The 72,089-nt window shown below is 35.1% G+C and overlaps 3 protein-coding genes and 1 pseudogene across 3 annotated transcripts; 2 read left to right on the top strand and 2 right to left on the bottom strand.

Annotated features, from left to right (window-relative positions):
* The first annotated feature begins 16,285 nt into the window (after window positions 1-16,285).
* LOC143535427 (subtilisin-like protease pseudogene) lies at window positions 16,286-18,885 on the top strand (annotated as a pseudogene).
* Window positions 18,886-29,331: 10,446 nt separating this feature from the next.
* Window positions 29,332-33,689, top strand: LOC143535426 (subtilisin-like protease). Its single transcript, XM_077029686.1, has 2 exons — window positions 29,332-30,934; window positions 33,063-33,689. Exons 1-2 carry the CDS (start codon window positions 29,332-29,334, stop codon window positions 33,665-33,667), a joined length of 2,208 nt encoding a protein of 735 aa, XP_076885801.1. The 3' UTR covers window positions 33,668-33,689.
* Window positions 33,690-37,827: 4,138 nt separating this feature from the next.
* LOC143535425 (uncharacterized) lies at window positions 37,828-40,869 on the bottom strand. Its single transcript, XM_077029685.1, has 7 exons — window positions 40,711-40,869; window positions 40,575-40,643; window positions 40,371-40,430; window positions 39,599-39,709; window positions 38,905-39,513; window positions 38,752-38,823; window positions 37,828-38,146 (listed from the first exon to the last, which is right to left on the bottom strand). Exons 1-7 carry the CDS (start codon window positions 40,816-40,818, stop codon window positions 37,913-37,915), a joined length of 1,263 nt encoding a protein of 420 aa, XP_076885800.1. The 5' UTR covers window positions 40,819-40,869; the 3' UTR covers window positions 37,828-37,912.
* A 6,991-nt stretch (window positions 40,870-47,860) lies between these two features.
* LOC143535424 (FCS-Like Zinc finger 2-like) lies at window positions 47,861-49,241 on the bottom strand. Its single transcript, XM_077029683.1, has 2 exons — window positions 48,934-49,241; window positions 47,861-48,156 (listed from the first exon to the last, which is right to left on the bottom strand). Exons 1-2 carry the CDS (start codon window positions 49,206-49,208, stop codon window positions 47,964-47,966), a joined length of 468 nt encoding a protein of 155 aa, XP_076885798.1. The 5' UTR covers window positions 49,209-49,241; the 3' UTR covers window positions 47,861-47,963.
* Between the last annotated feature and the right edge of the window lie 22,848 nt (window positions 49,242-72,089).

Below are 72,089 nucleotides of genomic sequence, written 5' to 3'. Positions count from 1 at the left end.
CAAGGGAAGTATGTTGAGGATATGCTCGCAAAATTTGAGTTTCAAGACTCCAAGAGTGCTAACACTCCCATGGCGGAAAGGCCTTTATTGTCATCTGATCCGGAAGGGAGTCCCGTAGATCAAACATACTATCGATCAATGATCGGGTCTCTAATGTACCTCACCGCTAGCCGACCCGATATCATGTTTGCAGTTTTTCAATATGCTCGTTTCCAGGCTAATCCTAAACTCTCTCATTTAATTGCTGTCAAACGTATTTTTAGATATCTGAAGGGACAACCGAAGTTAGGTCTTTGGTATCCCAAACAATCAGAATTTGATCTTTATGCCTTTGCTGATAGTAATTATGGTGGAGATGACATTGACAGGAAATCTACATCTGTCGAATGCCAGTTCTTAGGAGATCGCCTCATTTCATGGCAGTGTAAGAAACAACAGACGGTGTCCACCTCGATCGCCGAAGCGGAGTATGTTGCTGCATCAGCCTGCTGCTCTCAGGTTATCTGGATGCAAAATCAACTGCTGGATTACGGTTTGGAATTTCTTGATACTCCCATTTTTTATGATAATGATGCTGCCATTGCAATTGTTAAGAATCCCGTTCAGCATTCTAAAACCAAGCACATTGACATTAAAATTCATTTTATCCGTGACTGTTACGACCGGAAACTAATTGATCTTGAACAGGTCCACACTGATAATAATGTGGCGGACCTATTTACGAAGCCGGTCGGAACAGCCAGATTCAATGTGCTTGTAGGGTTTCTCAAGATGCTGCATTTTGAAGACTGAGTATTTTTGAGGTTTAAATTGTGTACATAATTTTTTTTTCATAATTTCTGTACAAATTTAGGGGGAGAAAAAGAAAAATACAAAAAGAGTGTGCGTGTGTGTGCGCGCGCGTTTACTTAAAAATAAAAAATAATAAAAAAAGAATAAAAAAATTCAAAATTTTTGTTCTCTTGCATAAAATCATGCCGGTTACTCAAGTTCAACGGACATATTTCATATGTTTGGTCTTGTCATCAATTCTTGACTCACGGGATAGTCATTAACCTTAGGACTGAAAGTGACCGGGGCAACTGAACATACATAAAAATTAATTTTTGGTTTAACTATCGGTTTAAGTTCTTTCACTGAAATCATGTCGGCCACTTAAAGTTTGATGGACACATTTTATTATGTGTTTGGTCCTATTGTCTACCTGTAGACACATAGGATAGCCATTCACCTGAAAACTGAAGGCAGCTGGGGTGATTGGATTTAAATCGTCTTAGGAATATCATCTGGGAAGTGATATTATTATTCAGCTAAAAGCTTTTCAGATAGCTTAAAGTTTTTCAAATGAAAATTGATCCAACCTTTGAGAAATGATAGATAAATTGATTTTGAGTGCCTAACGTGTGAAGTTATTAGGCTAAAAAGGCTTTTGATTAGTTATTGATGTGTGTGGAAGCTTTTCATGATCTGCTAAACTTATTGTGGAGAGTCATTTTGAAAATTTCTGCATGTCCCTAGACACATCTCTCCGAATGATAGGCAAAAAAGCAATTACACAGTCATACACGAGCCCGTTAGTATGTTAATCGCCAAAAAGGTTATATTTCATATTAAAAAGAAAAAAAATATTATTTAATTTATCATTAAATTGTTTTCTAAAAGCTTAAAGGGGTCTCAGGGAACTACAGGGGTGGGGCACTCAAATAAGTCCTAAACACCCTGAATGTAAGGCTTGTAAGTCCGGATGGCATGTAAATCTAACGTTCAACCTCAAAGCTTAATAATCATTTTGTATAGAGCAAAATATTTTGATCAAGTACTAAGGGGTTGGAGTCAAATTAGGGTGATCTGGGAAAGCCAAATACGCCTTTAGAATAAATAAGGGGCATCAGAGGTCCATAAGTGATGTCCATGTCAGTTTTATGCCTAATCGAATCTAATCATATCACTATCGCAATGAAATTCATGAAAATTACCTACTATCAATCTTTTCATTATGTCACAATAATGCTGAAAATGAATCATTGTGAAAGTATCTTAATCAATATGATCTCATGTTCGGATCTTTTCAAGGTGGTTTTTTTTAAATAGCAGAAATTTGATCCCAATATACTTTGATTTTCTAAAGACTGGATAAGAAAATTTTGTTTTAGTTTAGTTTTATTTTATGTTTATTTTTATGTTTCTATTCTCATCTACTTTCATTTATTTTATTTTTGCCTCGTGTTTACTCATGTCTAGACAAAGCTTTTAAGAGATCGTTTTTCACATAAGTCGAGATACTTTTCAAATTGCGCTGAGATATTTTTAAAGAGTAACCATTCTCGGTTAGAGTTCTCGGTTAAACATGATTTCTGAGTTCTCGGCTCTACCATTTTTAGTCCTAGTTGCTTGTGATGATGATGTTCTCAGCTGCTTATTGTTCTCGGCCAAATTTGAGAGTTCTCTGCCTTCAGTGAACAGTTCTCGGCCACATGTTTTTGGCAAATCATTGTTTTCGGTCTGGTCTGATGTGACCAGGTAGTAAAAGGCACTCATTAATTTTGAAAAATACAACTTCTCTTATCTTCTACAATCTTCTCTCACTCTAACCATCAAATCTTTCACCTATCTTGCTGCCTTACCTCTTTTCTTGTCTCCTTGAGATTCTCAAGAAAAACTTCTTTAAATAGGTAAGGAACTCTATTATGGGTGAGAGATTGTTAGAGATTATTTGATTTTGATTCATCATTCAAACGGTTTGTTTGATCTATGTTGAAGTTACTGATGGTTGGTTTTAGTCATTGATTGTAGTTACAGGTTTGGTCATTAATGATGATTGATGGCATGTTAAAGATGATGAACAGTGCTCTGAGGTTTTCGGCATGGACTGACCAGATTCTTCGGTGAATCAGAGAGATCTTCGTTTTGAAGAGTTGTTAAAGCATTCTCGGTCAAACCTTGACAGAGGATTTGTTGGTCCTTCCAAAGATACATCGTGCTTGACTTTTCTGAGTCAATCAAGTCTAATATTCGTTGCTATCCATGACGACGAACATCATGTTTATCTATTTCATATGGAAAGTAGCATAACCTGTGCCGGACTCCCAGCCAGGTTTTTAAAATAAGACGCTAAATATGACACTAAACCTCCAAGTGTCTATTTCGAAGCCACAGTATATACACCGAATGACCTAAATAAAAGTATTGATGGACGATGATTATCTACAGCCAAAGCAGTTTTGATCAAGCAATAAACCAAGGGGGAGAATGTTGGGCTATATTTGTGGTTTATGCTTGTAGGTTGGGCTTAGATAGGGTATATTATGTAAGCCGAGAACTTTAGTGGTTCTCAGTGGGCTTTGGGATTTTGTTGGGCTAGTATGCTGGTACCCTATATATATAGATGTCTTTGTATAGGGTTAAGGGTTGTTCGTTCACTGGAGATTTTGGCCGTCTAAGGGTTATCATAGACGAGTATTGTATTAATAGTGCTTACGCACCCGGCGTTAATATTAACATGTGTTTTGAAGCAAGTTCTTGGTACTGTGTTTGTATTCTTGAATCATCTAGTGTTGGAATTCCACACCAACACCTAGATTGTTGATATCATAATTGTAGTGATCCAGATTCGGAACTTACAGGCTCCTTTTCTTTTGTTTTCTTTTTCTTGCTTTCTTGACTTTTTACTAGACTCTTTTCTTGACTCAATGAAAACTAAAATTGACACTGACTTTCATAAGACTACTGTGATTAGGTAAAGAGAGGCTTGGGTATGACATGTATAGTTACATTTTTGCCTTCATGAATATGACTTCACGGAATCATGCAACTGCTTCTTAAACGTATAGCCACTAGTACCGGCAGGTATTTAGGTTTATATCATCCGACACTTACTTGTTTGTCAAGCCTACCTACACATCTATGAATGACCTTGTAGCCTTGTGTTCTATTCTTTTAACGCGCTAGAATCATTACAAACCAATGTACTATCACTTTCCAAAGGGTCAGATCAAATTCTTAATTGAAAATTTTAAAATAACCGACTCCCTCTACGAAGGAGCTCCCTCTAAGCGGGACATCACTTTTTGAATTTTCTTAAGTTTTTCTTAAATAGGAGTAAGAAAGAAATTAATATTATATAAAAATTAAAATCTTTTTGGTGAGTTAAACTTAACTCAATTTTCTTCCTCTAAAATTGTGACATATTTGAAAAATATTTACAGTTTTAAAAACTTAAAAGATAAGATTTACTCAAAAGAGATCATGCCCAATGACTCAACGAGAAACAAAAATCGGGCACGACTAAAAACTTTAGTAAAGAGATCTGCAAAGTTATAGTCAGTATGGATCCTTTTTATGTCGACAAGCTTACGATCATAACAATCACAAATAAAATGTATTCGGATGTCAATGTGCTTGGTCTTTGAGTGCTGGACCGGGTTTTTAACAATTGCAACGGCCGCCTCATTATCACATTTGATCGTTGATCCACAGAAATTCAAACCGTAATCCAGCAGCTGATGTTGGATCCATATCACTTGAGAGCAGCAGCTGGATGCAGCAATGTACTCGGCTTCTGCTGTGGAGGTGGACACGGTGACTTGTTTCTTGCACTGCCATGAGATCAACCGATCTCCCAGGAATTGACATCCACCAGATGTAGACTTTCTGTCCAAGTTGCATCCCCCATAATCACTGTCGGTGTAAGCATGAAGTTCCAAGGGAGATTCCTTTGGATACTAAAGACCCAAACGTGGTCTACCCTTCAAGTATCTGAAAATACGCTTGACAGCTGTCATGTGGGATTCTCTCGGGTCAGACTGATATCTGGCACACTGACAAACAGGGAACATGATGTCCGGTCTGCTTGCAGTGAGATACATCAGGGAACCAATCATTGACCTGTAAAGGTGTTGATTGACTGGTTTTCCTGATGGATCAGGATCTAGAACAGGTCGCGTTGCGATTGGTGTCATGAATGATGATGAGTCCTTGAAACCAAATTTCTGAACAATGTCTTGAACGTACTTTTCTTGGTGAATCAAAGTCCCGTCCTTCTTTTGCTCAACTTGTAGACCCAGGAAGAAAGTCATCTCCCCTAAGGAACTTATCTCAAATCGCTGTTTCATAACCTCAGAGAACTCCTTGTACAGATCCTCATTCATGGACCCGAAGATGATGTCATCGACATAAACTTGAACCAGAATCAAATCACTGTTGACCTTCTTGACAAAGAGAGTTTGATCGATGATTCCTCTCTTGTAACCATTTTTCACCAAATGATCAGCCAGTGTGGCATACCATGCACGAGGTGCTTGGTGAAGACCATATAGTGCTTTGTCAAGGCGGTAAACATGATCAGGATGAGTTGGATCCTCAAAGCCTGGAGGTTGACTGACATAGATTTCTTCTTTTTTCTTTCCCGTACAAGAAAGCAGTCTTCACGTCCATTTGATACACTTTAAAGTTCATGTACGAGGCGTATGCCAGAAATATGTGAATTGCTTCCAGTCTGGCCACCGGTGCATAGACTTCATCGTAATCAAGACCTTCACGTTGCCAAAAGCCTTGTACAACAAGCCGGGCTTTATTTCTGATGATCACCCCCTTGTCATCCTTTTTATTCCGGAACACCCATTTCGTTCCAATCGGCCTTTTATTTTCTGGTTTCTTTACTAGCCTCCAAACATTCAGCTTCTTAAACTGTAACAACTCTTCTTGCATGGCCTCTACCCAGGAGTTGTCTTTCAGCGCGACTTTGTAGTCCTTGGGTTCCACCTGTGAAATAAACAAGCAAAAAGACATCTGTTAATGTTACCGGAAGTACTGCGTGTTTGGATGCCAGCGGACTGATCTCCGATGATGTTCTCAGTCGGATGTCGACGATGAATTGGCAGCTGTGGAATTTGGTCCACATGCTCGACTAGTGTGGCCTCAAGTTGGATAGTCAGGCTCTCTATGGGATGGAAGACAGTGGTTATAGGGACAGAAACACTCGGTTGAGGATTAGTTCCATCTTCTTGTGGTTCAACCATATGTTCTGTAGCAATGGGACCTTCCCATAGGTTGTCATAGAATGGAACAGCAACAGCAGGAACATAAGTTGTGTTGGTGTTATAAGATGTTTCATTCGGACTTGGTTCAACCTGCACACTTGATGCATCAACCTCCATTGCAGGACCTTGATCGTCTTCTTCTGAGGGAGGTGTGGGGACCGATTCCACCACACTTGGTTCTGCAGGGGTTGGCTCTGCTTGATCAACTTGAACATTTTGATTGTTGTCGGCTGGCATATATGAATCAGAATCTGAGTCAGTCGTGTCTTCAATAACTGGCATTTCAGTGGTGTCGGCAGAGGGCTGCTCATCACCAACCGGGGCTTGTTGGTTAGCCATTGGTTGTACATTAAGTATAGGTGCAGCAGCAGCTATGTCAACATGTCCAAGATCTTTCAAAACATCATGCATCAGGATAGACTGATCATCATCAGGTTGAACAAGTGGAGAAACAACAGGGGAAACCTTTGGTACAACTGGTGTCATGTACATTCCACGAAATTGCTTGAACAATCCTTCATAATCAAACATCCAGTCTGGACCATTGTGTGCATTAGTAGGGTTTAACTCTTGCCAATTAATGTTGAAGGACTCCAAGATTACTCTTGATTTCTTGTTATACACACGATAAGCGCTTTTATCAACAGAATAACCAACAAAGTAGTACTCATCCGCCTTTTCAGCAAACTCGGAGGTTGTTCCAACATTTGTTTGGAGTATGGTACAGTGACATCCAAACGTTCTGAAGAAATTTACCCTTGGCTTCGTTCCATAGAAGATTTCATATGGAGTCTTGTTCAGTCTTTTGTTCAAAAGCACACGATTCTGGGTAAAGCACGCAGCGTTGATAGCTTCACCCCAGAAAATCAATGGTAGTTTGGAATATGAGAGCATTGTTCTAGCGGCTTCCACCAAAGTACGGTTTCTTCTCTCAGCCACCCCATTTTGTTCGGGAGTGTACGGTGCACTGAGTTGATGAACAATTCCCTTGTTTTGACAGAATTCATTCACCACCTTGTTGCAGAATTCTGTGTCGTTGTCACTTCTGATACATTTCACCTTCTTATCAGTTTGATTCTCAACCAACACGATAAACCTGAGCAGAAAATGTGACGTCTCGTCCTTGTGCCCTAACAGAAATGTCCAACTGAAACGCGAAAAGTCATCAGTAATAACCAAACAATAGGCTTTTCGACCTATTGCCATTGGTTGAATAGGACCGAAAAGATCCATGTGCAACAACTGAAGAGTGGAATTGATGGCATTGACAAGCTTGGGCCTATGAGGGAGTTTGTGTTGTTTGCATTTTGAGCAAGATAAACATTTTTCAGCACAGTGAAAAGATTTTACTGGCAAACCCCTCACATGGTCCCCTTTAACCAACTTGTTCAAGTTCTTAAAGTTGACGTGACCCAACCATCGATGCCATAAGGATGAATCATTCTCCGAGGCCTTGGACATCAAGCAAGAAGCAGGCCGCATGGAATAATTGCTTCTCATATCCAGAATGTAGGCATCATTGTGCCTCGGAGTACGCATCATAATCCATTCTTCAGGGACTTTAAAACCTGGTTTCAGAATGAGACATTCATTCTCAGTAAATAGGGTTGAAAATTTCTTATCACAGATCTGAGAGACGCTGAGCAGGTTGTGGTTGAGCTGTTCCACCAGATTGACTTCATTGAATGTCAAAGTGCCATTCGAGACCTTCCCTTGTTTGGTTATCTCTCCTCCAATATCACCGGCAAAAGAAACGTGACCACCGTTGAATGGTTTGATGTCGAACAACAGCGATTCGTCTCCTGTCATGTGTTGGGTGCAGCCACTGTCCAAGTACCAAATGCTGTTGACAGGCCGTCCAGGCTGACCCTATACACACGAAGAACCAGTTAGTGGAGGGTTTCCCGAGACACTGTTGTCTCGGGAAGGTTAAACACAAAATCACCAAGTTTAATTTTATGATTTCTGAAAATGTAATTCTTTGGTGAATCAGAATCTGAAGAGCAATCCCTCGAGGAACTTGAATTATGGTTTCCTCGGTTTTGGAAAAGTTTTATAGATTGCCTTCATTTTGGTTTAGACTTAACCACAAAATCTTCTTGATTAGCCTTTGAGAAAACCTTTGAAGAGCTCTTGGGCTTTTCAGCTTCAGAACCCTTAGCTAACCGCTTTCTTTCTCTTTGGGCTAGCCAAAATGGTTTCTTGGGTTTTCCGGTTCTTTTGGATCTTGAATTTGTCTCACTGGCTGAAGTGTAAGTTTGGTGAGGCATTTTCTTGGTTTGAGCATTATACCTAGGAAATGTCTGACCAAACTTACTGTTGAAGTCTCTTTGTTGTTTGTGCCAGTTCTTGCAATGTCTTGCAAGATGAGAAGGATTTCCACAAATGAAGCAACATTTTCTTTGGTTGCATTTATAGACATCTAGCTCACTGAGATATGTGGGATGAGGTGATGTTGTTTGGTTAACATGTTGGTGACCTCTATCTGACTGATAATTGTAAGCATTTGAATGATTAGTTGCAAAATAATTTGATTGCCTAGGTTTCTGTCAAGAGTAATAAAAGGCACTATCAAATTGATCATAATATTGAGAACTATTGTTATAATTTGTATTTTGAGAAAATAAAGTTTTCTTGGGTGGCACATATTTACATAAAGTGCTTGGTTTTTCATTTTCAAAACTAACTTTCTCTTTTAATAAGTTCTCAATTTTATTATCAGTTGATGAGCAGCTTTGACTAGTCTGTTCATTAACCTTGACTTTGACAGTTTCATCAAATACAGTCTCATATTCTGAATCAGAAGAAGAAAATTCACTTTCATTGCAAACATTTATACAACTGTCATCACTTGATGATTCATAAAATACATCCTTTGATCTAGACATTAAACTTCCTATCATTGATTCACACACTTTGTTACAAACAGGATTGTTAATTGATTTTGTTAGACCCACACAGGATTCAAAACGTGGTTCTAACTCTCCTTTTGGTTTACAACCCTGGTTAACCTTCCCACCACTTACATCACCTGCTACACAAGACATGTTGATAATAGAATTATTAGATAATGAAATTTGAGCTGTTGATGGAGAGGCGGCTGAAACAAATTTTACTAGTTTTGGTAGTTTACCAATACCATAGGCCATCTCTTCATCAAGAGAAGTATTATAGCTAAAATGGGGTAGGCAAGTGTAATTATCATTCATTGGTGGAGGCATCGCTGAATAATCACAACCTAGTCCCGATTTAACTTTAGTACTTCTCTGAGCTCTGATGAGATCATCTAATTGTTCAGATGATGCTTCAAATCTTTCAACTTGTTTTTCTTTTTCTTATTTATCAGAAAGATCAAGTTTCAACTTTTCAATTTCATCTATTAATTTATTTATAATGTCCTTATAATAGATGACATTGTGCTCTCCTTGAAAGATTTTAAGTTTAAGATTTGCAACATCATCGTGATGTGTTTTAATCTTTTCAACATATATCTTGTCAGCCTTTACATATTCAGCATTTAGTTGACGAAGTTTTGCGTTTTTTTTCAAAACATTCTGAAGATATCTATAATATGTAACTTTATTTACGCAAGCTTGAGTGCATAGATTTCTTTTTACCTCATCAGATGGTGACGCATCAGAACTTGCACCAGCAGATGAAGAAGCTTTATTGTTTGTGAGAGCCATGCCAGCCATGTTGAGAGGATTCTGTAGCTCTTGGAATTGATCATCCCAATCCACACCAACTTGGACCTCCGATTGGGAGACAAGGGCCTTTGAGTTTGAGCTTGAGTTGCCCTTGTGTGGATGACCTCCAATTCTTTGTGATAAGCTTCTTGGTTTCTGCACCTCATGCCTTTTTCCTGCAGCCTTGCTGTTCTCTTCCTCTGTCACCTCAGTCACACGAATATCATTTGCATGTTTTGATGGATTCGTGCATTCTCGAGAGAAATGACCCATCTCACCACAATTGTAGCAAAGCAGCTTTGACTTATCGAACCCGATCATTTTCCTGTCTGAATCATTGAAGCTATCCTTCCCGTACGTTTTCATGAAATTAGTAGCTCTTTGCACCGCCATTACCATCTGGTACTTGATATCCATCTTTTCAAGATCCTTTTGATTGATATCTCTTAAATCTCCAGCTTCAAACTTGTGACACTCCGCTAAATATGTCTTTTTCCGTACAATGTTTAATTATGATTTCTTAACGTTAATTTCCACATGATTAAATTTTGTTAAGTTTAATTACGACAAGTCTAGCATAGACCCGCATATGCATGATACATTGCATATAAGTAGTTTATTTATAATTAAATTACTCAAACTTACGGAACTTGTCCGACGAATACGGGCGTTGGTGATAATTTTAAACGACTCGAACGTATATATAATGAACTAAGAGGTTAGAACTCTATACTATACGGAATATTTATAGGTTAAGACAGCCAAAGAACGAATATAAAATGATTTTTCAAGCATTTATTATTATTCATTTCATGAACTATTATCGTCTAACAAACTTGTGAACATTTAAACATATACTAAGCTAAAATGCAAATATACATTTTATGCTTGGAGACGCTAATCATACGTTTAGTATCTAAGCGTACATAAACTAACATCTAGAAGCTATGATTAACGAATTTAATCATCAATTAATTTCTCAACCCATATATACGGTACTATCTCCACCTAATAACCTATGTTTGTTTGAAATAGATAAATACACACACCAACCTATAAGTACTTGAACCCATTTTCTAGTTTATTATTATTATTATTATTATTATTATTATTATTACTAGTTTATTTCATTCAAAGGACTTGAAACACAAATGCTAGATTTCATCAAATATCCCAACTAACCAAATCACCATATCCCATACCTCCCATACCATGGTCATTTCCCCTTTCCTATCAAAACTATAAGTCATCCCTATTTTCCAGTGACTTGTTTTACACTTAAAAATTTTGTTCCATTCCTTGAATATTATATGAATTAAACCATGCCTTGCCAATATTATTTTGAGGGCCCTTAACTGACGAACCAACTCAAACCACTAACAAGTAATAACATTATTTGAAGCACATTTCCTCTCTTTTACCTTTTGAAGCCAACGCCATCCAGAGAGCCTCACCTCTCTTTTTAAATTTCATCACTGCACACAAATTATTATTTGAAGATATTTCAAGAAAGTTAACAACAATGGGTTAGGAGCTTTAAAGGAGATGTATGAGCTTTAGGAGGGGAAACCAAGCTCAAGTTCTTCTATTTTTCTTCCTAATCTCTTATCCTAGTGCTAAGTGAGCTAAACTCCTCTAAGCCATTCTTTATATTGTTATATATGTTTTGTTTATGCTAGTTATAGACACCCAACTAATAATCCACCCACTAACATGCTTCGTTAAAGTTTAAGAAACTTAAACATAAAATTATTATGCTTGAAAAATATAAAGATTTGAATGGGTCAAATGACTGGGGCTAAAAACATGCATGAATGTGGTTTATACATGGCAAAGTTGGGTAAGATGGCTATAAACTTAGTGTTATATTCTTAAGATCCACTTATATATTTTTTGTGAATATTATGTTCATGGGAAAACAATGGTGTAAAAGTTGTATAAGTGATGTTTTTATAAAGATAAACAAATAAAAGTGTGATCTAGGTCTAAGACTGATTTAGTGAAAATATATAGAGACTAGTAATTTTAGTTGGAAATATAAAATGGTTGGGAAATTTTTGTATAAACCTTGACACTAAATATATGGGGTTTTAAAGAGTTATAATATGAAAATACCATTAAAAGTGTACACATGGTTTTATGACAATATAACCGCATTTTATAGCTTTGAGTAACAAAAACATATTTTTACGTTGAAATGGTGTTTATATGATTTTATAAAGTCTATATATAGTTTTGAATAAAGCTATAAAATTTTACGTTTGAAAACGACAAATAATAAGTATTACTTTTGGTAACGTCATGGTTGTAGTCAAAAAGATAATTTTTACATAAACTTTTGGTAACGTCATGGTTGTAGTCAAAAAGATAATTTTTACATAAATATATATATTTTGGAGGAATATATAAATGTTAGGCGTAAAAGTAATAATTTTTACTAGTTGAACGATCAAAACTATAAATAAAGTCGGTTTTAAAATTTTTGAATGAAAACATAAATATATTATGTTTCACAAAAATATTGGTTGTAAATTAAGGAAAATTGTCTAGACGTAAATATATATTTTTAATATATATTAGTAGTCTCAAACTAATATGTTATATCCAAATTACACCGACACTAATAAGAATTTTATTCTTAATATTTATATAAGCATATACAAAAACATTTATTCTCCAAAAAGAATATAAAAACTTATCACCAACGGGTCACCCAAAAATAAACGAAACGTTCGGTTGGTGAAAGCAACCGACACAAACTTAGCAAACGAAACGTTCAGTTGGTGAAAGCAACTGACACAAACTTAACAACGAAACGTTCGGTTGGTGAAATCAACCGACACAAATATAATAAATGAAACGGCCAGTTGGGTGAAAGCGACTAGCATAAACCGACTTGCGAGTCGGTAACGAACTAACTTACCTTACGCGTTTAGGACGTGTGAAGGCAGCTGGACCGGGCTAATATAAAATTGCTAGCAAATCGATCACTGAACTCACAAGGTGAGTTTCATGACCCCTTTTTACTGTTTTATTGCTTTTAACTAGGGGGAGAAACATACGCAACTGCTTTTATATACCATAGTTAGAAACAAAACAACCAATCCTTATACGAACTTGAGTTGAACTATGTAGTGCTGTAAGTCCCTTGCTTACATACTATAACCATTAGCTAACAGAGTTAGCCACAGGAATATACGGATAGTACTATTGACGTTGACATTTCCCCCTACTATTAGGTTAGTCGCGCTAACCTCCGATATTGCATCGAAACAGGGTGCGTATATTCCATCTGTGAGATTTGAACAGGGCAAAAATGATATAAGTCGTGGTTTGGTTATAGGCTCATGGGTCGTATATTAATTCGTAGAATTTGCGCACTCTACGGAGGATTACCGTATTTGTTTCAATAAATTATCGTATACTTGTTTGTGAACTGATTCAACGTTTTATAAACAACGTGATTATACTTCGAGTCTTAAAACTTGTGGACTCACCAACCATTGTGTTGACCTTTTAAATTGTATGTTTCTTTTAGGGAATTAACAAGCTTGTAAGGAAATCATGGAACCGGGACCTCGATGCATAATTAGGATACCTATTTTGAGGGATTTCAGATGTATAACCTGATTGATATCTGGGTCATATACGAGAAATCTCTTATTATGTATAATTATCTTGTTAAAAACAATTCGTGGGTTGTAAAACTCTTTTGAAAACTAATGGTATCCTAATACTACTATGTTTGTGATAATCATATGTTTATGGTATACATGACATCACGCGCTCGCGTTTCCGCCTTGGCGGGGTGTGACAAAACTGTGGTGGCAATAGATTTCCTTGCATCAACTCTTCATGACTTGACAGAAAAGCGTGAACTATTGCGATGTTGGAGTCATTCAACATGGGTAGTGCTTCACAAAAACTTGAAGGTTTGCTTGGTTGAGGTTTCGAAGAAGATGAGATCCCTTGAGCTTTTAAGGCTTGGGCAACCGCACTGTCGACCTCCTTTTGAAACGAACTTGTATTGTAAGAATCTGATTAATTAGTTGTTGAGATGAATGTTGTTGGTTGTGAAGGTACACTTGGGGAGTACTTGGGAGTGGTCACGGGATACACATTTTGTTGAGCTTTGCTTATGAAAGCAGTTGGCATCGAGGAAGCAGAACTCACTCCAGCTTGATTCAGAGAACTTAGATGATTGTTCATTCTCATCTGCTCATCCATTTCAAATGACTTGATAGTGGATAACAAGTCAGTGTTTGACATCGTATTTAGATTGGTAGTTCTCTTGATTGTGACAGTATTGGTACTCCAGCTGTATGGCAATGAATTCATCAACTTGTGGTTGACCTCAGCATTTGCAATGTTGACACTTGCAGCCCTAATTCTTACCATCAACTTCTCAAATCTCTTTACCAACTCCAAAACAGCTTCACCTTGACGATGATTAAACATATTGAACTCTTCCTTTAAAAGGGCCTTCTTGTTTTCCCTAATTTCGGCATTTCCCTCAACTTTTTCAACAAGTGCTTCCCACAGACCCTTGGCACATATGTGTTCACGAAGAGTTTCAGTGATTTCATTTGAGAGGCAAACAATCAATATGAGATAGGCTTTCTTATCTTGTGCCAACAGGTCCCTGTCTGCTTGATCATAGTTTTCTGGAGCCTTAAGTTGTTCCCCAGCATCAGTGCGAGTCACGGGAACGTGAGGACCTTGTTCAAAGCATCTCATCAAATCAGTCTCAGTCAATGAGATATAATTCATAAATCTCCATTTGAAATCTGCAAAGTTATCATCCAAGGTCATATATTTTGGTGGTTTTGTAGGTGTTCCCACTTGGTTTTCCAACAACAAGTACCCCTTCAACAGTTCAGAATCCGTGCTTGTCATGATTTTAGAAGTCTCAAACACTTAGCAAACTTTAAACAGCTTAAAAATTCAACACAGGTAAGTTTTTCGCGCGAAACACCTTTTCAAGCGAAGCGAAAAAAATGAAACCAAGCGAAGCGAAAAAGTTCAGCTAAGCGAAGCGAAAAGGATCTCTGATGAACAGTAATGCGAAGCGAAAAATTTCTATACGAAGCGAAATGTGAACAGTGAAGTGAAGCGAAAAAATCTATGCGAAGTGAAAAGGTTTCCAAGCGAAGCGAAAAGTTTCAAGCGAAGCGAAATTGTTTCAAGCGAAGCGAAAAACTCTTAAGCTTCCAGAAGCAATCTTCCTTGGGATCTGTTCCACCTAAACTGTCAATACTAGGTCAAAGGTTGGTACACTGATTGTGATGCCATGAGAAGCGAAAATTTTAACTTGATAATTTCAATACTTTTCAAACAACCCGTAACACCAAAGCTTGTCACTTTTAAGACTAAAACCTTTTAGATCTAGAACTTGAACACTTGCTATCTTCACCAAGAACACTTTCTAAAACTTTTATGAAGATTTTGTCGATTATTTTTGTATTTTTCTTGTTTTTGTGGTGTTTGTGAACTTTTCTTGCAAGAACACTTGTTTTCTTCTTCTCAAGATCAAAACCCAAGGTTGTGATCCAAAAACCCTCAACTAGTGAGCCGAAGCTCTGATACCAATTGTAGGTCCCTATTCGAGTGGATCTAACAACGTCTTTTGATCAACCTAACTTAGTGCTAGCAGAAATCACACTAAGCAACCAAGAGGTCTCGGATCTATAGATTATGTTTGGTTGAGAGTAGTAAGAGAGAAAAAGAGAGAGCCGAGAGAAAGAAAGAAAGTGTGTAATGAGATTTTTTGGCAAAAGGTTATTTTTCTCATGGCATGCTCCCTATTTATAGGGTGGCATGCATGAGAAGTATGAATTATATTCACTAAGGCCCAATGGGCTTCTTTACAATGGACCGTGGCCCAATACATACAAAATGACTAATCGGCCCCAAATAAATAACCGAACCAATACAAAAGACTAAAACATACAAAACGGGTCCTAACACTACATATAAATAATAAAAACAAATTCATACGCAACTATTTAAACTATATTAAAATGTGTGAAGAATACACCGATCAGTAGATAAAAAAACCAAAAAGTCCTTATTCTCTGATATCAAGCCAAGCCCAAACCAATACCAAAAAAAATGAAACCGAACGATTTTCATAACCCAAAATTTCTTTTTGGTTTGGTTTTTAAACCGACCCAAATGAATCCGTACACATCCTTTCTAGTAACATAATTAACATAGTAGTGATTATTTTGATACATTCTTAAAAAAGGGTTTGACTCTCATAGACATCTAGTCAAACCAAATATATTCCCATGACAAAAGAAAAATCCCATCAGTTTTCAAATATTTTGAAAAATGAAAGCCGAACTTTCTTAAAAAATACACATTATGTTCCAATACCTTGCCATTTTCAGTAATCATTGAAGCTTGAACAAGATAAAAAAAATTAATCACAATAGGATACAAGCACTATTTTCCGGTTAACCCGAAGATGCCTTGATAATACTTTCAACAAAATCCGGCAAGCGAAATTTGAAGTCATCCAACCATCTTTCGTGCACAAAATATTATTAGTTGGCTGGTTCCATCTGCCCCAACTGATCTATAAATACACTTGTGAATGAGCATAGAAATATGTCCTCACAACTCACAAAATATGACTGAGACCAATGGCTTCCATACTGGTTCTCATGTTAACAACCATTTTAACCTTCATTTCAGCCAATGTAGCTAAACTCGAAACCTACATTGTCCATTTAGACTTACCCAAGACTCAACAGTTTGTTCTAAAACAAGATCGTCAAAACTGGTACCAATCATTTTTACCACGAGCCACAACCGATGCAAATGACGAACCAACAATGGTGTTTGCATATCATAACGTGCTAAACGGGTTTGCAGCAAAACTATCTCTAGATCATGTCAAGGCGATGGAAAGTAAAGACAGGTTCTTATCCGCAAGGCCTGAGAGAGTGTACATGAAAGATACTACTCATACTCCCAACTTCTTGGGGCTGCACCAGAATTCAGGTTTCTGGAGTGGTTCGAACTACGGAAAGGGGGTCATAATCGGGCTTCTCGACTCTGGAACGACTCCAAGCCATCCGTCTTTTAACGACAATGGAGTACCTCCCCCACCAGAAAAATGGAAAGGGAAATGTGAAATTAAAGGGTGCAATAATAAACTAATTGGGTTGAAGGATCTTACAACGACCGGTATAAATGATACACGGTTTGATCAAGACGGGCATGGCACACACACTTCAAGCACAGCGGCTGGGAATTTTGTGAATAATGCGAGTTTCTTTGGAAATGCCAAAGGGACCGCGGTTGGGATGGCACCACTTGCGCATGTGGCGATGTATAAAGTGTGCACGCATTTGGATTGTCTAGAGAGTGTGGTCTTAGCTGGATTTGATGCAGCAGTTGAAGACGGTGTAGATGTGATTTCGGTATCGCTGGGCTTTGATTCTGTTCCATTTTATAAGGATGGTATGGCTGTAGGTGCATTTACCGCGATACAAAAAGGTATATTCGTGGCTTGTTCTGGGCGTAATTTAGGTCCTGAAAGCTCTACACTACACAATGAAGCACCATGGATGCTAACGGTAGGTGCTAGCACCATTGATCGGAAATTTGTTGCGTCTGTTTCTCTTGGAAACAAGGATGTGTTAGATGGACAATCGCTTTTACAACTGAAAGATTTCCCTCAAACATATTTGCCTTTGGTGTACCCGGGGTTGAATGGTGATCAAAACATGTCGTTGTGTGCGGAAGGATCGTTAGACCACGTGGATGTGAAAGGAAAGATAGTAGTGTGTGATAGAGGTATAATATCTAGAATTGAAAAGGGCCAAACCATAAAAGATGCCGGTGGTGCTGCGATGATTCTACTGAACCAAGCGGAAAATGGTGAACAAAATTTTGTGGATTTTCATGTTCTTCCTGCATCAAATGTCGGTTACAAAGAAGCAATTGCAATTAATACGTACATTAACTCAACCACGTCTCCTACAACCACTTTGTTGTTTCGGGGGACTATAATCGGAGTAGATTCAGCTCCTGCTGTGGCTCTTTTCTCATCTCGGGGGCCAAATTTGCAAAGCCCATAAATCTTGAAACCAGATATTATTGGCCCAGGCGTCATTGTGCTAGCAGCATGGCCTGTCTCTATTGACAACAACACCCAAACAAACTATGTGTTTAATATGATATCTGGTACTTCAATGGCTTGCCCTCATCTAGCAGGCATAGGAGCATTGTTGAAAGTAGTTCATCCTGATTGGTCACCTGCGGCTATTAAATCCGCAATCATGACAACAACTGGTCAAGTAAGCCTAAACGGTAACCCTATTGCGGAAGAAAGCGGGCTACAAGCAAACAAATTTGCCATAGGTTCGGGCCATGTGAATCCATCAAAAGCTAATGATCCAGGGCTAGTTTTTGACATTGAACCAGATGACTACATTCCTTATTAAAGTGGTCTCGGATACACAAGCCAACAAGTTGGAATCATTGTAACGAAAACAGTTTCATGCGAGAAAACTATTCCCGAAGGACAACTGAATTATCCTTCCTTTGTGATGGCATTAGCAAGTGGTGAAAACAAAACATACATAAGGACGTTGACAAACGTTGGTGAGGCGAATTCCATTTACACTATATCGGGGTCGGATGTTATTGTTCCAAAGGGTATAGTTCTTGAAATTCACAATCCTACTTTGGAATTCACCGAAGTGAACCAAAAGTTGACGTATGAACTAACGTTTAGACGTTATAGTGACGTGGAAGTTAATGTTCCTTATGATGAAGGAGTGATGGCTTGGCGTTAGGGTAAATACTTGGTTAGAACCCCGTTTGTTATCAGGTATGTGTAAGAGACAATGACGATCTAGCCATCTTTGTGACTGACTCCATGTTTCCTTTCTTGCTTGTTTCCTAATTTCCATCTTTGCCTGCCTCCGTGGCTTCGCCTCTACTTGTCTCTAACTTCTTATGTAATGTTATAAGAATCATCAATGCATTATTCTTAAATAAGTTGTAACCATTTATAAATCTTCTATTAATCAGAACTTAGTAATGTTGTAACCACTTATAGTATACATTTACAAACAAACGAAACAGTTAACATCTATGTTAAGAATCAGAACTTACAAAAGGTAGATGGCAAACAAAACCCTAAATCGCTTTAAAGAAGACAAGAGGGCAAAAACAAAGTTTAGAATCACAAGTCTAATCAAGAACATATGAATGATGACAAAAGTTGTTTAGATTAATTAAGTCCTTCAATTTTGTTTACCATTTTGCCCCAAAACAAATAACACAACTAAATAGATCATAGTAGAAACCTAAACTGAAACTATACATTTAACTATGCCTAACAAAGCTGAGCAATATGTGTTTGACTTTATAAATGTTTAAAATGTTTTTAGTTTGGTCTCACTTTTGTATGGGCTTGCTATAATCTAACCCTACCTTGTTTTCGAAGGGTTGTTTGGGGTCGCACCGTACGGTCATTTAAAGGTTCTGAGCTTAAGCAAATAGCAATGTGATGAAGAAATGACTCTTGAAAAAAAAACTTGTGCTTGTGAATAGACAAACGGAGATTTGAATCCAATACTCAAACAAAAGCATCAAACTATAAAAATAGCAACATTTCAAATCCAAACCAGAGAAATCAAATTGGTTTCCGTATCAAATATGCAACCAGTTGTAACACACAACATACCTTTTATCATCCCCAATATCGATGGTGGGTTCAATTAAGAATTAGGGAAGCTGTTAGGTATTAAATATACAGTAAAGGAGTTGTATTGTAATAGTTCATAGAATAGTGGGTCTCTTGTTAGGTCGTAAACTTGTATTTGTACTTAATCAAAGAAGGAACGTAATAGAATGTATCGATGATGTGAGAGTATTTCCTTGTTCTGGCTTCTTCTTCTCTTAATCAATCATATTACCATTTGAACCGTAACAGAAACTTAAGCGATGAATTCAATAGTGTTGTCATCCTTCATAATTTACTTAGTGAAGGAATCCTTGTCCCGATATTCCACTCCCCAAGGAGACTAACTGACTATTTTAATGCTTTAAGAATGTGTGTATTAGCGTTCAGGATATTCGATCATAAAACGGTTATAGTGTTAATCTTGAAAACTGTTAAAATATAAAGCTTAACTTGATCGGGATAACGGTGGCTATTGCTTGTCTCTGTTTGTAGAGTGGTAAAAAAAATCATGCATTGCAGCAGCGGGGCTTAGGTAGGTTGGCATCGGTACCATATTAAAATTTTGGGTTACCATATTGAAACTTGTAGGTTGTTTGTCTAAGTTAATGAAACTTGAAGGTAGCCATATTAAAATGTTGTGGGGTTAAGTATGTAAATTAATGAAGCTTAAGCGTTAAAAATTTTTAAAAAGTTATAGGGTTACTTGATAACTTATTGAAACTTGTGGATATCTCGTGTAAGTTAATGAAACTTGTACTTTGAGGGGTTAATTGTGTAACTTATTAAAATTTGTGGGTGTATTGTGTAGTGATGTGCTAAAAGTAGTTATATAAAAACACGCTAATCTAGACACTAAGTAATAAATTCTAGACTCTTAAACTTAACTAAACTACTAACCGACAAGTGAACCGATCGACTCTAGTACAACTAAGTAAGTCTGAATATCGAACCCACGAGACTCTTTTAATTACGTAAACTAGCTAAATTAGACTCAACTACAAGCACGACTATTTATTTATTATTATTGGGGGGGTTACTAAAAACTAATATTAAATTAATCACTAAGACTTAAAGATGACTGAAACCTAGACTTAATTCAAATGATGACAAGCAACCACCTAGGCTAGAATCCCTAATGTATCAATTGTCAATTAGTTGGAAAATGCATGTTATGGAACTGGGATCGTAAAATAGACGCTTAAAGAAAGCCCAAACAGGACCCCTGACCCTCCTCAAGAAGACACCTATGGATCTCTATTAAGTTTTAACACTCACCAGTATTAAAATCAAGTTTCCTTACGGTCACCTAACTAATTACAAACTAGTTCCTTTATACAAAATCCTACCTTACAGCGTGAAAATCAAAGGCAGTCTAATATAATCAATTGACTCGATAGACAAAGTTAATCAATCAAACCTAGACGGACTCCTTACAAAGAACTAAATCTAGCAATCCTGATCAACAAAGACCTACCAATAACCTAGTACCTTACAGTTATTTAGGTTAGCAGCACACTTAGGTTTATTTGGTTAAATAATATTATTCACTATGATATTATTCAAAATCAATCATAAAATAGTCAAAAACACAAAGTAGATTGACCTAATAGAAACCTATCATAATGACAAACAATAATCAAGGAAACTATGGAATAATAAAACTTAATTAAACAACCTCAAGTATCCATATGCATCAATTTAATATAATTAAGCCGTTTACTAGTTCATAAAACCATAATGAAAAGCAAATCCCAAATAAAATAAAACGTCAATCAAATGTTCATCATAAGCCTAGGCGGTCTAAGGGGTTTTGCCAACAACCATACTCAAGAACAAAAGAAAATAAATAGGTTCAAATAATAAATTCATGACGAAAACAATAAATTCAAACCAATAATAAGGATGCTTGGATGAGTAGGTGTTAAATCCAAACGCTCACTGCTTGAACCAAGATATGCTTGTTTCTCTTTTTCTTCCTTGGGACTCCCCTTTATGACAGCAGCAAGGTTCTCCCCAAAGAATATAACAATAATACCAATAATTGTTCCAACGTTGAACTCCCCTTTTGTTATGGGATATGTTATTCATACACCTTTTGGTTATCCACACACCTTACATACGATCGCATAGGGGTTATACGATCGTATTGAACCCACTTAAAAGTGGGTGTGTATAAGTCAAAGGGTGTATGGATAACCAAAGCCTTTGTTATATATATGCTTTTTTTTACCTCATAATCTTTTTTCTTTATTTAACAACCTTGAAATCTTAAACCTTAATTCCGCATACTTGCGTTTCTACAGGCCATATAGTTTTCTTTATTTTATTTGTTCTTTGATGGGGCCCAAAAAACATGGATCCACTACGAAATCAGCCCAACTTCTGTATCATTGTTTCTTTAACTCCATAGTCTCCATGTGCATTTCTTTCTAATCATGATTATTTAGCATACTTGAAAGCCTCGATTCTCTTTTGTTGTACCTGACCAAAACATAACTAACATTTGTTATTTCTATTCATAATTTAAAATATGTATCAGGAATTATCCTTCTAACCATAACCAAGATTACATATGTATATAGTTTTAAGTTAAAGATAATAATCATAAACAAAATTTATTCGAATATTCGCTTGTTGGTCTCAATTCTAGTTCAAATATTCAGTTTTAGCTCATTGTCTCAAGTTTAGTAAAAGTATCTAATTTTAGCTCAATCTCTCTTAAAACCTTAAAACCCACACATGAACCAACTAAGAATAATATTCATTAAAAATCTGGCCTGAAAGTATTTAAAAGTGTAGAAAATATTTATATAATAATATATATATATATATTAGACCACATCATGTAGCTTAATGAAACCTGTAGGTACCATACTATATATATGTTGGCATGGATTCAAAATAAAAATTTTTAAATGGTCGTAAAATTGGTAACGATATAATGAAAAGGCTTATGTCGCAAATAGAATCGCATTAATACAAATTAAAACAAAAATTAATTGGGTCGTGAAAACGATTAGGAATATAGCTGGTTGCAAGTTTGAAATGAAAACTTGTTTGGTTGCAAAATTGGTCGTAAATAGGTTCAGTCACAATTGTAGTCAATTATAGTTCAATGCAAAATGGTTCCGTCGCAAATAGTTTTGGTAGCGAATACAATTACTAACAGTTCAATCACAACCTTGGACCTTGATCGCTAAAGGTTCGGGCACAAAGTCATTCTCAAAAACGACTAGTTCTTAAATTGTTAAAAGTGACATTCAAAATTATGTTTCTATTTATTGGTTGTTAGAATCATGCAGGTTATGTGCTTAGTGTTTGTTTTATCCGGCTCAATAAAAGAGTCATAGTCACTAGATAAGTTTGTTATACTATTTTCTGCATGCTTCTTATTCTAAGTATAATGTCTTGCAATCTTCAAAATATTATTCCAAATGGATCATTGGCACTGGTGCTAATGATCATATGTGCCATAATCAAAATCTGTTAGCTTTCTTTTCTCAAAAATCCAATTTTCATCACTCTTTCTAATGGCATATCTATCACTGTTCATTAGTATGGGATTGTTCCTTAACTGGTAATATTTCTTTGTCAAAAGTTCTTTTACTACCACATTTTATAAATAATCTTCTTTCTGTATCAAGATTATGTTCTGATACTGATGGTATTGTTCTTTCCTCTAAAAACACCTGTGTTTTGCAGGCCACTTCTCTGAAGAGCCCTCAGGTTCTTGGTGACATGCTGAATGGTCTATATACCTTCTCGAGGCTACTAAGCGTTTTTCTGAAAAAAAAATTTGTTTCAAATAAAGTTTGTAACTGTTGTAAATAGTGAAATTTGGCACAACAAACTTGGCCATTTACCAATTTACAAACTGAAATAATTACCTTTCATTTCTAATACTTCTTTGAAGTCTATTGAGCATTGTGATATTTGTCCTAAGGCACGATAGCATAAACTGCCATTTTCTACTAGTACCACATCAACTAGTATAATTTTTGAGCTAATTCATATTGATGTTTGGGGGCCTTATCACACAGCTACCTACAATGGTTATAGCAAAACCACCCGGACACATTTGCTTTCAACTAAAAGCAGTGCCTTTCCCATACGTAAGTCTTTTATTGAAATGGTTAACAACCAATTTGGCACAAATGTAATATGCATCAGATCTGATAATGCCTTTGAACCGGGGTCTGGATTAATCCAACATGCTTATTTGTTGAGTAAAGGCATTTTTCATCAGACCACTTGTGTTGTTGTCCCTCAACAGAACGAAATTGTTGAACGAAAACATAAACACTTGCTTGAAACCTCAAGAGCACTTATGTTTCAATCTAAGCTCCCAGTCCAGTTTTGGGATGACTGTGTTTTAACTGCGACACATTAATCAATCGGTTTCCTACCGAGATTCTTCATAATAAAACCCCTTATGAGGTTTTAACTGAAAAGTCTCCTTACGCTCACATGAAATCCTTTGGTTGTCTTGCTTATGCTTCCACATTGTCTCATGGAAGAGATAAATTTAAACCAAGCGTTGTGCCTTGTGTTTTTCTAGATTATCCTCTTGGTAAAAAGGCTTATAGATTATATGGCCTTGACACAAACAAGGTTATCATATCAAGAGACGTTGTTTTCTTTGTAGCTTTATTTCCTTCAATAACTAAATCCAAAGAAAGTTTCATTTTTCTATCCATTGATCTCATCAATTAATTTTTTGATGATCCATTGTCTACTTCCCCTACTCCATCTCCTAATCATGTTCCTAACCCTTCATCTTTCGTTCCTAATTCTGATCCTCTTCCTAACGATCAACCTGTTCGAAGATCCTCGAGAACTTCTCTTCGGCCCTCATACTTGAATGATTATGTTTATAATCATTCTGATTCTTCTCATCATTGTTTCCACACTGTCACCAATTCGTGCTCTTCACCTACCTCTTGCTCTTTTTCTCATCTTCTTACTTCCAATCAATCTCTAATTTACATGAGCCTACTTCTTAAAAGGAAACTGTCTGCATTCCTGAATGGCAAGATGCAATTAAAGCTGAATTTCAGGCTCTTGAAAACAATAATACTTGGGCAATTACTGATCTTCCCCTGGAAAGAAAGCTATTAAGTGAAAATGGGTGTTTAAAGTTAAACACAAAGCAAATGGGACAGTTGAACGTTGTAAAGCTAGATTGGTGGTGAGGGGAGATACACAAAAGGAAGGGATTGATTATAATGAAACTTTTTTCTCCTGTTATCAAGATGACATCCATTCGAAGTCTTGTAGTTGTTGCTACAAAACGGAGTTGGCCTCTTTTTCAGTTTGATGTTAATAATGCTTTTCTTCATGGGGATTTAGATGAGGATATCTATATGTTACCACCACCTGGTATGCAACTTCCTGATAAGCAGGTGCTTAAACTTCATAAATCCTAATATGGATTGAAGCAGGCTTCTCACCAATGGTATGGGAATTTTCTTCCACATTAAAACCAAGGGGGTATGTGGGTTCTCAGAATGATCATTCTTTATTTTCAAAGTCTATGGGACCCTCAGTGGTTTATGTTGCTGTATATGTTGATGACATTTTAGTTACCGGGAACAATTTGGAAGAGATCAATAATCTCAAGACTTTCCTGGATTCATCTTTCAAAATCAAAGATCTGGGACATCTCAATTATTTTTTGGGAATGGAGGTTCTTTACACTACAATAGGGGTTATCATGTGCCAACGCAAGTTCGTTAAGGGCATGCTTTCCGAATTTGATACTTTCAATCTTTCTGCCACCAACTCTCCGTTGCCTCATCATTTACAACTGAAAGCTCATGAGGGACTCATTCTCGATGAACCTTTACGATAATGGAAACTTGTTGGGAACTTAATTTCCTTACTCACATAAGACCTGATATTGCTTTTGTTGTTCAATTTTTGAGCCAATTAATGCAAGATCCGAGGATGTCTCATTGAGCCAATCATTGCTTCATCACTTCACACTCCTTCATATGTCAAAGGCACTCTATCTCAAGGATTATTCTTCAACAACAATCCTTCATTTGCTTTACTGGCATTCTGTGATTCGGATTGGGCAGCTTGTCCTAATACTCGTCGATCGGTCAGTGGTTTTTATGTTTCACTTGGGGGCTCTCTGATTTCTTGGAAATCTAAGAAACAACCTATCATTTCTTTGAGCTCCGCTGAAGCAAAGTACCAATCTCTTCGACGCATGACTGCTGAACTTGCATGGTTGACAAGACTTATCTCGAAGTTCAATGTTCCTAAGATTACTCCTATCACACTCAAATGTGATAGTTAAGCTGCAATCTATATTGCAAAGAATCATGTCTTTCATGAATGGACTAACATTGAAATCGATTGTCATTTCGTTCGCGAGAAGTTACAAGAGGGCCTCATGACTTTGGTGCATACGAACGCCCAAGATCAACTTGCTACTTGCTGACATTTTTACAAAGAGCTTACCATGACCTCATTTTCATGAGCTATTGTGCAAGTTGGGGGGTTTCTCAACCTCCAACTTGAGGGGGTGTGAGCGTATATGTATGTATGTATGTGTGTGTGTGTGTATACGCCGTTTATGTTATACGGCGTGTAACTTACACACCTTATAACATATGCGTCGTGTATGTTTAGTCTATATATATATATATATATATAGGTTTCTTGTTTCTTGTTTGTGTAATTTTTTATTCTGAGATAATAAAATTTTCTTTCTTGTTTCATTTCTTCTTTCCATGTTATTGTTCTTTAACGATTACAGTGTGGGGAAGAAATTGAAGGGATGAAGAACCGTCCTCAACCTCTTCTTTCGGAGCACGTGAGGAAAAAAACTGCTTTTTAATTTTTATCAAACGGCTGAGAAGCAATTTTGGTTTGAGTTCGGGCGGCTCAGATCAAATTCCATGCTTCTGTGACCTATATATATAATTAAATGCAAAAGAAAACTACATAGATATAACTTTTTGCTTAACACAAGTAAATGATAGAGAAATGACCAAACACTACAATTAGTGCATAGCTATGTTTGTAACGAATCAAATCGACAATTGTGCCTTCCCCTAAAAACCATCGCCTGATCCCTTTTTTTCCTTTTAATTTCCCTACCGGATTTGTCCTCTTTCAGGACTTCACACTTCAACATGTTTTCTTTTGGTTGCAGCCCAGATTATGTATTTCATGGTTATAGTCGAATCCAAACCAATCAATTTTGTCTTTTCTTCTGCCTCTCTTTTTCTTCTTGTGTGTTTTGACTTTTGAGTTAACTCCAAATTAATTTGGCTGTCAGTTAGAATAAATAAATGTGTGAGTCAAATTAAATAAACTAATCAATAGCCTGCATAAATTAATTAATGACTCATGAATTATAATAAGCCCATATAACTCCTAAATCCTTTTTAATTAAAAACTCATTTATATCATTATTAGCTCGATCTGTGTTCTTTAACTACAACCAAAAATACAATTAAAAAAACATATAAATTGTAACATCCCAATATTAGCGGGTGATTTAAAATATGTATTGTAATTCATATACCCCAAACAGACATAGTATATTTTAACATTTTAAAAGATGTTTTGAGTATTGGGGGTATGCATGTGACAAAAGTTAAGTGTTTAGAAATATCCCAACTTGTATTGAAAATTTCGAGGGCCATTCTGGTCAATTGAGCAAACTAGAATTAAAGTGGTGATTTTAAGAAATTAAACAAACAAAAAAAGAAAGGAACGTTCAGATGAAAACCAGGGGAGCATCGCCCCTGGTGTCGACGAGCAGAGAGAGAGAGAGGGAGACATAAGGGACTTGAAGATTATCAGGAGCCAAGACCAACAAAAGCAAAGTAATGAAGTACAATGTAAGTCATCTGTACCCCGGATGTATATAACTTAACAGTTCATATTTTCATATTATAGTGGTTAACTTTTGGACATACATTTTATGAGATTTGAATTGTGATTAGTTGGATGAAGAGTGTATTGCTGTCTATAGTACATAGTTACGGGTCGAGGATTATTTCGGGTATTTGACAACGTCGGTTCTTTATGAAATTTAGATTCATCATTCTTCAAACATTTGTCTAGGCCCTATAAAAGGTTTCAAGTAAAATGGTTTGAGCTAAGAGTTCAAAAGAAGTTTTCAAAACCGATTTATGTTTGCCGTCTGAACGAAGTCAGCCCACTTGCAGGTGCTGTTTCGGGGTCTTAATCATTTTATTATGACATGATTTTTGGTAGGATGTTAGTTAACATCATAAGTTCTTTTATGGAATTTTTGTAGAATTTTCTGAAACAGTTTGATATGGTTTTATGCGTGTTTCGTTACTAAAATCGTGAGTTTCAGCAACCAGGTCAGCCCACTTGCAGGTGCCGTTTCGGGGTCTTAATCATTTTATTATGTCATGATTTTTGGTAGGATGTTAGTTAACATCATAAGTTATTTTATGGAATTTTTGTAGAATTTTCCGAAATAGTTTGATATGGTTTTATGCTTGTTTCGTTAATAAAATCGTGATTTTCAGCAATATGTTTATAATTGGTGAAACTGGTATACATAATTAACCAAATGACAACGGGTCCAGCGGACGGATAAATTATCTTTTAGCTTTAAGAGTATGTTATGTTTAATAAAGAAAATATATATGTTTATGAGAGATGGAAGGAACGAAAAGTTGACGATAAAGCAAAAAACCTGATTTTGGCCCGTCTGGATGAATTTGGTTTATTGTAATACAACGATAATGATTTCTAATTAGGAATCATGCTGAGATATTGTTTCATGTTATCAGTTAACTTCAATCAGTTGTGGATATCGTGATTAGAAACAGGTACGCGAAGCCCGGAATTGGATGTGTCAAATAACGATGAAGAAAATAAGACGTGGTGCTGCAGGGGATGCATCATACCCCCTTTTGGGTGTTACTTAGGCCAGGAATATGTTGTTTTAAAGCCCCAGAGCTGTAGGGGGCGTAGGCTATGCCTACCCTTTTTCTCCTACCAGTTTGTTGCGTTTTGGTTTGGTGTTAGTGCATACCCTTATAGCATGATCTTTTATGTTGTAATACTAACTTGTGCGGGTGTTTGTCTTAGGGCATGCTCAAGGACAAGGTGTTGGATGATGATCAAGGGGTCGGGACCAAACAACAAACACACATCTACAAGACTACAAGTTGAAACTTTACCACTACTTGAAAAGTTGTAAAATGTCGTTTTTTTTTTATTATTGTGTCGTATTGGATTTAAAAGTACATATCAGTTTAGATGATTTGAGTTAAACTAGACGTTGAAACACATATTTATTTTGGTGGTTAAGAAAGAAATGAAATAATGGGACCATATTTTCCGCATTCAAACATATTATAAAGATTATTATTTTTAAATATTATGGGTGTAATATAAATCCTCTATGTAAATGATAAAAGCCAATCCATAATGAACTAGTTAAACTACATTAAAATGCATTAAAATATACACTGATCATAAGTAAACAAAAGACAAAACGTCCTAATTTTTCTCTCTCTTTTGGCTGAATTTGTTGGCCTGTAACTAAAATTGTGTTATTAAAATAGTTATCCTATATGTCTTCTAGTAACATAATCTAACATTATGTCCAATCCATTGCCTTTTTCAGTAATCATTGAAGTTTGAATGCGATAATAACATTACTCGAAATAGGATACATAAACACTATTTTCCGGTCAATCCAAAGTTGCCTTGATGATACTTTCAACAAAATCTGACAAGCGAAATCTGGAGTCATCCAACCGTCTTTCAATTCATGCATAAATTATTATTAGTTGGCCGGTACCACCTGCCCCAGCTCATCTATAAATACACTTGTGATTGAGCACAGATATATGTTCTCATAACTCACCCAAAATCTCTTACACCAGTAGCTGCAATGGCTTCCATATTGTTTCTAATGTTAGCAACCATTTTAACCTTAATTTCGGCCAATGCGGATGAAGTCAAAACCTACATTGTCCATTTAGACTCATCCAAGACTCAACAATTTGTTCTAAAACAAGATCGTCAAAACTGGTACCAATCATTTTTATCACGGGCCACTACCGGTGAAAATGATGAAGCAACCATGGTGTTTGCATATCATAATGTCCTAAACGGGTTTGCAGCGAAACTATCTGCAGATCATGTCAAGACGATGGAAAATATGGAGGGTTTCTTATTTGCAAGGCCTGAAAGAATGTACATGAAACACACAACTCATACTCCCAACTTCTTGGGGCTGCACCAGAATTTAGGTTTCTGGGCCGGTTCGAATTACGGAAAGGGGGTCATAATTGGGGTTTTAGACACTGGAACGACTCCAAGTCATCCGTCTTTTAACGACAATGGAGTCCCGCCACCACCAGCAAGATGGAAAGGGAACAGTGAAATTGAAGGGTGCAATAATAAACTGATCGGGTTGCGGGATCTTACATCAGGTGGGAACGATACGCACTTTGATCAAGTGGGACATGGTACACATACTTCGAGCACTGCAGCTGGTAATTTTGTGAATGATGCGAGTTTATTGGGAAACGCCAAAGGGACCGTGGCTGGGATGGCGCCACTTGCGCATGTAGCTATGTATAAAGTGTGTGTGAAGGTTGAATGTCCGGAGAGTGTGATCTTAGCTGGAATGGATGCAGCAGTTGAAGATGGCGTAGATGTGCTTTCTCTATCGATAGGCCTAGATTCTGTTCCATTCTATGATGATGGTATCGCATTAGGTGCATTTACTGCGATACAGAAAGGCATATTTGTGGCTTGTTCTGCGGGTAATTCCGGTCCTTCTAACTCTACCTTGGTGAATGAGGCTCCATGGATTCTTACGGTAGGTGCTAGTACCATTGATCGGAAAATAGTTGCATTTTTTTGGCTTGGAAACAAGGATTTGTTAGATGGAGAATCGTTTTTCCAACCAAAAGATTTCCTTGAAACATATCTGCCTTTGGTGTACCCGGGATCGAATGGTGAACAAAACACATCGTTGTGTATGGAAGGATCATTGGACCATGTGGACGTTAAAGGGAAGGTGGTAGTGTGTGATAGAGGCATAATACCGGGAATTGATAAAGGGCAAACAGTAAATAATGCTGGAGGTGCTGCGATGATTCTACTAAACCAAGCGGCAGATGGTGAATTTACTACGGCGGATTATCATGTTCTTCCAGCATCCCATGTCGGATACAAAGAAGGAGTCGCGATTAAGACGTATATTAACTCAACCGTGTCCCCCATGGCCACTTTGTTGTTCCGGGGAACTATGATCGGTGTAGATTCAGCTCCTACTGTGGCTCATTTCTCATCTAGGGGGGCAAATTTGCAAAGCCCTCAAATCTTGAAACCAGATATTATTGGCCCAGGCGTTATGGTGCTAGCAGCATGGCTAGTTTCTATTGAGAGCAGCACACAAACAAGCTCTATGTTTAATATGCTATCTGGTACCTCAATGTCTTGCCCTCATCTGGCAGGCATAGCAGCATTATTGAAAGCAGTTTGTAACATCCTAAAATTTATAATGTGAATAAAGAAAGTTACGTTTAGTGATTTCGCGTTATTAATTAATTAATGTCGAGTAAAGAACGGATCATGGACTTAGATTAATTGAGATGGGTTAAATGAGAATGGGCCTTAGGTCCATGGGCTTTAAGGGATATAAATATCCCCTAAACCCTAAACCATCATTCATTTCCATCTTATTCTCTAACACACTCCAAAACACACACGACCCGAACCAAGATCCAAAGACGAGGACCCGAGCTTGCTGGTGCTAGATCGTCGTGACGAACCAAAGCAGCAAGACCAGCTCGTGTTCGTAGTTCGACTCATTTACGGTACGTTTATATCGAGAACTTGTTCGTTTAGGTTTGGATTAGTATAGAAATGATAGATCTGTGTTTGTATGGTAAAAACGAATCCAACAAAGCTAAACTTACTGAAAATGGTTATGATTTGATGGGTTAATCGATTGATAAAAGAACCCGTAACCTATATGCATAAATCGCACCCTTTAAACATCGATGTTAGGTCGATTTGATGGTTGGGGTTTGTAGGCGCTGGTCAGACGATTCCGTGGATACCTAAATCGAGTTATTTGGTTAAGAAACGAAGGATTTAAGAAGGAACAGTAGCTGCAGCCGACAACTTCGCCTGCAAGCTAAGTTCGCCTGATGAACTTCGCCTGCAAAGCTAAGTTCGCCTGATGACAACTTCGCCTAAAGCTAAGTTCGCCTGATGACAACTTCGCCTAAAGCTAAGTTCGCCTGATGACAACTTCGCCTAAAGCTAAGTTCGCCAGATGACAACTTCGCTTAAAGCTAAGTTCGCCTGATGACAACTTCGCCTAAAGCTAAGTTCGCCTAAGGTTAACTTCGCCTAAAGCTAAGTTCGCCTGATGACAACTTCGCCTAAAGCTAAGTTCGCCTAAGGTTTAACTTCGCCTAAAGTCAAGTTCGATTAGAAAATAAATTAAAAACCTAATGAAAAATGTGTTAAGACAGTTAATGTAAATAAAATTTTTCCAAGCTAACCTGGCAGCTCGACCCCAGCCAGGGGCTCTGCCCCTTGGACCCTGCTAGGGGCTGCCGCCCCTAGACCCCGCTGCCAGGGGCGCTGCCCCCGGACCCCCGTTCGTTGTGGGTAGTAATTAAGACTAGAAAGATGATATGAGTAGTGATAGTTAATTGATATGTATACTTGTTATACAGTCAGCCGTGCACAACTGAAGAAAGGGATTACGATTAACGGTGAACGTAACCGTGTTCAGGTGAGTTTCTAGCCCCATTTATGTGTTATGTTTTCGGGGCTGTGTGCATACTCGATATGTTTGTTAATACGCTTATCCTAAGAGATAAGTGTATGCCTTATGTGAATGATGTGATATGTATGAATGATGGCTTGACGGTACGTGAACGATCTTCGGATATTGCACGTACTGTCAGGTTGTAACGCTAAGTATAAGGAAAGTATGATATGTATGCTTATGTGTATGAATGTGATAAAGTTAACAAAAGAAGGAAAGGGTGGTTGTATGGTAACGAAGAGGGAATCGAACCCTACTAATATTCGAGAACTAGGGAACCGAACCCTACTAATATTCGAGGAAAGAGGGTATCGAGCCCTAATAATACTCGAGGAAGGAGGGTACCGAGCCCTAATAATACTCGAGGAATAGGGTACCGAGCCCTAATAATACTCGAGGAAGGTAGGGCGTAATGCTCTTTATAACGTAAGATATGAAAGTAAGTTAATACAAAAGAAAGTATGAAAGTATGAATGAAAGAAAATAAGTTTTTGTGTATTGTATAGTGTATGATTAACTAGAACTCACTCAGCGTAGCTGACTTTTAGTATGCACGCAGGTGAGTAGGATGAGGCAGCTCGCTTGAGGAGACACGTGGCACTGAATAAGAGGCTGGCATCGGAAGACCCAAGACGTTTAAGTTTAATGTTTCGTTTATTTTGAAAGACAAAATGATGTTTTAAGACAAGACGTGTTTTGTTATGAAATGTTTTATGAAAGCTTTTATATTCCGCGAATGTTTTAAATAACTCTGATATTTAGAACTACGTTTATGAGTAAATCCAACACGAAAGTAGGGCTACCGGCAACGGGGCCTTACACAGTTCATCCTGACTGGTCACCTGCGGCTATTAAATCAGCAATCATGACAACAGCTGATCAAGTAAGCCTAAATGGCAACCCTATTGCGGAAGAAAACGGGCTCCAAGCAGACAGATTTGCCATAGGGTCAGGCCATGTGAATCCATCAAAAGCTAATGATCCCGGGCTGGTTTTTGACATTGAACCTGATGATTACATTCCTTATTTGTGCGGACTCGGATACACAAGCCAACAAGTCGGAATCATTGTCACGAAAACAGTTTCATGCGCGAAAACCATTCCTGAAGGACAACTAAACTATCCTTCCTTTGTGATGACATTAGCAAGCGGCGAAAACAAAACATGCACGCGGACGGTGACAAACGTTGGTGAGGCGAATTCCACTTACACAATATCGGGGTCGGATGTTATTGTTCCAAAGGGTATAGTTCTTCAAATTCACAATCCTACTTTGGAATTCACCGAAATATACCAAAAGTTAACGTATGAACTAACGTTTAGACGTCATAGTGACATGAAAGTAAATGTTCCTTATGGTGAAGGAACGATGGCTTGGCGTTCTGGTAAATACTTGGTTAGAACCCCATTCGTTATCAAGTATGTGTAAGCGACAATGATGATCTAGCCATCTTTGTGATAGTCTCCTTGTTCTCTTTCTTGCTTGTTTCCTAATTCCCATCTTGTCTGCCTCTGTGGCTTCGCCTCTACTTATCTAACTTCTTATGTAACGTTATAAGAATCATCAATGCATTATTCTTAAATAAGTTGTAACAATTTATAAATCTTCTATTAATCAGAAAATAATTTAATAAAGTTGTAACCACTTATAGTATACATTTACAAACAAATGAAACAATTAGCATCTATGTTAAGAATCAGAACTTACAAAATGTAGATGGCAAACAAAACCCTAAATCTATTTACAAGAGGGCAAAAAAAAATTGTGCATTGCAGCAGCGGGGCTTAGTAGGTTGGCTTCGGTACCATATTAAAAATTTGGGTTACCATATTGAAACTTGAGGATGTTTGTCTAAGTTAATGGAACTTGAAGGTAGCCATATTAAAATGTTGTGGTGTTAAGTATGTAAATGAAACTTGAGCGTTAAAAATTTTTGGGGGGTTACTTGATTAACTTATTGAAGCTTGTGGGTATCTTGTGTAAGTTAATGAAACTTGTACTTTGAGGGGTCAATTGTGTAACTTATTAAAAGTTGCGGGTGTGTTGTGTAGCTTAATTAAACTTGTGGGTACCATAGATATTGTGTTGGCACGAGATTCAAAATAAAAAATTATAAATGATCGTAAAATTGGTAACGATATAATGAAAAGGTTTCTATCGCAAATAGAATCGCTATTTATACAAATTAAAACAAAAATTAATTGGGTCGTGAAAATGATTAGGAATATAACTGGTTGCAAGTTTGAAGTAAATACTTGTTTGGTTGCAAAATTGGTCGTAAATAGGTTCAGTCACAATTGTAGTCAATTACAGTTCAATGCAAAATGGCTCTGTCGCAAATAGTTTTGGTAGCGAATACAATTACTAACAGTTCAATCACAACCTTGGACCTTGATCGCTAAAGGTTCGGGCACAAAGTCATTCGCAAAAACGACTAGTTATTAAATTGTTAAAAGTAACATTCAAAATTATGTTTCTATTTATTGGTTGTTAGAATCATGCAGGTTATGTGCTTAGTGTTGGTTTTATCCGGGTCAATAAAAGAGTCATAGTCACTAGATAAGTTTGTCATACTATTTAGTGTATGCTTCTTATTCCATGTACACTTATTATTTGAAGTTTATCATCGAAAAAACTAATCATTCCAGCGTTCTATCATTCTTCAATTTTTTGCTTGATCCATAGATTTGCGGTGAATATCCGGTCGCAAAATCGGTGACGACAGGATTTATGTCGCAAAAGTAATTAGCAACCAGGATTTAAGCAGCCACCAATACTGGTCGCAAAAATTTACTTTTTACCGTGTGATCGTTTTTGTGGTAGTGAAAACCTGTTGCGCGTTAAAAAATAAAGAAAAAAGAATACTCGACGAGTGGATTAACAGACCATAGTATTAACGAATAACTTAAACCAAAAACACAAAGGAATTACGAACATAATTGACACAAAACAAACAAGTTACTGCTGTGGAGGCAGAGGGATGTTTTTCTCTTGATCAGCATTGGCGGCAACAGGAAGCGCAAACTCGAGTTGTGGGGCCATTTGCTTAGCCGAAGATAACAAAGCATACGCAACAATCCCGAAAATGGCACTTAAAAGTGAAAGCACGGCCCCTGTTGCCAAGATTCCAGGTTTTATGGCGTAACACAAGATTCTACCTTGCGAATCTATCTGCCCGCCCTCTCGATTATTTAGCGCCGCACCTCCAAATAACAAAATCATTGCTACAACTGAGGCTATCCTGGATTTCCAAAAATCGAAAAACTATCTTATGATTCCCTTATAATGTTACAAATAATTAATGATTAGTTGCTTGTTAATTACATACCATGACAAGATATCGAAGATAACGGGAATCGCGGTTGAAGTGGAGCCACAAGGACGATGACAACAACAGCACCCGACCAGTATGAGTAAAACGATTCGAGTTATGATTATAAATACGGCTGCCACTATACCGAGGCCAAGTGCCGGGCTACTTGGTAAACACATGATGAATGCTCGATGTGGACATCGGATAACTGGTGCAACAAATGTATGAATGTATTAACATATTTGGTGAGTATAGAATTGTAAAGAGCGAAAAGAGAGTACAACACACATACAAAGTAAATTCTCACCCATAGCAAACTTAACTGTAAATAAGTTTACTATAATTGATTAAATGGTAAATAATATTTTCTGTATAATAAATAACTGAAAACAAGCCCTCTATATTCCAACTAATGATATTAATGATTATCTGTTTACTAGTAGTATACCAAAAATAGTATAAATTTATGCATATGTATCATGTGTGTGTGTAAACCAAAATATAAAGCTAATAACTCTAGTTACCAATGAACCAACTTTAGTTTTATTGTTACCTTAACTCTGGTAACCTCGGCAGCAAAACCAGTAACCGCTGATATTATTCCCAGCACCGCAACAATCCCACACATCGCGATCACTTTGCCCTTCATTTTCGATCTCCTGCTGCAAATCTAATCAACTTTAGGTTGTTTCTAATAAGAAACTTTTGCGAGTTGATATATAGGTGGAATTGTATTAGCTACGTACGTAGAGATTTCCTCTAAATTTGTTTTGTTGAACACAATTTAATACACATCAACCAAAATATATGTATATGATCATCTTTTTTTTGGAATTACTATTGCTTATCGTAATCATGTTTGCTTTAATATGATCGTCTTTTAGAAAAAGCCAACAGGATAACGACAAAGGTTCAGTTTTCATGCCATTTAAAAATTTGATTAGCTAAGTAAGGATTTTCGATGGTGTTTCGTCGTTAAATTTTCAGAATTACTATATATTAGTTGTTTCTGAAATAAAAGAAAATTTGTTAAACATAATTAATTTAAACCAAACATGATGAAGGCTGTGCATCACCATTAATTTGATTAAAAGAAGCTTATATTTGATTCTTTGAATCTCTATATATAATGTTTATTTAATGGCAAGTATCATTTTATAAGCCTAAAGTTGATTATTTGATTATTTTTCGGTTGATCATCCAAGATATTTACCTAGTGAGGTTTGAACCTGGACACTTTAGATAACAAAATGTTTATGTTATTTATGCTAATATTATAATAATACAAAAGAAACCTCTTGGAACTTGATAATGTTATTAAATTACAAAATCCATAAAATTTGTATTAGAGTAAATTAACATTTTTTTGATAACTTTAAGGTTTGATATGGTCTTCATGAAAGGGTCGCGTTTAATGTCAAGCACAGCTGTTTATTCTTGTACATATCATGTTGTTACTTTAGTATAGACCAATAGCATTTGTTATTGATCGAGTTCGATCAATTGGAACCGGTAAAACATGCCCTGCATGATGTACATTCAACAGGTTGTGTCAACATAGAGGGGTTGGCTTAATCCGAAAATGACAAATGTATCAATTAAACACAAAAACACTAACTTAAAGATGTTAAATAAACCGGTTACACGATAGTTAAAGTAATCAGATCTAAACAAATTTGTAAGAGAAAGCCTTTGAAGATACCAGCTGATAATCGCTTACATCTGCATACTTTAGTTGTTCATTAATTTACATCTACATAATTTAGTTGCTCATTTGCAAATGACTGTTACTGTGTTACTTCTATATAATGTATTGATCTTGACTCTTTATGAAGTCTTATTAATTTTTTTATATCCAAATAAGGGTGTTCACAATTCGATTATCACGATTTTAAGTCAACCATATTGAGTTAATTAAAAGAATATTTATTAATGTAAACCAAAATCAAACAGTTAAAAATAAGTTGTCCAAAATAAGGTTATTACAAAGTATTTTCCTAAAATTTGATTGATTAATAAAACAAAGAGCATGTCTAGTGAAAGCACAAAAACTTCAAACTTAATTAATAAAACTCGGATGCATAGAAACATATATTTTTATAACATCATCAGTAATAATAAGTTTTAGTCCTCTTTCCAAGTATTCTGAATAATAATAATAATAATAATAATAATAATAATAATAATAATAATAATAATAATAATAAACTTGTGAGTACAACTGTATGGATGGCAATAATAAGGAATAATAATAATAATAATAATAATAATAATAATAAGGAAGACATGACAATAAGGAACAACATATGGATGGGGCTTATGTTACATAAGTCATTTCTTGGATTACAGATCATATGATATTAAGATTCTGCAATGGGAAAAGCAGATCCTAGTTTGTTGCCAAGACGATAACACTTGATGTTGACATAGTACGGATCAAGTTCAACGTAGTTATCCTCGCCACCCATATAGAAACAAAGCGTATACAAAGCTATTTCAAATTCCGGGCTAACTCCAATCATCGTGCTTGACACCGATTTCAGCACACCGTTCCATTCAAACTGAAGTGTCAGCAATTGCGTCTCTGAATCAGGCTGCATTTTATGATTTTAAAACAAATCATTAGTTCTCTAATAATTGTTCGCTAAAACAAATGTACAAATAATATCCTGAGACAAAGGCAAGTGGGTTAAACGACCCAACTTAAAACAGACATAACCTCTGCTGCGTTTAGTGTTACGGGCCCAAAGAAGCTCCAGTTTTGAATTTCAAGATTGACCCCAAGTTTTAGCAACTTTCAAGACTTTTTCCCAATTCATCATTTGTAAAAACTCTTGAATCTTTTATTTCGTTAACTTACGCATTTATTAAGACCTTTAATTTCATTTCTGAGCTATTAATTCCAAAAGAAAATCACCAAAATGACCTTTTTGACAGATAAGTTTGATAAAATAGCCTTGCGTTTTTTCGTTTACAAAAATATCATTTGACTTTTCTTGTTTTTAGTTAAGAAACTGTTTCAGCCAACCAGAAGCTTCCACATGCACCGTGAAGTAGATTTTAAAAATGCAACAGATTTCTATATTCCGCAATAGATTTCCATCTGGCACAGGAGAGTACATCTCTTGCGCTAATAAGTGCCAATTTAATCAGTATTCATTTTGTGATTTCGCTTTGTATGTCAGTTTAGAATACATACCATCTCCCCACGCCTTCGAGGAAAGATATACCCTTGATAATCAACCCTCCCCTTTGCTTCCTCCATATAAAACTACATACACGAATGACAAAACAATTACAACAATAACCATTTTAACTATCATTTTCATGTTCAACATCAAAACCACCCCACCTGAAGCCAATTATGGAACCCAGAAACTGACTGCTCGCCTCGGTTCTTAATTTCCCCAACAAAAACATGCTCAAAAGCTGAAGAACAACCAGACGTACCGCCCCGGCCATACAACTCAAACCAAAGACCAGTCAACAACCTTTTAAACTCTTGAAAGTCTTCAGAAACAACACCCTTTGCACATAAATATTTGTACAAATATTTAATCGGCGCGGTTCTACAAATTTCTTCAATAAATGCAGCCTGTTCTTGCTTCTCTTGTGATGTGACTTGCTCTTTGTACCCTTCATGTGGATTATAATTATCTAAAAGCGAACAGAATCGGGAAATTGTCGGTTTTCTTAGAACATCTTCACTTAACCATGTGAACAAGCTTCCTTCTGCCATATCTTGTTTTTGGTAAGACTTTTTTCCCTCACCACAATCGATTTCATAATCTTTTCCAGGTGTTAGTCGGTTGTGATCGAGCTCCCAGAGCTTGTTACAAGCTTTTCCAAGGTCGTTAAGCTCGGCTTGTGTCGGTTCCAGTTGGGAATCATCTGCAACCTCATTGGAATATTGTTGCTCGCTTGCAGGCCGTTTGAAGTTGTCCCAATTGTCGTTGCGAACCTGTTGAATATGAGTTTATTTGAATAAAATGTTGTGAAACATGTTACTGGATTAATGTACAATAACTAATGAGTTAATAACAGACCGGTTGGTGTCTTCTTGGAGGCTTCTTTCCAACTGTTTCCCAGCCATCATTAGCTTCTTCTGGTTCGGGTTGGCTTTGATTATAACCACCTTCATATCCCTCGTTCGTGGCCTATACAATTTTTGAATTACTTGATGTTTATGTATTGTTTGATATGTTGGTTTTTAGAATTATCTTGTTATATATTGTTTAAATCACCTCTGTTTTCAAACCTATTTTCTGTTTGTAGTTTTGTACCCAAACCGAGCTGAGGGCTGAGGCCGAGCTCGTGTAAGCTCAAGTTCGGCTAGTTTCGAGATCTATATCTAAAACTCGAGCTCAACTCATTAATTAGTAGTTTTTCAAACTCCGGCTCAACTCGTTTATTATTTATAATTATTTTATTAAATTTATACTTTTTGTATATATATTAATTATATTATAATTCTTATATAAACATAATATAAATTATTTGCTTACTTTTATCATAATTTTTCATATATTAATAACTATTATAAATACTTTATATATTAAATAAAAATTATATAATCAATAGGTTCATTTAGGCTCGTGAGCCGGCTCAAGCTCGATAGGTGAAGCTTGCACTCAGTCTCATATATTAAACAAATTTAATTTTAGGCTTGAGCTCGCTTAAGCTTTTAACAAGCCGATCTTGAACAGCTCATGAACACTTGACTCGTTTGGAGTTTAGTATTTCTTTTCTTATAATTTAATCTACGGACTGAATCACAATTACAAATTATAAAAAAAAATGATTAAATTTCAAGTATACCTTTTGATGCCTCCTTGATTCACCAGATCCCCAATTCTCATTCCTCCCATAACTCCCTTCCTACACAAAACACCAATCTCTAAATCTCAATTCAAAAAAGGGTAGTTGCACTGTTTGTTTGACTTCTACTTTTATGTTAAAAAAATAACAAATAAATAAATTACCAAACCTCTAATCATAACAACTCAATAATTTGACACTAACCTCATTCCTCCTATTACTATTCCCACCATACTTGTGCTCTTGATCCTGATCCTGATCACCAGACACAACCTGAACATAATCCAATCCATCAGCAACCAAAACCTTAAACAAACAAATAACAATCATCCTGTAAAACCTGTGCCCAAGAAGCAGATCTGGACCGTTCATCAATCCCATCATCATTTTCTCTCTTGTTTTCACCACCCACTGCTATATCAAGCAACCCTTTAACTAAACCCTCCATTGTTTTTTGGATCAAATGTTCTTTTTTTCTTTATCAAAAACTAGAAGAAAGTAGTTAATGTGGGAGATTTTATAAGGACAAGGACATTATTTTAGTTGACTGTTTTATTTACTTTTCCAGAGTTAATAATGTTAATTTTGTAGTGGAATACAAGTTTAATGCATGGTTGTACATGTTATTAAGCGTTACTGTTGTGAAAAAGGTAGGTACTACTGATCTCCGATTGTTTTGGATCGGGCAGACGTGGCGAGAAGTTATTGGTTTAGGATATGCTAGGCTATCATATCGAGTTTTTGTCGGCAAACTTATTTTAGATATTTTGTTTTTTTATTTTTTTTTCAACTGTGAACAAACAGAGACTAAGCGGGTTTTCGTCTCACTGTTTGTTACGTCGAAGGTTTATACTCTTATGATGGCACAACGACTGTCAAGTGGCAGCCGACAGTATGTTTTTCCGAATGAACGTCCAAGGCAAACTCTGAAGCCAGCGTGAGCCCGGTTAAAACAACATTGTCTGGCCAGAGTGGGCTACGAGGCTCTCCAATTGGATAATGTGGCGGCCTAACAGACAAGAAAGCCAACATTTTAAAAAAGCACAAGCAGAGAACTGTCTAGGTACTCCATACGGGTTGGCCAAATGACAAAATTTCACCACCAGCTGGCCCAATCCAGTCATACGAAACCCTTAAGCACCTCCAAATTATCTCCAATTCTAAGAAAAACTCACCTGCCCGAATGCACACTAGTGAAAAAACCTTGACGCCCTCAGTATCAAACTGGAGATCACAAAGATCTCAATCTTCCTTCATTGACCCACTTATCACCCCCCCCCCCCCCTCGGCCAAGTGTTATCTGTGGGGATTGAACTTGGGTATCGATCGGGAAACTTAGGCTTTCTATTACTACACCACCATAGAAATTAGGAATGTGATTATTGTTTGGTATTAAAAAAAATTGGTACATTTGTTATTGTTTTGAATACCGTTACTATATCTAAAAGGGTTTCCTACGTGATAAAGGATGTTTATATGCTAAAAGCTTGATTGCGTAATATATGTTGCCATATTTCGTTAAGAATTGAGACTAAACGAAGAATAGGAAAAAGGTTGGTCGGTTTATCTTAATCGGCTACCTTGGTGATTGACATGTTTACATATTATTTAAATTATATGGGAAGAAATAACTAAAAAGAGGTAATATAGGGACGGCGAATGAAATGTGTTATATTTTAGAAAATGAGATTTTATATGAGGGAACCGAAGTGACTCATATTTCAAGTCTTTGATCTCCTATTTCATTAAGAGGGGTCATGGAAAGAACAAGAGCTAATTCCAATATACTTGTTGGAGGGTCCCATTGGCGTGCGTCTAATAGGAATTGAACCTACAAATTCGTCAATTATGAGTTGGCTGCTTTAACCATTCAGCCATGGATGTTTAGCAGGTCATAATAAATGGCCAGATTCCAATTTAAATGGAATCTTTCAACTAAAGCACTGAGATGCTTAAATTGAATTCTTTTATAGTTAAATTATAGAGATTTGGATATGGAATGAGAAGTGAATGCACTATCTACCAACGTATAGGATACAAAGGTGCCCAAGATTACGAGGTTGAGGTTGTTTAGCATAATGTGTTTAAGCTCCAGAGGTTTCTAAGTATTATTATATCAAGTACAAAGCAGACTAAGCATATTTCGAGGTTATATGGGACAATGTGCTTAGGCTCCATCGTTGTCTAGTAATGCCTATAGGAATTATATACCTATCTGTTACTGATTATGCCTTATAAAAGGCTATGTTTCTTTGCCTGCTTTTTAGTCCACTTACTATTTTTGCAAGTTTCTGTTTTATAAATATTTTCAGTTTTATCAAAACAACAATTTGGACTCAAAACGCAACACACGAACCTAGTTTATTAAGCCCAACCATTTCACTTTTAGGCCTTTAAAATCCATTGCATAGACGTGCAGCACTGCAGCGTGCTATTTCTTTTCTTTGGGCCTTAAAAACGCATTGGGTATACACTATACACCGACTCTTTATTGGGCCTTAAAATCACAGCAACTAATTACTCTCGGCAGGTGTCCAATTTATGTCTCTTTAGTTGTGGGCCCGGGAGTCCCCATCACACCTTGTATCCTTTCCTTATCTTTCACAATAAATATCTTAATTTTCATTTTATTAGTTTGACAAATATTATAAATTGAATGTGGCTCAATAGTAAAGCACTCATTTTACTAGTGAGAGGTAGATGGTTCAAACCTCACTATCACCAATTTATATTAGAGATATGAGTGATGACCCTGGCTTACCAGGGTTCGAGTCCTGATCTCACCTGGTTTTACCGGCTCCTCGCTGTTGTGCCGTTTGGCGGGCGAGGGGGTCGGGTTTTATCCGAGGAATCCCTCGATAGGTGGACTGCTAGGGGCTCCGTCCGTCCGAACTTGTGGCCGGCTCGGGCTACCTTTAGCCAATGGGGGCCGAGTACGGAATACCCGGCGTTACTTAGTTGGTCGTTCAAAAAAAAAGTTTGACAAATGTCTATTTTTAGAAGTATTTATCAACAATTTCATGTATATTTAATCACTATTAAAGTTTAATAATTTCTAACATTTTAATAATTTTCTTAAAGACAGTTTTAAATTGATAGGAAAACACAACCTCCTTTCTAAGAAAAAACAAATATTATAATATTGCGTCTTATGGGCGTTAAACCAACCGGCGTCAAAGCTGCATTACACCTTTAGACGACAAACACCAAAACAAGCATGTTAAAGTTAATAAAATGGGAAGCACCAACCCATTAACGCCCGTAAGAAATTAACGAGATGGGCCCACCCCAAATCAATCAATAACACTTTTTTTAAAACCAAAGTTTTAGTTCACACTTTTTCTTTAATTTAATTTTTAGTTAAACCACAATATGATAGTTAAAGCCTTAAAGGGCGTGTCAGTTAAAACTTATTGTCTATGTGACGTGATAGTGTGTCATTCACTTTTTAGTTAGCCTATAACACGTGGTCTAAGAAAATTATTCGGCTTCAATCAGTTTATTTGAAAACGAGCAAACATTCTCAAAAGCTTAACCTTAAATTATCTATTTTGACACGGGTTAATCGAACCTTTCAAATTCGGCCATCTAGATATTCTTTTAGCTCTTCCCATTGATCGTTTTCTTAAAAAGAACAAGAAACCAAACATGTACCCCAAAATATTAATAATACATAAACCACATTTTATAAAACGACAACATGTGACACATCAGATCGACCAATCATTAAAAGTTAAATAAAATTCAATTGTATTTATTATATTTAGGTGGTTGAGTTAAGACCTCACCATTTTGGTTTGTTTATATTGGGTGGACACCTTTGGGACCATATTCATAGAGTTGAATCACAATGTTTACAGCTCATTTCTCCAAGAAATTATGGAGTGTTCTCATTTGCCTTCCCTTTTATAGTTTTATGAATGCTTTTCATAATTCATTAATGAATAAAAACAAAGTAGAGCTGATTCGGCATGTTTGTAACTCGTTTATATAACTCAACCCATTTGAACTCGTTTATATAAACGAGTTACACGATTTTTTTGTGTCTATTAATGTGATATCTTGAACACATAAATACAGTCATTGTGTTTTATGTTCGTGTTCATCAATTCGATCATTAACTTGACATAATTTACACCATAGTTACAACTTACAACACAATAACTTGTATTTAAAACATATTTGTTTATGTTCATGTTTATCACTTCAACCGTTAACCTAACACAATTTATACCGTAGTTAAATGTGATAAATTCTAATTATCCGAAAATTTGAGTTTAACTAGAAAACAAAGCGTAACTTGATATTAGTATATTTACTTTTTGGTTTCTTTAATATATTAAAGTTTGGTTTCTTTAATATATTTACTTTGATTCGTAATGATAAAAGTTTTATGACAAAAGTTGAGAGAGCAAAAAGTAAAGATGTAAGCTAAAAAGACAAAAGATACATTACTAAAGTTGAAGTGTTAAAAAGTTAATATGTGAAATTAAAGTTTAGAGTCAAAAAGGTATATTTGTAAAACTAGAGTTTATGAGCTAAAAAGTAAATGTGTTAAGTTTTGTGGAGTTTGCAAATTGCAACTACAAAAGTTGAGAGGTCGAAAGATATGTAAAACGTAAGTCTAAGAAACCAAACTTTTTGGTTTCTTTAATATATTTTGGTTAACTAAAAAACAAAATTCTAATTATCCAAAAATTTTGGTTTCTTTAGAAAACAAAACGTTTAACATTTTTTACACAACTTTATATATCCATAAATTTTGCTCATAAACATTAGTTTGCTTGAATTTTGTCACATAACTTAAATATATTTAATTTTTGGCCTTAGACTTACGTTTACACATCTTTCTACTTTTCAACTTTTGTAGTTGCAATTTGCAAACTCCACAAAACTTTAATACATTTACTTTTTAGCTCATAAACTTTAGTTTTATAAATATACCTTTTTGACTTTTAACTTTAATTTCACATATTAACTTTTTAACTCTTCAACTTTAGTAATGTATCTTTTGTCCCTGTAGCTTACATCTTTACTTTTTGTCCCCTCAATTTTTGTCATAAAACTTTTACCGTAACGAATCAAACCAACTCCGACCGAATTCCCGCCCAACGCACGGTAACTTTCAAACATATAATGCATTTAAATCGTCATATATGAAAATATTTGTTTGTAAAACCAATTTATATGATACGTTTGCTTCAAATATATTGACTACTCTTCTTCCGTTACAGATCTAGAAACTTCAACAATTGCATATATTATTATATGCACAACATTAAAAGATTATTATTGCATTATTGCTATGACTTGAATGTTCGTTTGTTTTATATTATTGAATGATATTTTAATATTTGATAGATAGTAACATAGACAGTAACATAACATAATTTTGATATTGGTTTTTGGTACATATATAATACATATATACATTAAAGTATTTTTAATTAATAGTTGGTAAGTGCAGTTAACTTTAAGTACAATACCTTCCTATAGTTTGATGTTGATATAACATGCGTGAAAAAGCTATTTTTCCACTTCTGAAACCACTTGCAACCCACTTTACCATCATATAAGGAAACTTCCCACTTGCCAATAAAAAAAAATGATTACTTAATGTTTTATAAAGATTATATAAAAATTACAAAAAGTTTAAGGAAAAAATAAGGAAAGAAAAGCGATGAGACCACTGGTAACCCTTAAACGGTTACAAAATAATAGTAATAACCCTTGATTGCATTTAGACCATAGTGGCTTATTCATCGTTATGGTGTCGATTAACTTGTTAAAAACGTATGTGGATTCGCATAGAGCTTGTTATGCCATATAAATTTTAAAGTCAGATGTTAGCTCGATAGTATTAAAAATCAGGCTAATTTGCCTAGATATCACTAGTTTGTAGAAAATTCCAAGCCAAGCTCTAGCTAAAAGTAGCTCACTCATAGAAAAAGTTGAGTTGATAAGACTCACGAGCTTATTTGGGTCGAGTAACTTTACGCGTTGCCTCAAATAAGTTATTTTCCTTATATATTGATGATCTAATGTTGTACTACTTAATACTTATATAATTTACGAAGTTAATTAATTGTATAACATTTTCATAAAGATAAGGAAAATCATCGATGCCAAGAGAAACGAGTCAACTTGTCGAGCCACAAGTTGGCTCTAGTTGACGGTGTCAAGCAGTGACTCGTGATAATGTGATGATCAATAATTTTTTTGAAAGAATAACCAAAACATATATGAAACTTTGTTTTTTTTGGTTTACCTACCTTTTCAAATGCAACACTTATAAATTGATATTTTCGAAATAAGTTAAAGAAAATACAAAGGTCGGAAAAAATACAAACAAACCTTTGACGGTTAGTCGTAAAATATTATATACATATAAAATATAGAAAAATCGAAGTCATTTGACCCTACACTCTATATGTTGGATCTTTTCATAACCACCGGTAAATTTGTGTCATCAGATGAGGCTCCGAAGTTTGACACTCCGAGAGGCCACCTTCGCATCCAAACCAATGTTGAGGATGCCAAAGCTTTCGGTATCTTATGCATTGTTATGAAAAACAAAAAACGACAAAAGACATTGCAAACAAAATTGGATTAAAAAAGAAACATCATTTAGTTTTTCTACCACTGCAAAACTTGCTAAATTGAACATAACGACTGTAAATAACAACTAGTTACAATTTTGCATAAATAGTAAAACCAATAATAGCAACAAAACAAAACAAAACAAAACAAAAATTGATATTGTCACCATTTCCATACAATAGAAAGAGCCAAACACACCACAAAAATGGTTACATAAAGGACTTCTTACTATTGTGATATCATATATGTACTACACTATATTAGATTGTACAAGTACACTAGCTTCATGCACTAAACACTTGTACTAACAGTACAAGTAACCTTCGTTCAGCTTTCTTAATTTTTTACCATAGTAAAATTGTTTTAACTCATTGTCCAGCAGACTGCAAATCTCAATTTTGGTTGCGAGTTAAATTGGGTTTTTTGAGTCAAACTTGAAGCCTTTAACATGAGAATTTCGTAAGGGTTGAGATTCGTTCGAGTAACGTCAAATTGCTTGAGTTTTAGAATTTGCCTTGAATCTTAATCAAGTTTGGTATTGTCAAGATTTGTATATCAGGATCTACTAATTTCAATTTCAAGGACATAACTTGTATTTGGAAATAGTCTTTTGAGATTTCACTAATAAAAAGCGCATGAAGTATTGAAACATGTACACCGCTTATGAATTATATTTTTTCCATTCTTACCCCGTCTAACGGGGGTTAAAAGCAAAAGGCCAAACACACCCCAAAAATGGTTGCATAAAGGGCTTGGTACTATTATGCATCATATATGTACTACGATATTAGCTAGTACGATAACTTCATGCATTAAACACTTGTACTATAGGTAATATTTAACCTTTATCCCATTTTCTTCCTTTTTACCAGGGTAAAAACCCACAAGGTAAATTAGAAAAAAGAAAAAAAAGTAGCTCTCTCTTAACTCTCTAGTGAAGTCCTTTAGGACAAAATTCCCGTTTTACCCTTCGGTTTAGGTTGAAATTACTGGTTAAGCAGCGACGACGGCACCGGAGCGATAAGGGTATTTTGGGGAAGTTTCGGTAACGGAAGATCCATTCTGTTTTTGTTCTTTCTTCCTTAAAGCTCTCATTGAAGCAGAAAGATTCTTGGTTTTTTCTTTTGTTTCGTCTATGTAAATCTGTTCTGATCTACAATCTTCACTACAGAAGGGTGTGTCACCTCTACAAATTTAGTAACAAAACATGTTACAAATGAAACTAAAGCATATACATAACATATGGTTAGTTGGTTATGATCTAGATTTGAAAGTTATTTTTGGTGAAAACTTTACCAATTGATGAAAAAATTGAAGACTCAAAAGAAATCACATCAAAAATTAGGGGTGTGCACAGTTCGGTTCGATTTGGGGCTAAAACCAGACCGAAATCCGAAACTTCAGTTTTGAATTTTTTAAAACCGTTGTGTTATTCGTTTTTTTGGTCTTGATTCGGTTTTTTCGTTTTTTTTCTAAAGTTGTGAATTTCGTTCGGTTTCGGTTTTTCCAGTTCCGTTAATCTTTTTTTGGTTTGGATTCGGTTTCAGTTTTATCGATTTCGTTATTAGTTTTTTCTGCTTGGATTCGGTTTAGGATTTTTCGGTTTCCAAGCTGAGCTTCAAAATTTTTGGACCAGAAAAAGAAATTGACACAAAATAATGAATTTGAGTCTAAATAATTTTGATAATCAATAACTTTTATGTAGTTACTAAACATTTGAACTAAAATACTTAAGGTAGATGTATACTATGAATTACTTAAAAACAGAAAATAAAAATCTAGAAATTCAGTTCGGTTTTTCTTACATGTAAACATAAAACCAAATCATCAGTTTTGTTTCAGCTATGTTTTCCGGTTTGGGTATTTCAGGTCTCGGATCTGTTTTTTAGGTTTCATGCACACCCGCAACAAAACTCAATCACCAAACAAAGAATCGGTAAACTGTTTGGAATGAATAAAGTACCTGTACATGAATATGTCTCTGTTATGGCCAAGTGTTTTCTTACAAAGAAAACAAGCGTCCAAGAAGTGAGGCGGTTGCTCATCAAATCTTGTATTTGAAAACCTTCCGGATCTCGGAGAAGTTAAGGAAGAGAGGTTTTTTAGCGACGCCTTTCGTGGTGAGTATAAAGGTTTGGTTATTGACGTCGAAAACCCGGGGTTTTCGATATCGGAAATAGAGGCAAGACCCGTGTTTTCTTCGGGGAAATAAGGCCGTCGAGTGGTTGCTGATTCCATTGTTTTGGTGACCGGAGGGTGGAGGAAATTGAAGGGAATGGGGTGGGGTTTATAAAGAAAATTTGGTGAGAGCGGGTCGGGTCGGGTCGGGTCGGGTGAGTATGAAGTCTAAAGTATAAACCATGGGAGAAGGAAGAATGGGTTGTATTATTTGAGAGTAGAATTTTGGACACGTGTGATTGATTGTATGTGTTTGTGATCCCGGTAAAAAGTATTTATGCAACAAAAGAGTATTTAGTTTATGTGGTATCGGGTGATAATAGAAACGACGCGAGTATGTGATGTTTACTGGTTGGATTTTTATATTGAATATGTTTTATTTCACCGCATCTTACGGGTGTTGGTCTTACGTGAGGGTTTTCTCTGAACCGAAAAACAAATTTTTCCTGATATGATAAATTTAATAAGTAGTCCATTTGAATTATTCGTTGAACGCTAAAAAATAGGTTTTAGCTCAATTATAAAGACGTAGGTTAAGAACCCAACGTGAATACTCTTAAGGCTGGTGGGTATAGAGTCATTGGGGTGATGAGGTGGCACTCTTGAGACCCTTGGAACAACCCCCCCCCCTCCAGCCATTAGTGACGGGGTGGTACAAATGACCACCACGTTGGTCATAGGCCTCACAAACCAATCAACTTTTTTTCTTTTCTTTTTTTATTTATGTTGATTATTAAATAATATAAATAAATGGAATTGTGAAGAATGAAGAAAATCATGGGTTGAGATGGGATTGAATGATTGAGGAAAAATTGAAGTTACGCTGACGTGACAAATGATGAAGAATGGTGTATAACACATTGCTTAAGTTATTTGACGTTCTATAACCTTTTAATTGGACGGTATCTGAACGATAGTGGTAGGCCCCTATTCAAAACAACATTTTTGCTAAGACAAAGTGTAGTGAGGCGATTTTGGGGCCAAAATCGCCCCAATGTAGCCGTGAACCACCCCCACCCCCCGGGGGACATGTATTTGTCGCCTGTGTTGTAATTGAAAATAATAATATTTTATTATTATGTGTGTGTAACATATATATTTGATATATGATGTGATGAGCAGACAATATTAGGCTACAAACCACAACACCCTAAAATAAAAGGGGAAAATTCTCAAAATAAGCATTTATGAAAACACATTTCTAGTTTTAGGTACAATTTGCAAAAAATTCAACAAATAGATATTATAAAATAGTCGTGACGAGTAGTTTGTAGAAACTAATTAAAACTTGCCACGTGTCCTTAACTAACCGTAACGAGCACGTTTACTAATCACCACTAAATAAGTTTCATGCCTCGTAATCAACACCCACGAGTAATTCATAAGTTCTTTAGTCGCGACGAGTAGATTCTAAGGTTAAACTAGTTGCGATGTGTTAACTATTAATAAACTACTCGTGTATGGAATGTAAACCGAGTAAACTAGTCGTCGCGACTAAAGAACTTATGAATTACTCGTGGGCGTTGATTACGAGGCATGAAACTTATTTAGTCGTGACGAGTTAATGATTAGTGAACGTGCTCGTTACGGTTAGTTTAAGGCACGCGGCAACTTTTAATTGGTTCTACAAATTACTCATCACGACTAGTTTATAATACTTATTTCTGAATTTTTTTGCAAATAATACCCAAAACTAGAAAGTTGCTTTCATTAATGCTTATTTTAAGAATTTTTCCAAATAAAAATAGTTTCCCTACTGATATGATGTTATATGTCAAAAATCACCCGTCAAAATAGACCTCCACTACACATAGCTTAACCTTATCCAAGTGCATTAATAAATTGTGGACTATTTACTCTGGCCGTAGTACATCCTATTTGTTTTTAAGCTTTTAACTACATTATAAATATAGTGTTTGTAACAAAAATATGTAACGTTTTAATTTGAAAATTTTATATTATATATTTTTTACATTAATATTATCTTTGTGAGTAACAGAAGAAATTTAAAGAGAGAATGTGATAAACTCCAGGGTGGCAAAAGTTAAAACGTGTCGCATCCAAAATGAAAAACTTCAGAATGGTCAATAAAAGACCTTAAGAACATCCATAAAAGATGTTTTAGGCACGAGGTTTAGCCACCCTTAAGTTTTTCATTGTGAATGCACTTAAAACATCTCTTGTGCTCTCACGGTCCTTCATTGGCAAAAACGTGTCGCATAGAAAATGATTTAGATGCCAAAAGTGTGAAAATCCATCAAAATCACTTATTTATTTGTTTTTTGTATTTATCTAATAATAAAGCATAAAGTATTAAAATACATCAACACAAACTATTAAACTACATCATGGCTGTATGATTATAAACTGAATTAATACATGCATATGTACATAAACTTATTACCGTTATTCATTTTTTTATAATAAGTTAATGGTTTTGATTTGCACTAGCATTATCAAATTTAGTAACAGCTGTGTATTTGTGTTTTCTATATAAATTTAAAGTTACGATAAGTGCAAACATGTAGGGAAATAATAAGTGAATTTAGTGCAATTATGATTTATAGTTAGACCATTAGTTGTGCGGTTTTAACAGGGGTGGCTAAAGTAATATGACATGGAAACGGGACTATAACATCGCACAGGGCATTAAGGCCTAGGAGGTACACAAGGAAATGGTAATGTGGTAACGAGGTTTTAACAAGGAAAATGCTAGGGGCCAAATACTTTAACAAGGAAATGACGGGACTTTAACAAAAATTGGTAGGCTTTAACAAGACTGTAACAGTGATGTGGTGCTTTTAGCTTAAGATTTAAAGTTTCAACACAATAAATAATCTTATTAAGTAGTGTTTTGATGCAATGGCCAAACTAGAGAAAGGAATCTTTCTTTGGATATTTTGAAAAATATCTAACCTTTTCCACTTTTCCTTCACCTCTTCAAAGAGAGATGATGCAAAACGTTTTTATCATGGACAACAAAGACTTGTGTGAAATAACTACAAAGAAAAAAACGTCGATGTTTGTAAAAGGTAATAGGATTGAAAGAACTTTATGAGTCTTAGATAGGGTGTTAATCTTGTCGGGTTGGCGGGTTAACGTAAAAATAAGTTTCAAGTTGGCGGGTTGGCGTGTAGAGATTCATCAACCCTAACCCAACCCATATATTTATTCGTGTCGTGCCGGGTTGACCCATTTTAATTCGAGTCGTGTTTCTGGTCAACCCATTATACGTTCATTTATAAATATGAGAAATAATTGGTGACTTACTAACAATTTTACCAATTAATTACTCTTATTCACATAAGATATTTTAATAATTTATGATAGATCAAAATACTTTTGTTTGTTTGTCTCTCATTCCCAATTAAGAAACTTGAATTTTACATATTTAACTTAGATAAGAACAAACGAATGAAAATAATCTATGAATAAATAATTAGAACTAATAACATTAAAATGTTGGATGTGAAGACTGAAGAGTAGATAAAAGTCTTCTCTAAATCAAAATATTAACTTCTAAAAAATTCTTAAACAAGTTAACAGGTGAACCACTCAACCCACTTTTTAAAAGGTCTTGTTCGGGTTGACCTGTTTTTTAAACTGTTTAAGCTCGGGTTGACCTGTTTAATAAAGCGGGTCATGTCAGCTGACTCAAAACATATATTTTTTCGTATCGGGTTCGGGTTGTGACTGAAATTGACGCCCCTAGCCTTAGAATTTGTATTTTCTTTTTCATATTAGAATCCAAAATACTCTATTTATAAAGCTTAACAAACTATCAGTCATGGTAATTAGATCTATAAAATAACAACTCGATTAAATACTAAACAAGGGTTAGGTTCAAATAAGAAGTTTGATTTTCTTAAGAAGGCTACGAATGAGAGTATTTTAGTCTTAACACTTTAATATCAAAACTCACTTACTTTAATCTTAAAACCCACTTACATTAATTTCAAAAACCCACTTACATAAAACCCAATTACATCTTCACTTATCTCCTACAACCACCACCACTCCACCGCCCACCGCCACCACAACCGTCACCCACCACCACCATCTCACCGGAAAAGTTCGAAAAAACACAATGGAAAACACTACGAAAAACACAATGGAAAAAAACAGTATGAAAAAAAACACAATGATAAAAACACAATAAAAAACACAATTGTATGACACAATGGAAAAAACACAATGAAAAAAAAAAACAATGAAAAATACTATTGTATAACACAATTTTATAAAACACAATTTTGGTAAAACACAATTTGTAAAAACCCACTTATTTTTTTCTTCAATTTTTATATAACAATATGGTACTCATATAAAAGATAAAAAGACACTCGTTATTATGGTGAATTTGTTTTTCAATAAAAACGTCGTAAAAAAAGTTATGGACGTCTAAAAATGATGGGGGAATTTGGCATGTGACATGCATGTGGAGAGAGAAAATCAACAAATGTGTTATTCCTTTTATACCATTTCCCTTATGTTCACACTTGATTTCCCCCTAAACAAATCTCAACACTCCATGTTCAAAATCAATGGACAAGATTACTTGTTATCCTTCCTACAAAAACTATACTTCCTATTATAACCTAACCCTTATATAACAACTCGATTAAATACTAAAAAATAGAAAAAGAAAATGCCAACCAATCTTCAATCTAACATGCTCCTTTAAACTAAGTAGTCGTAGAAGCTAAATCTTGGATCGGAATCTTTTTTACAAGATGAAAATAACCCACTTGTTAGAAACTCAACAATACGGCAACTATAGGCACTCAGTGAGCTCTAAGAGTTTGTTCTATAATGGTATCTCGAATAAAGTAAAAAATCAATCTCTAGGTGATTCGTATACTAATAAATCACCGAAATAATTAAATACGTGACCTGAATATGGTAACTAATGAAGCACACATGTTACCTAGCGAAGTTTGCAACAATGTGTTAAATAACATGATGCCTAATATCGTTATCTGGCCGCAGAATTATATATTGTTTCTTTGAACACTAGCCGGTAAAATTGTGTCCGAGAGATACGTAATATACGTAGGGATGAGTTTTTTTTCCCGAATACCGATACCGTACCGATATCGTACCGGTACCGTACCGAATGATCGTTAGCGGTACCGGTATCGGTTTTTGTTTTTCTTAAATTCGGTATCGGTAAAAAGCGGTATCGGTACCGGTACTTTGCGGTAAAAATCGGTATTGGTACCGAATTTATATAAGATATATTTAGAGATTTTTAAGGATCCTTAATTGAATTTTAAATGGTATCACTAATTGTATTTACCTATTTTAAGGGAATTTTAATCAAAGTATCTAATTATCTATATTTCATTCGTAATTAATATTTCAAATCTCATTTTTATTTCTTGAAAAGCAATAAATTACACAGTTACGCATTTTTTTTCAATATTTCACCAGCCAACTCAAAGATGAAAGAACAATCTGAAAAGATTAATAAAAGTGTTGCCACTTTGTAAATTTTTTTTATCACAACAACACAAAAAAATTCAATAAATTAACAATAATCAATGAATAATAAAAATGAGAAGTTTTGCCCCACATAATACATCTAAAAGCGGTTTTACTTTGTGTTGCAAAAAGAAATAAAACGCTAGTTTGGATTATTGAAGAAAGATAAAAGCCTAAAGTGGTATCGAAGCGGTAAATTACCGAAATACCGGTACCAATACCAATACCGTGTCGTTACCGAACCGATATATTCGGTACCCATTTTTTCTCAAATTCGATATCGGTACTTTCGGTATTGGTACCGGTACGGTACCAGTATAGTACCGATCTCATCCGTAAATATATGTTGGTAGGATGATGATCATCTGTACATCCGATCTGTCAACATCAGCACAAACATGCAGATCAAAATTGGAGTAAGACATGAGAACTAGTCCCCTATAGATAACGAATAATACCTTTGACTGCAATCCAATGTTTGTTAGTAGGCTTCTACATTGTTTTCATGGGTAAGAAATATATCCAAATTCTGAACATAGGTTGGTCTAGTTGAGTTGTGACCCATTAACTTGATTATAATGAGTCTTCTCGCGTTTCGCTTAACTTCGATAGGTCCAGAACTCCAGATTATGCCATAGAAGTAGGTTATTTTGTTGTGTTGATTCGCTTGCTAGTTTCTATGCTTGAACGGTGCTAGGTTGGCTATTTTGGGTTCGGTAGAATGAGCTCTCTTTTTTTGAGAATTTACTCTTGTTATGTTTTATGTATTTTTAATAAATCTGTTGTTCCAAACAAATCCATATACATACAAATTAAAGATAAGATTGTTACTATATCAAAATTGGGTTATTGTACCAATGCTAACAAAAATAAGAATGAGAAGTCATAATTAATTGATATGCATCAAGTGGGGACCAAAGTGATAAGAGTATAAAAGTAATAGCACATATTTTCTCTCCACATACAAGGCGCGTGCTAATTCCTCTATCATTTTAAAACGTCTATATTTTTTCAAATAATTTTTAAAGAATCACCATAATAATAAGCGTTTTTTTACCTTTAATACGAGTAAGACTTTGTTACATAAAAATTAAAACAAAATTATGTCGTTGTGTCTTTATGCGTATCATTGTGTCTTTTTGTCTGTCATTGTGTCTTTGTACTTATCATTGTGTATTTTTTTAATAATACTAATAACATCGTTGTGTAATCTTAATATGTAAATATAATAATAAAATAACAACAAATTATCAAATACGTAAAACACAATAACGAATACATACTACACAATAACTTGAAACGTAAAACACAATGATGAATACATATTACGCAATTACCTGAAACGTAAAACTCATTGGAAAATACAAATCACACATAACCTGTACGTAATACACAATTGATGCAATACTCTTTTTCTCAAATTAAGTGAATGTCACATGTTAATCTCGAACAAAAGACAATGAACGTAATACACAATGATTAAAACACAATGACAAGTAGATAGACACAATGACGAACAAAACAATGATGAGTAGAAAGATACAATGAGGAACAAAAAGACACAATGACGTAATTTTTGCATAAATTTTTATTTTTAATATGAGTACCAATTGAAAAACTTAATGACCATAACCTAAAATACAATGCATAGAAACCAATTAAAAAACACAATGAACAACCAATAACACAATGTATAAAATCCCACTATTTTTATTTACTTTATATAAAAATATGATACTCGTATTAAAGATAAAAAATGCTCTTATTAAGGTGAATTTTTTTTTAAAAAAAAACTGTCGTATGAAAAAGTTATGAACCTTTAAAAATGATAGGGAAATTGACACGTGTCTTGTATTTGAAGAGGGAAAGTAAACAAATGTGGGTTATTACTTTATGCCACTTTCATTAATTTTTTTTCTTTTAAGTTAATCAGAGTCTTTCAAAGATAAGATCAATAGACTAGAATAGATTGTTTATCACACTTCTCATTTTTATGACTATTTGTATTTTAACCTTACTCATACTGAAAATACCAAAACAAAAAAACGAGTGAAAATACAAACAAATTTTGTAGAAATTTTGTCGTTTCAATACCAATCAATACCAATATTATTGAAAACATCAATATCGAAAAACATAAAAAAATTACCGATACAATTACTAGTGTAGCTAACGTTTGGTAGGCATGAATGAGAGAGGGAATGAAATGCGTCACTGCTAAAGAATGAAAAAAGGCGTTTAGTTATTCAATGGAATGGAATCAACGATTACAAAAGAAATATCATTCCATAAAAATCCATTCCTTCATGTCCCTTTCTTTGTTTACATTTCTTTCATCTTCCACCTTACTCTCTAGTAACACCACCTGACAACCACCACCACCACTGCTGCCGCCACTGCCACTACCACCGTCACCGTCGTCACCACCACCGCCACCATAATTGTCACAGCCTGACCACCAGCACCGCCACCCTCGCCACCACCGACGTCGCCACTATCACCGTCGCCGGCGCCACCATTGCCATTGCTAGTTTTTTTTTTTAATTTTGAGATATGAGTATTTTATCATTTTTATTTCATTCATACATTTTTTTCATTTTTTCATATAAAATAAAATAATAATTAATTTCATTCATATAAATTAATCAAAAATAACAAATAAGCAATAATAATTCATTTCATTATATGGTTATTATATTATCTATTTCATTTATTCTTTCATTTTATACCCATTTGGCCACTTTAATCCATTACCCTAAGCCAAACATAACCTTTTAACGTTTAACATACACATCATTCCCCATGCTCCAAAAGTCATCCATCTAAGGCTGAGGGGTGTGGGGCTTCAGCGGGGGCGCGAGAGCCCCTCCGCTCACCACACCACCGAGGCGCGAGAGGGGCGCGAGAGGGGCGCGAGCACGGCTTTCAAAGCAGGCGCAAGCCTGTTCGCGTGAAGGAAGAGGCGTAAAGGGACATGGGAATGCGTGAAAGAGTCGTTGGGATGAGAAATGAGCCGTTGGGCTCTTTAATTTTATTAAAAAAAAATCTGTTTTTCCTATATATAAACCTAAACCAATTACCACACCCAAAATCACATAAAACAATTACCACAACATCAAAAAAAACCCAAAATCAACCCATCTTCCAAACCTTTTTTTAAAAACATGGCTGGAAATTGGTACCCAAACCTAGATTCAGGTTATAGTTACGACGATTTATGGTCGTCACCAGACCAATCGATGTTTTTTTCGGGGTCGCAAGAAACATCCGGCTTTCAACCATCCAACATACAACCGTCTCCTAACTTTGTTGTTTCGGAGACACAAGAATCACACGGTGATGCTACGGAAGCAAGGAGACGCGTCCACCGGAAAAAACAACTTGCAACGGACGGGCCGGGACCGGCTTCGACTCCGAGGATGAAACGGAAAACCACTCCGTGGTCATCGGATGAGAAGGAAGCCTTGTGTCGGGCTTGGATAGTCATTTCTGAGGATCGGCGTTGCGGTAATTGTTTTAACGTTTTTAAAAATGATTTTTAATAAAAAAGTTAAATAAAAAAGTTAACTGGAAATCTAATTTAATTATTCATTTTGCAGCCGACTACCAAAAAAGCAAGGTTTTTTGGACAAAGGTTAGGGAGACGTTCTATACGCTCGTTGGGAGTACAGAGCGAAAAGCCGATATGATTTCGGGTCGGTGGTCCGAAATCAGAAAATTTGTCGGCTTGTTTACTAATCTTTTCAACAGGAACGCCGGTCATATGAGACCAAGTGGCAGTGATGATTTGGCGGTTTACAATTTCACTGTCGAAGAGTGGAAGCAGGAGTGTTTGCGGAGGTATGGGACGGTGAAGACGTGGGGCGATGTAAAGTTGTGGGAGAGGTTGAAAATGTGTTACAAGTGGGTTGAGCTGGTGGCGCCGGACCATGATGCGGAAGTAGGGCCGAAACGGACTAAAACTAGTTCGTCTGGAGCGTATAGCACTTCTGCCGCGTCGGATTGCCGCGTTGGATTCGACCTAAACATTGCGGGGGAGGAAACGTCTTCACCGCCGAGGAGGCGGCCATTGGGACGGGACGCCAAGGGGGAAAAACCGGCTGAGGGGGGAGCTGTAAACATCGTCGATCTTGTTGAATCCCTCAATAAATTCAACAAAACCATGGAGGTGGTCTCTAATGACAAAAAGGAAAAAAGTCGAATGAAAGATTTGGACTTCCTTACAAGAGACTTCAGTAACCTAAATCCGGTCGATCAAATGCTGATGGAAAGGCAAAAGGAACGTATCCGAAAGAGATTGATCGAAGAAGACCAAGCCGAAGAATAAGAATAATGTTTTTTTAGTACTTTAATTTTTTTTTATTTTTAGATATTAATGTTTTTTTTTTAATGTGTGTTTTTTTAATAATTTATGAGTTTTTTTAATAATACGTTTTTTGAATATATCTATAAAAAAATAAAAAAAAAATCCGCTGGAGCCCCTGCTGGAGCCCCTCCACACCAAGGCCAGGGGCTCCAGCGGGGGCTCCATCACCCATCTTATCTAGTTTCTCTATCTGCCACACGTCACAATATTATTGGCTGGAGCCCCCACTCGCGCCCCCGTTAGAGCCCCCCACACCTCTCAGCCTAACACTTACGTTTGATTCTTTTGTTGCTATCTTTCACTACACCACACCTCACGTCTCGTGGGCCCTAAGTATTGACAAAACAACCTGTATCGTCATGTGGACCCCACCAAGTGGATGCTTCTCTCCTCTTTTCCATCAAACATGTTTCAACATATCCACATCCTTTTCATTGCATTCACTATCTACCCTATAGTTTGTTAAGCATCTTGTTTGCTTCTTTAACTATAATTTTGTTATACTATACACGCAAATCATGTTTTAATATTTTAAACTATTATCAATTGGACTAATGTAATGCATATTGACAATTGACACTTTTATCTATCAGGGTAATCTCACTCTAGCGAATAAATAAACTATGCACCCCCAAACTTTCATTTATATTATTTTAATACAAGCATTTAATTGAGATAAAAAATGGGTCAATTGTTTATTAAGGATAAACAGAGTTTTTATTTGTTAGATTGAGATTGAGGTTGACAATAGCAATAAAAGTTACTTGTCAGCAAGAAATGTTATCAAATAATCAATCATAGCTTAGATTGTTAAAGCTCATGGTTATTTTTAAGGGAAAATTCTGAAAATAATCTAAAAAAGAGAGAGATTCTTAAAATAGTTCTTGAAAATCTAACATTTAGAAATAGTCCACTCAAATTTATCGGAGCCGATACATTGGGAAGAAATCCGATGATTTCGCAAACCACTAAAAAACTGCCAAGTGTCCCACTATCCACTTACTCAATTGATTTTTCCTCCAAACGGATCAGTCCAGATTGTTTTTATTTAAAAATTATCTTTAAAAAAGCAACTTTATTTGAAAATCATTTCCATCAAAATTCGTGTTTTTTTTTAAATTCATCTGACTAGATGTCAGATGAATTACATGTGAATTTCATCTTTAGGGAAGAATTTCAAAAAAACATAATCTTCATCTTCATCTTCATCTTCATCTTCATCACCTTTATCATCTTCATCTTCTTCATCATCTTCATCTTCTTTATCTTCATCTTCATGTTCTTCTTCATCTTCACCTTCTCCATCTTCGTCACATCCTCCCTTCTCTGCCGCCGCCACCCATCTCCTTCCCCGAATAACTCAAAGAGCTCAACATTTTCAAGGCCGGAAATGTGTGATGATGGTGGCCGGAAAAGTGGCAATGGTTGTCACACCCCGACTAGCACAATGCGGAAGCGTAAAACGGGAATGTAACAGACACCTCTGATATCAACACATTGTTTATAAAGAAACATTACAAACTAATTTTCAATATATTACATTTCTTCGTTCTATCATTGTTTTACAGTCTAGGCGATACAAACAAAGCTAGTTCGTTAACTATACGATCTTACTACTAGTATCCTTGCTTCTATTCACATAGCATCAACCACACACTTCAGGTAGGTGACAGATCACCCAATCATTCCGATTTAGATACACCTGAAAAGCAGTTTAAAACAGGTCAACTACTAGAGTTGGTGAGTTTCACGAGTTTCAAGAAATCAGTAATGAGTATTCCCAAGTCAACATTTGTAATCCTGAAATAAGTATGTATGTATGTAAATGATGTATGTGATATAATTATGCTAAGCTACAATGAAGCCTGGACTGTTCGTGTTGTGTGCCTCAATTTCCCACGCTCAATCAACCACTGTGGCCCCTTTCCGCCCACAACATGCCCCGGTAGCTATGTCTAACACTACATAGCTGGTTCGTAAAAATTATGGTCATGTGCAAACGGTTTTGGTGTCTCGGCAAACCGTGCCGGCTCCGTTTGGGTTTGTCAAACCAATAGTACTATTCACAAGCCACCGGCTCGAAGTTAATCACTGTGTTAGTGGGGACTTTCATGTGTTAGCACTTAGATAATTCACATCAGTACATGTTTCAGGTATGTATATGTAATCAAACATGCTTTTCACCCCAAAAGTTCGTAAAACAGTTTAAAAGTGGGATCATGAAACTCACGGTTTAGTCGATAATCAGTACTGTATCAGCTCGTGGTTCGTTTGGTCTGCTATCAGTAGTCCTTATAATCAATATTATAATAATATTAATATTTTAATATTATTATAATCTCAATAATAAACTGGGCTGTATAACTAATCTGGGTGTAGCTGGAACGCCCAGAAAGTGACAATAGGCTTAGGTTGTGATGTTGTTCAATGTCTAATATTTAAAATCGAACTTGGCTCAAACTCCCGTTTTCCCAGCTGGACCAAGTTGCTCGTTTACGCGTTCAGAAAACAGTTATGGGAAAATAAGCTTGGGTAAATGTATTGGTTAACAAAATGATTAAGTTATAAAGAAAGATCACATATTGGGGTCCCGGATTAGCCACGGGGCCCGTTTCCGTTTATTCAGTTTGATTTAAGAAGAAACATGCACAATCTATCCGAATAGTCCAGGTTTTTAATAGAAAAGTTCGTTTTTACTTAATTAGTCCAAAAATATGATTTTTGATCACTCTTAGTGTTTTGATTTTCCCGCAGATTCACTAGTCGCGAACTTGCCGGTTTTTATAAAAACTGAATTTGTTTAATATTCAGATTAGCATAATTAATTAACCGTTAATCATTAAATTATAAAAATTTAACCACTTATCAATTAAAATATGTAGATTTTTATAAAAATATTTCTGGAATTTATTTACTGATTTATTAATTTATAAAAATTCATTTTATCAGCTATATTTCGTCTAAAAATCGTCCGTTTACCCCAAAAAATTTCCAAAAATTCACCAAAAATTCCTGAATACTCAAATCATGTCCTAAAACAACCTGTATCAATTCCAGAATGTAAAAAGCTCGTGAAATATTCTTTTCGGCCCAAATTCGGCTGTAAAAATTAACACGAACGCAAATAAACAAAACACCTTTAAACTTCTCCAAATGATCCCAAAATTAATATGTGATAAAAATACATCAAATCTAAGTTCCCAGAAAATTTTCATAATTTTTTAAGTATTTTAGCTATTTTTCCCAAATAAACATCCCAATTCGGTAATAAATTCGCCAAATATTCTCGGATGGTCGAAAAGTTAGCAAATTTGAACAGGGACTCATTTACATGGTCCCTGATGTCCCTGCAAAATTTCAAGTCCTAAAAATATCCACATCACAACCTTAATCTAAATAGCCCGTAAGCGAGTGTTTCGGCATTACCTTAGCGGGTTTGGCTCGTTTCCGACATTTTAATCAAGTTTTCAGGTTCTTGTGCTTCTAAGCAAGCTATGTACAAGTCCTATATCACAAACCAAGCAATATTTCATCAACATAACAGCCCTTAAGTTAGGGTTTCGGCTAGTGTACAAAAACGAACTTTTGAACCGTAAAAACGTCGTTTCAACCCTTTAATTCTTTTTTTTGGCCAAAAAAAAAACTATCAAAACAGGTTCCTTACCATGTGTATGATCAAAACATGTTTATGGACCATTTTTAGGATTTTTACACGGTTAGGAATGATTTTTAGTAACCAAGACATGTTTTTATGGTATTAAACAAGTTTAAACAAGTTCAAAAGCTACTTATTTAAGCTCTTACCTTAGGTTTTCTTGCTGTTTTTGGCTGGAGAAGAGTTTATGTCCAGAATTTTCAAGAAATAATGTTGAAAATATCTTGTATCTAGTTTAAATGTGAAAGAATAAAAAGGGGGGGCTGCTGCTGCGATCGGACCATCATGGGCCCACTTTGGGCCCATTTTGGCCCAAGTTTCTGATTTCTCAAGCCCAAATACGAAAATCCTGGTCCAAATTTAGTTCAGGTTCGGTTTTTGGCGCGAAAAACTTATCGGGTGCGTTAAACAACACGAAAACAAGTGTTTTTCGGCTAGTTTTGTGTAAAATTATAAAAACATACTATATGTTTGTAAAAATCAAAAATATTTTCACGGATCGCTTAAAAAATTTCAAATAAGTGTTTGGTAAGTCTTTTTCGGCTTAACAGATGATACAATGCTTGGTTTGTAACTATCTATCGCGTTTAAATCTATAGCGGGTGGTTAAACGAGCATGTTTTCGTTTAACTTGTTTGCTATCAAACTAAGGCCATATTTCTAATATTTTAGCTTGTATAGATTGTATATCACTTATAAATGACCCCCCGAGATATCTGGGTCATAACCCGACCCGTTCGGTTAATCGTTCGTTTGTTACGCAAAAGGCGTTTATTTGCTTAATCGGTAAATACGTACTGAGGTGTACCTTGTTTTGGCTCAAATGTCACAATGGTGGTGGTGGGAGGAAAAGTGATGATGATGATAATGGGAGGATGATGGAGGTGATGTTTGGAGGAAAAGTGGGAATGGTCGTGGTGGTGGCCGGAAAGGTGTGATGATGATGGGCGAGTGATGGAGGTGATGTTTGCCGGAAAAGTGGGAGTGGTGGTGGTGGTGGCGGCGGTGGGTGGGGTAGTGGCTGGAAAGTGGAGATCATAATGGTGGTGGTGGTGGTGGTGCATGTTTTTTTGAAAATTATCTTCTCATCAGCTCAAATGAATTTAAAAAAAACACGGATTTTCATGATTATTGGAGATGGTTTTCACGGGAAGATGATTTTCATTCCAAAATTATTGGTCCAGATGATTTCATTGGAAAACCATCGGGGTTAGGTGGGTAGTGGGATACTTGGCAGTTTCTTAGTGGCTTGCGAAAATCATCGGATTTCTTCCCAATGTATCGGCTTCGATAGATTTTAGTGGACTATTTATGGAATGTTAGATTTTCAAAGACTATTTTAGGAATATCTCTCTTCTTTTGAATCATTTTCAGAATTTTCCCTATTTTTAATGGTAAAGGTTAGATCCAAAATAAGAGAAACGAAAACAAAAGCACAAGTTGTTCATCAAAACTCTGATTTGACTATTTTTTTAAGAGAAAATTATGAAAATAGTCCAAATGAAGAGAGAGATTCTGATTTTGAGAGGAGATGGTTTTGAGGGGAAATCCATCTTAACAGACGATTTTGAGAGGAGATGGTTTTGAGGGGAAATCCATCTGGACCGAGGTTTTTGAGGGGAAATCCAACGGGGTTAGGTGATAGTGGGACACTTGGCAGCTTTTTATTGGACCAGGAAAACCATCAGATTTTTTTTGATTTCGATGGACTATTTCTGGAATATGGCATTTTCAATGACTATTTTCAGAACCCCTCTCTTCATTTAGACTATTTTCAGAATCTCTCTTTTCATTGGGACTATTTTCAGAATTTCCCCTTTTATTAATATGAACTAGAAATTGAAGTATGTTACAAGGACTTCACGACTCATATCTATAATAGACTCATCAGGGCAGGCTTCGAGAAATTAAAAAAAACCTTTGGGTTGAAGGCGAAAATTTTTTTGGACCTTAACTAAAAGGAGTATTTTGTTGGGTTTAAACAGTTTAATTTTTATATGGGTTTTACTTGGTTATAATTTGGATTGTGTAAAAAATTTTTGTATAAAAAACAATTAAACACATCTCAAGTGAGGCTATAACACACAACCTCTTGGTTGTGAGTAATACTCATTTACCACTAGACCAAGCTAGAGGTTATATAATTATGTTTAAACACTAAATATACATATTGTTTTTAATAAAAATACATATAAATTTTTTCAAATTTTTTTTTTCAGGCCTAGCGGGTGTTAAGCCTGGGGCCGTCGACCACCCTGCCACCCCTAAGGGTCGGCCGTGAGACTCATACTTGATAAACATGTAAACCTAAAATCAACGGCCGATTTATTTGAGCGGATTTTGGTCACCAAACCGATATTTAATACCCGGTTTATTTGAGCGGTTTTAGGGAACATCAAACCGGCCGGTTTTCTTAAAAAACCGGTTCATACCGTTAAACCGGTTTAAAGCCCACCATATTTTTAAGCTTCAGGCCCAATTTTTATTACAATTACCATTAACCTAGGATGAACAACGTTTCACAGTGCATTAAGATCCTTCTTATAATCCTTCTTGTATTATATTCCCTTTACCCTACTAATCGATTATGTATAAGAATTAAGAACTGCTATTGAAGCTTCAATCTAAGGTTGGTTTCTAATATGCTATTGAATTGATTATGTGCCTTTTCTATCGTTCCAATCATTCTTCACGCTCACATCATCACATGCATTAGTAGTTTGTTTTTAAGTATTTCACATTCTAGTAGTTTATTATTTCCATGGGTAAGTTAGTTTATTAATTCCATGGGTAGTTTATTATTTATAAAGCCATTAGTATTTCGATTAGGATTATGAAGGAAGAAAATAATTTAGTCTGATATCTCTCTATATTTCTATCAAGTTTCTTCTAATTTCTTTGGATCATTTGATTAATGATTTGGTTCGTATCAATTTGACTTTATCATCTTAATATAATAGCTATATGGAATCATGTATTTTTTTAATTTTTTTTTTGGTTCTTTTTAGCTAAAGTTAGCATTAATATGAAATTATAGGGTAAACTATACAACCCGGTTGAACCTCCCGATATAAACCGGTTGTACCATTTTTTAGTCGAATCCGGTATGAATAAAATGCTGGTTTTTAAAACATTGCCTAAAATCAATCACATAGGAAACTAAATAAAGAACAATATCTAAAATTCTAAAATAAAACTCTAAAATTAAGATAACTCGGCTTATTAAGTAATGGGTTGTTATTATTTCATAACTTCAAAAAAAGTTAAGAACTTTAAAGAACATAACAACCAAACATTTTTTTAATTTTTTTTATATATTAACATTATCTGAAACTAGTTTTATTATATTTTATATGTAAATTTTTTATTACATGCATAAATCACAAGTTTACATATTTGTAAAATTGATGTGATAACAAATTTACGTATGTGTAAAAAAAATTTAGATATCTATAAGAACTAATTTTTGTAATTTTAATCTTAAATATAGATATAAAAAGTGATAAAACTACATTCAAATAACATTGCCTAAAATCCAGCAAATAACATGCTGGTTTTTAAAACATTACCTAAAATCAATCACATAGGAAACTAAATAAAGAACAATATCTAAAATTCTAAAATAAAACTCTAAAATTAAGATAACTCGGGTTATTAAGTAATGGGTTGTTATTATTTCATAACTTCAAAAAAAGTTAAGAACTTTAAAGAACATAACAACCAAACATTTTTTAAATTTTTTTTATATATTAACATTATCTGAAACTAGTTTTATTATATTTTATATGTAAATTTTTTATTACATGCATAAATCACAAGTTTACATATTTGTAAAATTTATGTGATAACAAATTTACGTATGTGTAAAAAAAATTTAGATATCTATAAGAACTACTTTTTGTAATTTTAATCTTAAATATAGATATAAAAAGTGATAAAACTACATTCAAATAACATGAGTATACAAAAATTTTATAAAAAACGTTAATTATTAAGGGTTCATTTAACTTCTTAAATCATCTAAGAGTTATGTAATTATACTCATCCATATAATACCCAAAATAAAACAACATTCAAAAATCGGCTTTAGAACATTCGTAACTCAAAATGGACTCCATCCAAAATCTTGACCTGATTAATCGATGCGCCCGAACGGTTAAGTCCAACAATTTTGTACCGGTAAACGTTGTTTCAGAACTTTCAAACTTGAAAATATGCCCATATACCCGAGTCAAATGAATAAGTTGTATGACTGGTACTATACCATGAATCTCCAAACACTTATATTCAATCAAAGACAGGACAATACGTATCTTTGTCAAAAGTCATCGGACTTCATACTTGTATTACAAGGTTTCTTAAATACGGGTGTCCATATTTTCCAACTTCACATGTTACAGGTAAAGAGGTTAATAATTATGAGGGTGCTTTGCGTTTGGTCAATGCCTTACCTACCCCAATTAATTTGGTAACAGCCTAAATATTTTGACTAATTTGGTTATTTAATAATTCTGATTCTGAAACTCTGCTAAGTTATACAAACAACTTCATAAGTTTTTAATATGATATGAATAAATATCGTAACTATCAAAACAAATTAATTTTCATCTCATCTCCACCTCAATCAACGACAGATCTAGAAAAAAAGTGAGTAGTAGACTACTAACCCTCAACCCCTGGCCAAATCCGTAAGTAGGGTTGTAAGCAAACCAAACTGAACTAGACGAAACCTTGTTCATGTGCTCGTGGTTGTCAACTAAGTTTTTGTCGGACAAACAGACGGTTCACAAACACTTTACCTAACAAAATTTTGTGTCCATGTTCGTTCGTTAAGAAATTGGTATGTGTTTGTTCATTGATTTTGTAACGAATACAAAACAACAACGAACACAAATAAACATTATATCAATTTGAGAATAATAATAATTAAATCAACAAAAAAATCATTCAAAAATCCGAAAGTACACGTAATATAAAAAAGTTAACATAGTATTCATAAATATAATTATATCAAAATGGCAACGGTAAAATATAAATAAATATATAAATAAAAATAGCAATAGTAAAATCCTAATAAACGAGCACACACATGTATATAAACGAATGTAGCCAGGCAGACGTAAACGAATGTAACAGAACGAACATTAACGAATGAACATGAATGAACATATTATTGAACGTTTATGAATACAAATGAATGAACACAACCTCTGTTCGTATTCGTTTTTTTAAATTTTGCGAACAAAATTCTTTGTACAATATAAAAGTATTTAACGACAAATAATTTATAAATAATTCTTTGAACATTCGATTCATTTACAACATTTGGTGAAGGTTTATAAGGTTTTATTTAATTGTAATAGTCATTTACATAACTTTGTGCGTCAAGATGTTGATTTCCCCTTACTTTATGCCTAAGTCACGACAAAAGTCTATGCGTAGTGGAATACTTTGTTCCCCAAATGTGAGGATGTGACCGTTGCCCGCGGGCAGTTTCAATATTATACCTAATAAAAAGTTAGAAGAATACTTTTCTCTTTATTAAATTCAGATATTTTCTATAAAGTTAATTGATTTTATAATCAACTTAAAATCAAATTTCTTTTTTCTCTTTACTAGTTACTTTTGAAATAAAAAATCCAGATACAAAAATGAGACAGATAAACAATTAACAAACTGTGACGCAACCCTCCAGCTTGAATAACAAAACTGATTCTATAAACCTATAGGTGTATTCATTTTGAACTACACTCTAGACCCTCTATAAGCTTATAGGTGTGAGTTATTGTTGAATAATAGTTTATTATACAATAGATCAAAGATATCTTAGACGCTTGCTTTCAATTTAAAAGAACGCATTGGTGTAAACATAACCAATCAATTCACGTGTTGACATAATTGTAAATATATCACTAAATTATCCATGAAATACAATAACTGCACATGAAGAAAAATAATTACCTAAAAAGAAACAAAATCACGCATCAGGTAAAAAAAACGGGTTGACCTGTTAACCAATTTAAGTATTTTAAATAAACTTTTTTTTATATATTTTTTTGTCTTTTTTTCGTTTTTCATTTTTCTGAAAATATATTTAATATTTACAATTATTTTTCAAGCCTTTTTAATAATTTCAAAGAAAATATTCACATTATTCGTGTCTTTTACCAACTCTAAATTATATCAATTTTTTTTATTAAATAGGTTAACATGAATTTATATCCGTAAGGGTTAGAGTTTTAACATAAATAATAATATGAATCAGATTCTAAGTTGTTTGTTTTAACCCGCAACAATTTAACCCATCTACATGATCGATTGACGCCCCCTATTTATTATGTGAATTTATTTATGACATTATAAAAAAAGGTGAAATTGATGGCTTGACAGGTTTGAGCATGGGTAGGTGTGTATTCTGTGCTCATATTCAATGATTTGGCTGTACGTGTCTCCCGATCCCCCTTTACTATTTATGATCACCGTCTTTCTTACAGGTTACACCTGCATTCATGTTTTACTTATACATTAAGAAAGTAAAATATGTAAAGTTTCGTGTAACCCAACGGCAAAAAGTAACCTGATGTGATCATGACAAGAGACAACGCCGGTAATTGGACAACTGTTTAAAACGCGATAAGACCTGTTAATAAAAAAATATGATATGCGATTTTTTTTATTTTCTTAAGTAATTGAAATTAGTAGGCTAGACTTTGTCATTTTTTCTTATTGGTACATGAAACTCAAAACTGTCTTATAATCAAGACATATAAAGTGGTTAAACAAGTCATATTTATGTTTGATACTTATGTTAAGCGGTGTCGTTTCTAACCTATTAAACCCATTAGACACGACTTGTCAGCCCTACGTTGGATAGCCCAAGCCTACCATCTCCTGTTTTAGGTAAAACCCGCTACCTGAAGCCTCCATCCCAAATCTTCATTTATTCTCCAATACCAGTTGAACTAACTATTAATGAATAACCTTAATTTTTTTTTATAAATATTCGCTTATTTATTTTAAATACTACTAAAAACAGTATAATCTTCATTTTTTTCCTGGTTATGAATAAGTTTTTTTTTTAAAGTCAATTAATACACTCTTTTAACTCTAGTATGCATTCTTATAAACTTGACAAACTAATTACGACTTGTAAGTTGTAATTAAACATAACTTTTCTATGTTAAAAGCAAACTGTAGACCTTGACCTTGACGATGTCACTTTCGGCCATAAAGTGTCTAACTTAAATTATTACCAATTAAAATAACTAATTATATATATTATTTTTACCTATTCAAAATTACTTAAATTATTGCCAATTAAAATAGCTTCTATTTTAGTTTTACCTATTCCAAACTGCCATGGATGGAAAACATATAAGTTTCTATTTTATATTTTTAATTTAGACTTATATGACGTTAAATGGTGCTTATAATATACATTTACTAGAGCACTAGGCTGAAATTACAATATTAAAAAACATTTATGAAACTTTGCAATCAAGTAGACTTGTTCTAATCCGGCATCTAGAGGTAACGTCCAATTTTCAAAGATGATTTTGATATGAACTCATAAGTCGTGACACAAAACCCGGCTCCGACCCGATCCGACCCCACACAAACCACCCTTGTCTAAGTCAAGATGGAAATAAAGGAGATGAATCTTTTAAAACAAAAGTGGTCCTAGAATAAGAAATATGTTCCTAACTTTGTCATTATTCGCACAAAAAAAAGTAATTCACATTTCGGTTTAATTTCACATAATTGAAGTTAAAGTTATATGTTTGCACATTTAGTTGAAGGTTTTCATAAAGAGTGTAGTGCTTTTTACGTTATTATGCACTTGTTATTTAAATAAACTGTTCAAACATTTGCGAGTTTTATAAACGTTACCTATGATGATTGTTCATGAAGAAAAACAATATAATATATCGTTTCACATGATATTTAGGAATGTTAGGTTATTTTATTAAGAATATATTGAGGTTTTCGTTTATTTGGCTTGTCCAAATTTGTTTTTCCAGTACAAAAGGCAAAAGTTTAAATTTTGTTTTTTTTGTCCCTAATGTCTTAATTATGTTGCAATTAACTATACCTTGTTAACACTGTTATTGTTCTTATGTTAACTTGTTGCTAATTGACAAATATACTTTATGTTAACTTCTATACCTCTTTTCTCTTTTAAAACCTCGTAAACACCACAATTCATTTCATCCCAATCAAACCGATGAGCCCTGATGGCAACCACTTCCCACCACCACCACCAAGTTAACAAAAGAACACTCAGGGTGTTAATAAGGTGGAGTAATTGCAAGGAAAATGAAAAATATGACGGAAACGACAAATTGTAAACCTTAAGACTAAAATCATCGACTTAAACAAATCACATTAATGAAAAACGTACTTTACTCTTTTATAAATGCTAAGATTACCTCTAATTTACGATCCAAAGTTAAATATAGCTTATAATCAATAGCACGCCACTGCAATTTGTATATAGTGTTGTGTGTGTGTGTGTGTATTTGGCTCAATTAAGTGCATACAATGATCACGGGCGGATCTAATATTGATTCATCGGGTTTACGAGAACCCAATAACTATACAAAACGTCAAAACGATATATAAAAAGTTTTAGTGAACCCATAAGATTTTTAGAAGTAAATCAATAAAAAAAGGTTTAATATGGTGCATGAAAAACTCTTTGTCTCTGTAACCCTTCTAATCTTGAAAGGTCTCAAGTTAAAGTCTTTTAAGACTGATTTTGTGAACTTTTGTTTTTATTTTAGTAAATCGTTATTGTATTATCAGTTGGAGTTTTAAATAGCTAAAAAAACGTTTCACGTCTTCATAACCCATTGATTGACGTTCTTTTTTTCCCTCGTTGTAAATGACCTTGTAGTTTTATTACGTGTTTTTTTAAATAAATTAACATGTTGTTTTAGCTATGATATCTTACTTTCTAATATTCTCCGACCCAACCTGACTGGCCGAGATATTTAACGTTTTGTTGTGCGAAATTTGAACACAAAAAATCAGTGAACGCGTAGGAAAAAAATTCTGGATCCGTCACTGACAATAATACCAAGTTTTTTATTTTTTATATATTTTTTTTCTAAAATTGCTTATTTAATTGCAATGAAAAAGATGAAAAGAAATTAACCAATCACTAGACCAAGTGTTTTAGGTGAGAAAATGGCGTCACCCAGTTGCCACCTCAGTACTTCACCCATGACACACGACCGCCACAAGACCTGTCACACCCCCCAGCCGAAGGCGAAAACGCCGGTGCGTGCGTAGATTGAAATCATGCACATGGTATTAAATGTAAAAACTCCTATTAAAATAAACCAACGAATTATTCAAATATAATCCAAATAGAAAATATGACATAGCACTTTATTCATTCAACTTATAAGTCTGACTCATGCCCTATATGAAA

The sequence above is a fragment of the Bidens hawaiensis genome, unplaced genomic scaffold, assembly GCF_021521415.1.
Source record: "Bidens hawaiensis isolate Kalapana, Puna unplaced genomic scaffold, B.hawaiensis_p1.1 tig00010472_1, whole genome shotgun sequence".
Taxonomy (NCBI): Eukaryota; Viridiplantae; Streptophyta; class Magnoliopsida; order Asterales; family Asteraceae; genus Bidens; species Bidens hawaiensis.
The sequence above is the reverse complement of the archived record's forward strand: the minus strand, read 5'-3'. Positions and strand labels throughout refer to the sequence as shown.

Excerpts from the sequence above, each read along its gene's own strand:
- LOC143535426 (XM_077029686.1), top strand. The coding sequence starts at position 29,332 with ATGGCTTCCATATTGTTTCTAATGTTAGCAACCATTTTAACCTTAATT. Across the intron at positions 30,935-33,062 it reads AGCATTATTGAAAGCAGTTT|TTCATCCTGACTGGTCACCT; the intron begins GTAACATCCTAA and ends GGCCTTACACAG.
- LOC143535424 (XM_077029683.1), bottom strand. The coding sequence starts at position 49,208 with ATGGAATCAGCAACCACTCGACGGCCTTATTTCCCCGAAGAAAACACG. Across the intron at positions 48,157-48,933 it reads AGAGACATATTCATGTACAG|AGGTGACACACCCTTCTGTA; the intron begins GTACTTTATTCA and ends CTAAATTTGTAG.
- LOC143535425 (XM_077029685.1), bottom strand. The coding sequence starts at position 40,818 with ATGGAGGGTTTAGTTAAAGGGTTGCTTGATATAGCAGTGGGTGGTGAA. Across the intron at positions 39,514-39,598 it reads CTCCAAGAAGACACCAACCG|GTTCGCAACGACAATTGGGA; the intron begins GTCTGTTATTAA and ends CATATTCAACAG. Across the intron at positions 38,147-38,751 it reads CTCGAAGGCGTGGGGAGATG|CCTGATTCAGAGACGCAATT; the intron begins GTATGTATTCTA and ends CATAAAATGCAG.